The sequence below is a fragment of the Hesperophylax consimilis genome, chromosome 20, assembly GCF_061612785.1.
Source record: "Hesperophylax consimilis isolate HC1 chromosome 20, BYU_Hcon_1.0, whole genome shotgun sequence".
Taxonomy (NCBI): domain Eukaryota; kingdom Metazoa; phylum Arthropoda; class Insecta; order Trichoptera; family Limnephilidae; genus Hesperophylax; species Hesperophylax consimilis.
The window spans coordinates 21,355,914-21,421,151 of record NC_142855.1 but is presented as its reverse complement, the minus strand read 5'-3'; the positions used below and the strand labels follow the sequence as shown (position 1 = coordinate 21,421,151).

Genomic DNA, 65,238 nt, shown 5'->3' with positions numbered 1-65,238 from the left:
AATATTATCTGATTTGTCGTTTCCATCCATGATAAATGTTAATTTTATATCTTTTCGCCTTAAATTTTACTGATCAACTAATTAATAGTTTAGAAAGCACTCAAAAATTCACCCTTAAAAGTGGAATTAAAACATACCTAACAACATGTTTTTTAGAAAATTGTTTCAGGCATTATATTTTAACACATTTATCTTTTGATATCACGAAACAACTGATATCTGGAGATAGATTTTCCATCTATTAACTGATACACAACACAGTACTTTATTATTGATTCAATAAAATTTATTTTCCACTGTTAACAAACGCATTAGGAACATATTATTTATTATCACGGATGAAAAGAGACATTGAAACTTAAAAATCCATTATGAATTTTTCAAATCGACTCTGGCAGTATTTAAAACAATTATTAACACATTATTTAATACATTGGACTTTATTTTGTTTGTTTTTAGGATAGCACACTGACTGCCCTTAGGGGCAATGTCTTCTAATGTCGTTGGATGCGTTTTTGAGTATTCTCTCCTAGGCAATTGTAAAATAAATTTAGAGAAGTCGGTGGACTGATCAATGGCTAAACTGTTTCAAATTCGACGAACAAAAAAACTTTCACCACCAATATTGCATTTTAACAGCATTTTTAGAAATAGACAGATTAAAAAAATATATATTTATATATATGTGATGTTCTCCAAAATGCCCTGGAAAGAATCTCAGACTTGTGATGTCCCGAAAGAAACCATTCATCTGTTCTGAATGCAATTACTAATGTTATCTAAATTGATCCTGGTAATAAATTAGATCTTTGCGATACTTTCAAGGATAAGGAAACCATCCTGTCACTTCGAATGCAATCAACAATGTTCTCAAAATTTGTTTTGACAGCATCGCCATTCCATTGTAAGAATATTATGTACTAAATACACAATTTGACTGTCCTGAAACGGGAATCCTTCCCAGTTGGACAGACAAAGGTTCATTTTGTTTTGAATTGCTTGTAATTTATATATTATATATATAAAATAAATTAAATATTTATTAAAATCCCATATGGACTTTTACAAACATGTGATAGTAATTCAGCGGAACGGTAATCGAACGTAAAATTTGCATTTATCTTATGTAGAACCCATGCAGAATCATAATAGTATGCTGACGTTAATTGTTATTATTACGGAAGTATGTTATTATAGCCTTCTTGCACCTATTTCTGCGATTTTTTTGCATGCAATCTAGGTACAAGCGAGTATCTAAATGACTTGATATTATTGTTGTCGTTAAAAACAAATTCAATCGAGTATTTCTATATGGAATGTTGAAGGTGATTAGACTCAGTAAATCGGGGCTCTCTATAATTTAATTGTTATTGACATTGGTCACCCCAAGTGGTTCGCTATGTTTGGTGATTTAGCGCGAGTGCATCGGGTGAGGTGTCTGCGTGGCCTGAGAGGCTGATTTGGGGAGACCCTTTGACCTCTCCCACTGGTCTCTCGACCCATCGCCTGGCCCGAAGACCGATGTGGGGTTAATGTAAAAAGATTGCAACAAAGATTATTGTTACATTGTAAAATTATAATATAAATATCTCTGGACATGTAACTTGTCCTAAGAGTACCCATCATTAATACACCTTGTAGGTGTACTAATGATGAAAATTAAATTATGTAGCGAATCATCATAGATACACGCGTTAAAAATTATGTTGAAAATATTAACATACACTCGTAAACAATTAATTGTTTGTTGGCGATCTGCAGTCATGCTTGACATTATAGAAAACTTCATTGATTGACCATGCAAGATACCCAGAAAGGGTTAGTGTTGGTACATTAAAAAAATATTAATTGGTGCAAATCTCTAAATAGTTTAAATTATAGTCGCTATTCGCGTCTGTCTCTTTGTGCGCTTAGTTCTTCTAAACTATTCAACGGATTTTGATAGAGTTTTCACTATCACTTAGAGAATTTCTTCCTGAAGGTTTATATATAAAATACATATAAATTATATTGGTCAAAGCTTTGTAAATAAGCCGTAAAAAATATTTTTACGACTATTATATTTAAAAAATATTTAGGCCTTTTTAAGCTATACAATTCCGTAGTACATTATTTTGATGTATCTCATAAGGTTTAGCCAGCGTTATCAATGTAGTGCTCGAAAAAATATTTTTACGACTTGATTATAAAAAATCTACTTTTCTCTATATTTAATAATTATAACATGCATGTATTATATGTGTAAACCTTCCAGAGGAAATTCTCTAAATGATAGTGAATTCTATCAATATCCGTTGCGTAGTTTAGAAGAACTATGCGCACAAACAGACAGACACGCATAGCGACTTTGTATTAAACTATTTGGAGATTAGAAAAGGAAGGCGGTCACTTCTCCTCCCCAGTGCGCTTGGTTTGTTCTCGTTTCTCACTATGATGAAGTACGTGTCGCTCAAAAGCTCGTGCTGCATCCTCAGCAAGTATCGCACCATTTCCCCAGCCAGCCGAAACATCTATTTACGTCCTAAGATCAGTGCACTGGTTGCAATCTCCCCGCTGCGGCAACCAAATGCTAGCTGCGTTTGATCGCCTGGTCTGCTATTATTGCGTTCGGGGCCGATTCACTACAACTAACTCATGACCTAATGCCGTTTATCCGCAACACAATCTGGCAATTATCAAAAACCACAAATATTTAAGATTCTCTACATAATCTACGTCAGAAGTCACCTAAAGTACGCTTAGGTAGTGTGGAATCCTCATTGTTCTACTATCCTGTATGTTTTTTATCGCATTTGAACATTAAAACTCTTGATGAACGCAGAGATTTTTTTTTTCAATTTGTATGGAGACTTCAGGAGACTAATTATTAAATTTGTCATCCTTTGTGCTATGCACAAAAAACCTCGTATTATAAACATTAGTGTATCATTAAAAAAATAATGAGATATTCGAGACTAAGAACGGGTTGTTTCGAAGAATTTAAACAATTCATCAAATTTCAACGTTCATTTTCGGGTTCTGTGAAAGTCCTATTCAAGTTCTGTTATAATTTAACTATAGGCTAGTGTTGCTTGACAGAACTGAAATAATAACAGAACTTGAAAAAATCTTTCACAGAACTTGAAAATTTACATTGAAATTTTAAGAATTGTTCAATTCATTCTCTGAAACAACGCGTCCTAAGTCTAAATTCGACTCCAATCTTTAAATACAGGGTTTTCCAAGAAGAGGTGTTATTTTGAATAGCCCGCTATTTCGGTAGATGTTACTTTTGAAGCTGTCATTTTTTAATATTTGACAAGTAGAAACTACGCCATTAATAAAAATGGAACGGTACACGCTTCAACAACGCATTGAAATTATTAATTATTAGAATTCCATCGAAAAATCATCTTGAGTGATGAAACCCATTTCCACCTCGGTGGCTTCGTCAACAAGCAAAACTGTCACATCTGGGGCTCCGAAAACCCAAGAGTTATTTTTGAAAAGCCTCTCTATCCTTAACGTGTGACTGTTTGGTGCGGTTTATGGTCCGGCGGAGTCATTGGACCTTACTTTTTCAAAAATGAGGCTGGAGCAACAGTTAAAGTGAATGGATTGCGCTATCGAGAGATGATTAATGATTTTTTATGGCCGGAATTGGATGGTATTGATCTGGACAACGTTTACTTTCAACAAAACGGCGCTACGTGCCACACAAGCAACGAAACCATTTATCTTTTACGGGAAAAGTTTCTTTGAATATCAAAAAACCACCTCTTATTGGAAAACCCTGTATTATTGATAGTCCGTACCTATTACAAAATATCAATTGTAAACATCCGTTAAGAGTTACACGATCTCCAAGAGCAATACTAATTATCTTGACAATGTATTTATAAAAAGAAGCTGTAGTACGTTTAATAGATTATTCTCAGACATCGATTTGTTTAACACGAACATCACTAAATTCATACCATTCTTAAAAAAATAACTATTTTAAATAATTATTTTTGGAATGAAAACTTATTATGTTATTGACACATTTTTTTCCTATTCTGCTTTCAGTTGTAATTGAAAAAAATTTGAACAACAGAATGAAAGCAATATTGAACAGTTTGAATTGCACAACTTAACTTTGTATTATTGTTATTATTGACTAGCGAACGTGTACCCGGCGTCGGTCGACTTTTCTCTGCTTCCTATAAATATAATATACATATATTAAATGTAAAACCTTCCGGAAGAAATTCTCTAAATTATAGTAAAAACCCCATCGAACTCCGTTGCATGGTTTAGAAGAACTAAGCACACAAACAGACAGACGCGGAACGTGACTTTGATTTATACTATTAAGAGATACCCACTCCATTTTTAAATGTAAAAAAAAACTATTGGCATCTTTTAAGCTGCACTTAATCAGAACTATTTATATAAATAATTCCTAATACTGGAAAGTGAGAATAAATAAAAAATATTTATTACGCAAATAAAATAAACTCTATCTATATCACAGACATAGGAATTAATAGACGAGAAGATAATGGCAAGGGGTAAATCAACTGTTGAAGAACGAAGGGAGTGAAGCTGACTGTGATTCGTCAATAAATCAATCTGACAGTAAATAGGCATCTCGCATTATAATATCACCATTTACTTCTTAAAAGTAAAATCTGCTTTTGAATGAATAGACATTTTTACATGGGAGCGCAAATTACTCGCCACGTTATGAACAAATTTGCGAAGTCCAAATTCGGCAAAAAAATTCGGTTGTATTTTCAGAGTCGAATATTTCGTTTAAGTATTTAGTTAAGACACTTTTATAAATGTTCATAATTTACTTCCCAGCAACCAACCAGCTTTGTGTTTCGCGTCCAGACGTTTCTCGATGTGATAGTAACAACCGATTCATATTATACGATGTGAATATGCTTAAAATAAAGTAAAATAATGCTTACTTATGGAATGTAATACGACAATTGGGTTTATTCTCTTTTTCACATCTATTTTTACAAGTTTTCATATCACAAGTCAACATTTTGCCGTGTTATTTCGTAAAATGAACCGATGATGCCTCGACCATAGTTCGCACAAGAATGATGACGTCACGTTTTCAAATTTCACTTGAGGCCATACGCGAACCCAGCCGGCTCCAATGGAACCGGTATGGGGAGTGGGGATAATACGCTTTTAATCACTTAGGGCAGGTCTACTAATATTCATATGTCTATGGTTTATTCGAAATCTTAAATCTCCGAAAATTGTTCACCGATAGCTTTTAAATTTTGACACAAGTTGCATTCGAATACGCGTGTGTTTTTATATAACAATATTTTATAGATGTCAACATATTTTTTTACAGTACCATCAGCTGTCAATTTTAAGATATTAAAACTTCATTTACAATAATAATAATAATAATACAAATACCGATAACTCATACTACGTTTGGTCAACGAAACTTTAAATACTTTGCGACAAGACTCTACAACATTCTTCCAGACAGCATAAAACAATGTGATTCACAAAAAGATAATGTAAAAATTTTGATCAAAAATAAAAAGAATAGGGCCTTCACTGGTGCATTCACCCAAATTCGCAGTTATTAAAGTCACCACATTCTTGAGCTAATACATCTTAATACAAGTATAGGTATGTTCAAAGGTATTAGGAACTAACACGAAAAATTCTGCCTCAACACAGGCTAGCCTAGTGAGGCAGTATTTGAGAAACCTCAACTGTACTTTTATTTTCTTTTTACCTTCACAATATTATGTTTGTATTTTTCTGTTCATTTTAAAACCTTAAATATAAAAAAAATTACAAATCAATGTACACCATAATATGTATGTATAGTTGTAATGTGTAAACTTTCCTAAATAAAGATACTATTAATGAACTTTAGCATAGGAAACTTTTGTGGCTTGACTTCAGTTAACTTGTATATTTATATCTATCATTGTTCATTATGTAAAAGCTGTTTGTTTCTTACAAATAAATAAATAAATAAAAGTAAAAGCAACACGCGCTATTGTTTATTTATCTGCACAGACATACTGAGCCACAGCAAAGCGTGGCGGAGTACAGCTAGTAAAATAAGTAAACTATAATTTTAAATATGATTTAAAATTTTCACAGCCAAAAGTATTTTTGTTATTTGTTTTTGGGGTGTTAATAACACATGCCCTGATGATGGACACTGTAATGCTGTCCGAAACGTTGGCTAAAGAAAGAGTTAGCGCAACACGGCATAACACCCTAAAAACAAATAACAAAAATATAATTTTAAAATTTCCCTCAAATTTAAACGAATAATAAAAAAATAAATAAAAATTGATCGGAAATACTAAAACAACCAATTTTATATAATAATAGTAGTTTATTACATAATTTATTTAGCATAGACAACACAAATATGGAGAAAAATTGTTGCTGGGTAAAATTATGCTTTCATTTGTGTAAGGGTTATACTGTAAAAATATTATTCAATGAATTTGATAGATAACCATTCAAATTTAAATTTTAACTCAATTAATTTCAATGAAAATAAAATTAAAATTGCTTATCGAAAATCGACTGAATTGCCTACCCGGTGACAACCTAAAATTGTGACGATTGAAGTAGTGCTTTGCTCTGCGCTTTCGATTGTTGTCGTTACACAATATTATTGATTACTGATTCTAATTATTGACTACTATCTCTGAATTGTGGTCAATAATTTCAACCACTTTACAACAGAGGCTGTCGATCTTGTCTTAGAAACATTGGAAAACTTGTAAAAAATGTCATGCGTATGCCAAAGTCGTCTATTATCAAGTCTGCTAAAAGTTTATCAGTCTTGTACGGTGTGCCCCAAGGCAGTGTATTAGACCCACTTCTGTTTCTGATATAGATTAACAAACTGGTGGCTTTATTTTTTTTTTTACGCCATGTAGGCTTTTACCGCCATGTAAGCAGTACAATAATAAGTGTATATTACATAACATAATAGGCTGAGTAAAAACAACATAAGCAGTACAATACAAAAAAGGTAGATGCCAAAAATATGGGAAAAATTTGTCGCAAGATGATATTGTTATTTCTGAATTTGAAATATGACGCTAAAAAATCCCAATGGTCGACTGGTTTAAAAAGTCTGTCCGCGTAATACAGGAGATCCTTGCTTCAATTCCTAGTTATGAAGGTTATCTTTTTATTTTTTGTGTGTCTTGTTTCGTTTATATGTATTAGTATCATGTTCTTCCTCAATGATATTAGTACAATACAAGTTATCATTGAGAGTTCTGTTGTACAATAAGAGGTGTTATTTTGAATGGCCCGCTATTTCGGTAGATGTTACTTTTGAAGCTGTCATTTTTTGACATTTGACAAGTAGAAACTACGTCATTAATAAAAATGGAATGATACACGCTTCAACAATGCATGGAAATTATTAAAATTCACTTGAGTGAATCAAACGCAAATCATCTTGAGTGATGAGGCCCATTTGCACCTCGGTGGCTTCGTCAACAAGCAAAATAGTCGCATCTGGGAGATGATCCAAGAGTTATTGTTGAAAAGCCTCTCTATCATCAACGTGTGACTGTTTGGTGCGGTTTATGGTCCGGTGGAGTCATTGGACCTTACTTTTTCGAAAATGAGGCTGGAGCAACAGTTACGGTGAATGGATTGCGCTATCGAGAGATAATAGGAGTTGGATGGTATTGATCTGGACAACGTTTACTTTCAACAAGACGGCGCTACGTGCCACACAAGCAACGAAACCATTGATCTTTTACGGGATAAATTTCTTTGAATATCAAAATAACACCTCTTATTGGAAAACCCTATAGTTGTTCAATGAATCTATCTGTATCTATATAAATAAAAATATAAATGTTAGTTTTTTCAAAGTCTTAAATCTCCGAAAGCTTTTCACCAATTGCTTTGAAATTTTGACACAAAGTTGCATTCGAATACGAGTGTGTTTTTTTTTAAAAACAGCGCCATCTGTTAGACAAACATGTTTTTTCAAGTGCCATGTATTAGACTAAAAACAACACGCGCTATTGTTTCTCTATCTGCACAGACAGACTCAGCCACAGCAACGCGTGGCGGGGTACAGCCAGTAATAGATAATAATAAGAGTACAAGATAAGTACTTAAATAACATGAAAGTAGTAGTGTAACAATATGTAGTAACTTTGTTGGTATTATTTAAGTAATCTTGAAATGTTTATTGTTAAATTAATTGATTAATTATTATTTATTTTATTTATTTATTGGAAAATTTGTATAGCGCCGCTTTTGTGAGATATCACCTCAGGGGCGCTTTACAGTTGATGAAGGTATTACAAAAATATATAAATATTACAAAAATAAATTGAAATTAAGTTAAATAAAATGAAGTATAGGAACAAGTGAAGAAGTACAGAAACAGGGGACACGAAGATAGAAGATGGAGAATCTGGAGCAAGAATCCTAGGTGGTGAGGAAACTGTACCAGCTGCTGCAGCGAGAGAGTCCACCGCGTCCACCAACAGTGCCAGCACGAGGTTCGTCATCCGTCCAGGTATGTGTCTGCTGCTAATAAAGCGCTGACACAATATCCTGTCATAGATACCAGACCTTGGGGGCACTGCTGTGACATTCAACGAAGATAGAAGATGGAGACTCTGCAGCAAGAATCCTAGGTGGTGAAGAAACTGGACCAGATGCTGCAGCGAAAGAGTCCACCGCGTCCACCAATAGTGCCAGCACGAGGTTCGTCATCCGTCCAGGTATGTGTCTGCTGCTAATAAAGCGCTGACACAATATCCTGTCATAGATACCAGACCTTGGGGGCACTGCTGTGACATTCAACGAAGATAGAAGATGGAGACTCTGCAGCAAGAATCCTAGGTGGTGAAGAAACTGGACCAGATGCTGCAGCGAAAGAGTCCACCGCGTCCACCAATAGTGCCAGCACGAGGTTCGTCATCCGTCCAGGTATGTGTCTGCTGCTAATAAAGCGCTGACACAATATCCTGTCATAGATACCAGACCTTGGGGGCACTGCTGTGACATTCAACGAAGATAGAAGATGGAGACTCTGCAGCAAGAATCCTAGGTGGTGAAGAAACTGGACCAGATGCTGCAGCGAAAGAGTCCACCGCGTCCACCAATAGTGCCAGCACGAGGTTCGTCATCCGTCCAGGTATGTGTCTGCTGCTAATAAAGCGCTGACACAATATCCTGTCATAGATACCAGACCTTGGGGGCACTGCTGTGACATTCAACGAAGATAGAAGATGGAGACTCTGCAGCAAGAATCCTAGGTGGTGAAGAAACTAGAACAGCTGCTGCAGCGAGAGAGTGCACCGCGTCCACCAACAGTGCCAGCACGAGGTTCGTCATCCGTCCAGGTATGTGTCTGCTGCTAATAAAGCGCTGACACAATATCCTCTCACAGATACTAGACCTTGGCGGCACTGCTGTGACATTCAACGAAGATAGAAGATGGAGACTCTGCAGCAAGAATCCTAGGTGAGGAAGAAATTGGACCAGCTGCTGCAGCGAGAGAGTGCACCGAGTCCACAAACAATGCCAGCATTATAATATGTTATGTTTTTATTATTTTTATACGCCGATGGGGATTTCAGCCAGTGGCGGTTTCATGTTATGATGAGGTGGTAGCCAGTTGGAACCGTTTCGGAATGTGCGATTTTAGGAAAATATTGAAATTACATATTTTTTGTACGATATATCATAATCGGACAAATAAACTATAATAAACAATATTTTCAGTCGGTCGCAAATATCAACATTTTGACGGTTGTTATCGTTGGTAATTTTATACGTTTGTTTTTTCAAAAATTCAAACAATTATATCCTCAACATGATCTAATTAATACGACATATTATATACATGAAATTTCGTTTCACCAATACACGAGCCGTTTTTTAAATTTCTTTTTAAATATTTATACATTCAAATTAAATCTTTTGTGCGTACATGGTGTTTTGGAAACAGACAAACTTTTAAATAAAATTAACAAGAATATCGCTTTTATACACGGTGTCTGGAAACTCGTACAAGCGGGAAACTGGTAAATATACATCACAATTGGATTTGATTTTGCCGTCTATGTTTTTTTGATAAGAACTTTCGTTTTCGAGTAAGTCTATGCCGAAGTTGGAATTCTTTGGGTAAAATTTGAACAAAATCGGTCGCTAGGGGGTTAATATGTCTTTTAAAATTCGCCGAAGTGTGAATCCGGCTACAAGAGGTTTATTTAACTCTAAATGCTAAAAAAAAATTACAAATGGTCGAAATGCTGAGATCAAAAATAATATATTTTGAGTTCACTATTCTATTGTTGATGCAGATTCACCAGTTTTCCGCTTGTATTACGAGGTATACCGTAATACAGGTATACCGTATATACAGATACACCCGTGTATGCAGGTACACCGTGTATACAGGTATACAGTGTGTACAGGTGCACCGTGTATACAGGTACACCGTGTATACAGGTACATCGTGTGTACAGGTGCACCGTGTGTACAGGTACACCGTGTATACAGGTACACCATGTGTACAGGTACATAATACGAACCTGTTTAATATATTATATTAATGATTTCTTTATTTTAGTCTGGTAGATTCCGGGAATCTGAATAGGCTAAAGAAATCACAATGGTGGTGAACTCAACTACTCTTTAATATTAGGCATATTAAATGATAACAATGAAAAAATGTAGTTTTCTAATTCCAAAGACAAAAGTTAGCAGAACTTAATCGGTTAGCTTTGTTTTTTTTTAATGCACTACATTTTTCAAAGAAAGAAAAACGTTTTTTTTTATAAAGTCCACCAGAAAATTAAATTAGAAAATTTTCGTGGATTTTTTATCTTACATTCCTCACAGGAAGCCCTGAGAAAAATAATTTACCTCAGGGCCTATGTCATCTTTGGAGATGCTGTGTGGATGGTCCTTTTGGGGAGGGGAAGGAGTGAACATGGGTCTTGTTGCAGGAAGGAGGAAACACAGAGGCTGGCATACTGTTCCACAGCCGAGCTCAAGATCTCGAGAACGAGTCATAGAAACGAACTGTACTGATGTGACAAGTGTCAACCAGTTACAAATCTTGGGCATGTATTCACCGGCATCCTAGTTCCTAGAAGCAACTTTAATTGAAATACTGGTAGAATAAGCCCTAAACATCAATTAAAATAAATTATTAATACATACACCACAATGAGCTTCTAACATTGAATAGAGAAGAGATATTTTATTTAGTTATTTGCTTTTTTTAATGTTACACCTTACAAGAGCACCCCTGCCAGTACGGTGTAAAGGTGGGGGTGCTATGCCCGGTTGGGCAGCATTGTGAGGCGGGTTAAGGTAGTGGCTGTAGGAAGGGATTTATTAATGCGGGTCTTGAAGAGGCCTGTATTGTAATAATAAAAATAAGAATTTATTCCAGAACGTATGCAGGGGTAGTGCAATGCAATACATTCCATATTTGAAATAATACACATAATTAGAGTTAGAACAATAATAATAATATATAGGTGATTTCGACAGGCACAAAAAAGCGGAATTTAAGTGAAAAAGCATAGAATATAAACACAAAAATGAGTGTGAACAGCCGTTTATGGAGGATATTTGCACATCTCCCGTCTCCAGAGGGGATTCCATCCAGGCAACTATGGCAGTGATGATTTTGTTACTTGATTGGCGTAGTCTGCGCCATAAATTTGTGCGCCCACATTAGTTCTTATCAACTATGCAACGGAGTTTTGATATGATATTTTGATTTCACTATCATTTGGATTTCTTCCGGAAAGTTATATATATATATTTGGGGATCTGTTGAGGAGGCACGAAATGAAAGATGTTGTGAAGGTCACAGTGTTTTATTTGAGTCAGGTTGCCGTATGTGAGATGACTTGAGGACCGATGATGAAAACTCCGGATGCAGGTGGTGAAGTGCTGGTCAAGCGCGGGTCAGTCAGTCGACGCCGCTGCTGGTGACCAGACTCGTTGACGTATCAGTTACTGGTGAAGAGTGTGGGTCTTCCGGGTGCTCCAGTACTGACTGACTGCTCGCTGAGTCGGGCCTATTTATATAGCCCGGCCGATGGCATCAGTAGCTGCGCGAGATCGCTGGTAAACTACGGATCACTCGCTTCTGGTAGTTTCGATGGCACTGGAATTACGCCTAGGCAATAGGCTAGAACCTTCTAGCGAATGCGCGTAATGTGCTAGACCAACTCGCAACGTATTGTCGTAGGTAGCTCTAGACGTCGGTAGCCCGTAGACATGTAGGTACGTAGGAAAGCTTCGCATTGGGTACTTCTGTTACTATGATTTTTGTATATGCGAGACATTCTAGATGAATCTCGTCGATCTCCACATATATAATGCATGGATATTATATTAATTGAAAGTAGAGAAAGGTCGGGCAACCCCGATTACACGTCATCTAATAGAATCACATATATAACCACTCGAACGATCGCGCGTCAAAAAACTTTTTTCTCCGATTGCTCGCGGTTTTTTGGCGACGATTTTGAATATTTTCCGCCAACATTAAAAAAATCAAACCTCCGAATTTTAATACGGAGACATAAAACTGATTGTAGTGCTATACAGCCAATGAATTCACCTATATTTTAATAATTATTCTATATTTTTAGAAATGATAGATAAATTATTAAAAAATCTTAAACTTTATAAATGCGCGAAATTTGCGTTTTTGTGATTTGAAATTGCCGCCAGTGGCAGTTTTAAAAATCTTTATAGAATATTTTCTACGTTTTTATGTTCTCTATGGCCTGTTTGATAATCACAGATGCAAGAATGTAATAGAAAAATATTTTTTTGCATGTTAAGATCTCTTCAAAAGTTTGGTCAGAAAATAATTTTGTAAAATTTGAGTGCGTGACGCGTCAAAATTGAAATCACTGTATTATGCTATATAATAAATTTACCACAAAAACTGGTATAACGTTAGGAAGATACATTAACTGTCTACAAGTATTAATAAGCATAGTCGCCGTGTTGGCTTTATTTTATTCATTTGATGAATTATACAGAGAGCCTATTTCACGATGTCAAAATCATGGTGCTACTTTTTAAATAATTGTAAATTAGAACTGGAGATTTGTAACCATGTTTTTATATTACGTGCAAAACGAGGAAATAAGGCTTAAAGTGAGATATATATCATAGATATAAACATTGCCAATATTTCAGGGGGATACTTTGAAAGTTGATGAAATTCACCAATATTTGACGAAAAATCACTTCTGACAGCTACCTTAAGGTCAATCTACATAGGTTAAATCGGAATATGTAAAATGATGATAAATTTGTATATATATATCAAACCTTTGTATGACCGTAGAATGGCAAATAAAATCATAGTGATAATTTTATATCTAAACGCAAAGGTATCGAAAAAAATGGGGGATGGAAAATAATTGATGGAACCAATAATTGATTTATTTATTAAGCCCTTATATCCTTTTAAATCAATATTACAGTTGTATGGTTACAATGAAAGAGCAGTATATTGATTTAAACATTGTTTACACACTTTGTCATAATAAAAATGTATTCAGTTTATTGGTTTATTCATAATTTAAGAAAATCAATACATAATAATATCATTGTGCCTCGCTATAGAGTGAGATTCTGAGTATCGCTCTGGTGAGGGACCACCATTCAGAATTGAACATTGCTTGAATTGGCTTAGTTATGTTTAGTGACTAGATCTGGAAAAGCCTCTTTACAGAAAAATTGACAAAATATAATTAAGACATAAAAATAAAACGAGTTATTTAATGTGTACAATAAACAGGGAAAAATTAGAATACCTGTGCATTTGTTCATGCATATTTCAATGATCAGAATTGAAATATACATATTAAATGTCCACCGAACCTTATCATATAGAACCTTTGAGGACAACATAACATGAGACGTGAGTATGCGGAAAGAAATGATTAAGTCCAACCATCCAGGCCATCATAATTGATGTTCAAACAAATTTAATTAAATTTATAAATTTTAATTTCATAACTAAAAAACCAAAAAAGAAAAAAATTAAATAAAAAAAAACCCTCAGCAAATCTATATTGTAGTGTGATATGGCTTCATGCAATCATAGCATAATGCCACATCACACTTTGTAAGGGTCCTTTTGAAAATGTTATTTATGCTGCACCACGCACATTTCACCTTTTTCCCGCTACGGACCACGAAGTGGTTGCCTTTCAGGATAGGTCGCAGAGTCTTTCCTTCAGCTATTAGGCCAATGGTCCGCACAGTCGTGTCAATTTGACTACGACAGAACAGCAGAAGGAGTTCATCCGCAACCTCACTCCTGAAGTTTCGGTACAAAATGCGTTTATTTTCCTTGCGGAGCTTTGAGCGGTACAATATATACGCATTCTGCACCGAAACGCTTAGTAGTCTCCTGAAAAGCTTCTTGTACCAGACCAGGTTTCGCTGTCGTTCAATGGGGAAGCCTGACAAAAGCTGATCTTTTCGGTCAACCCCCCCCATTACCTTGTTATAGTCTAGTACGAGTTGAGGTTTGTAAGTCTGATTGATCTGCATACCTGTTGGTCTCTCTCGCGATCAGTTCAACGAAATCTGCATCAAAGATTTTAAGAAAGGTTTGCCCATTTCGTCGCTATTAAAAGTTGGTCTTGGCGTGCCTGTGAAAGTCTCCCTTATCCCGTAAGATATCATTAGACCAATCGAAAGAGTAACCTTCAGGCGGCAGAATCGAACGCATTGCCTCACTATCTACCTGGTCTTGTCTACTAAAGTCTATGGGAGTATGGGAGGTGAAACGTTGATAATATTATGATAAGGTATTGGTGGCATGCAGAAGGTATCCTCATCGCTCTCTTCGTGGTCGACGTCGCTCGCTTCGTCATATCGTCGCTCGATCTGTCCATATCCATTTCTGAAACAACAGAAAACCCAAATTAATTTAATGTGTCTATATTACGATAACCCACTGCCTCTGGTACGGCTTTTGACTCGCAATACGATGGTCGCGGGATCAAATCAAATAAATTATATTTGAATAATTAGTGTTATTTTCACACAAAATTCATTAAAAATAATATATGTTATATTTGCGGCACGTTCCAGAGTGGAAGATACCCATAGTATCGCCCTGGTGTAAGACCCCATTCAGAATTGAAACGTTGCTTGAAATGGCTTTAGCCGTGTTTGGTGACCAGTTCTGAATAGCCAGGTACTTTTCCACCTCCCTCTTCCACACCTCCTTCCCCTACCCGCTACCTTCAGCCTCACAACATACCCCGATTGGGGATGCCATAGTCTCACTGGCTCCATACGGTTGGGAGCAATTGATACTCATGTGCGGTAAGCACATAAAAAAATATATATCTAATGATTTTTCACGGGTCTGCGTTAGTATTTAAATTGTGGTTGATAAAAAAGGCTCTTGTGAGGTATTCATATAAAAAAATAAATAAAAAGTTAATCAAATACTTGAGGCGGGCAATGTCAGGAGTCAGAATAGCACAGTCAGGTAGGTATGGAATGAAGAAAAGAGTGTGTGTGCCAAGATCGAGTTGCATGGTGGTTCATCCTCTCTGCCTACCGAAATGGCGTGAAGGTAAGTTAGTTAGTTTTATAACTCACGGTTTCCAAGTACAGACTCTTCTAGTACAGCTGCCTCGTCCACGTTACTGTTTCTGCCCATGTCTGACTCTGAAATAAAAGAAAACACAAATTTACAGTAGAATTTGGATATAATGACTTTGCATTTAACGGTCTACTGTTTTAAGTGACGATAATGTAAACTCTAGTAAGGTTTCATAGCTTTTAGTAGGAAAACGTATCCGTTTAAAGTGACCAACTACGTAAAGCGACCTATTTTAATGATAATTTGTCCGGTTACAAAATCCACCTACCAATACAGCCTCGCTTTGACTAGGAAGCTCGACACAATGAGTCCCGTGAAGCGAAAGTGTTTTTTCAATTTAAGAAAAAAATGCTGTATTACACCGTTTAGAAGCCGGTGAATCAAATGTAATCCTCGCAAAGAAGTTCGGCATGTCTTATTTCTCACTCTGCAATACCCGTTACAGAAAAAAAAGATGTGTAATGATGCACATCTTTTTTTTCAATGACTCACCGTTCCCAAACGCCGACAATTCTTCGTAGAATGGCAAGTCCACCCACAGCTCGCTGTGATAGCCGGCCTCCGGAGAGAAGAGTTCCCCACTCCGCGATGTCCCAGGTAACGGCTCGGGAGATGCTGCACGGATAGGCATAATTGGTGCATTGGGAGCCGTTGATTGGGTGTGGACATCCACGGTGGTGGTACGGGTCGTGGCAACGGTGAAGGCGTCCCTTGTGAAAAGGGACACGTTGTTCTCTCCGGAGATGGAATTCTGAAAACATTTACATAAATCATATAAATTGTTCTCATTCACGTGTGAAACAGTAAGTACAGTATGTAAATAAACAGTAAAATATGCACTGAATGTGCCAAATGCACAGAGCGCTGATCTTACCAACTCTCACTGTAAGTGTGGAACGCTGTCAGGAAAAAACAATAATATTGTATCAAGCATCTAAATACGATTGCTTACTTTTGTTTAGTTTTTCTTGGAGGTGCGGTAGGGAGCAAAATGCGCGCCGCCTGCTTCTTGAATTTTCGGCTTTCCAGCTCTAGCCGGAAGGAAGCAGGCAGGGCCCTAACAGCCTTTAGGGCCTTGACGCGATCCTCTCGCACCAGTAGCAAAGCAGGGTCGCTGTTTAAATAAATACAAATATATGATGAGTTCAACGGCCACAGCAAAGTACTTTCATAAAAAAACATTAAAAAATACTAACACTCCAGACGAGGCTGCAATTGCAGCTCTGCGTTGACGTCCACGTGCAGGTAGTCCGGCACCAGCTCGTACCCCACCTCTCCCTCTTTCTCTGCCACCTCTTGCAGTCAGCACCACTCTATATATTTTAAATTGAAAACACTTAATGTAAGTAATGTAAAATGTAAAATGTTTAAATTTTGTTAAATATTGCACTAATATAAAATTTGAAAATAATTATTGGGTCGTGGAGTGATCCCTTTCCCTGGACGACAGCTGTTTCTGCACAAATTTGGTAAAAGTAAACAAATTAATTAATTATACAACTAAATTACTAAATTTTTATTGTGTGACGAAGGCTTTACACCATTTTACATGTGAAAAAGAGTCAACTTTTTGACATATGACTTAAAATAATTGGTTAGCAAATATCTGTATTAATAATGAACCAATTCAAATAAAACTTATATATATCTCTTTGTTTTGAATCACTGTGATGGAATATCTATATTTCAAATGCGCGAGTGCAGTATTTAAGACATTATTGTAAATCAAAAACAGATGACGTCTTCAGTTGACGTAATCTTACACAAAAACTTCAACCAAAACAATATAATACAAACAAACGAATTAAAAACGCATTTCAAAGATAGATAAGTCAATCATGATTACACAGATATATAATTATGCGTTAAAAACCCAATAAATTAATTACTTACGGCATTTTAGGAAGAGTCCAAAATTTCGTGAATGTTGAAAATTTATAATTATGTTTTTGACAGGACGCCATAAAAAAACCGCGAAAACTCGTTAAATAACACTTCAAAGACAACGGATAAGTTCATAGACAAAGAGAATATATTATCAGCTATTCGATAAAACAAGTAGCTGGCCATATAAACGTTTTAAATAATTACAATAAATATTTTACGAATGGTAGAAAAATCGGTCCATTTTTGGACCGATATCAATCGCAGAAAAATAAAAGTGGTCGATTTTTCGACCGAAATCGTTCCAGTGGATAAGTCGTATTAAAGTGGCCTATCCACAGTTTGAGAATGGCCTTGAACGCTGAAATAGCTGTCAAAATAGTAAAAAAAACTAAAATACTTCATCATAAGAACTTAATCATAAAATTTTTGACTTTGATTAACACGAAATTTTTATAATAATTAAATGCACTTCTACGAATTAATCACAAAACAATCAACATAAACATAATAATTCAAATGTACACTGTTTTGTGATGTGTAGAATGAAGCCAATTATTTTTTTTGTCTTAGATTATATTTTATTTTGATCTTAAATTCTCTTAATCTTAAAATTATTTTTTTACGAGAGATGGGAAGGCTGACAGAGATATTGAAAGAAAGGTAAATGCAGGTAACTCCATTAATGGAGGACTGAAAGCAGTTGGCGCTAACAAAAAATGTCTAAAGAAGCGACGCTAGCAGTACACCATGGAGTGCTGGTACCTACCCTGATGTATGGAAGTAAGACATGGAACTGTCAGAGGAATAACGAAAGTAGACTTAATGCTGTTGAAATGAGATCCAACCATGTATGAGAAATGTTGAGATAATAATGCAAGGCTGATGTAAGCGTAATGAGTAAGATTAAGAAAGGGACGCTTAGATGGTTTGGGCATGTAGAGCGAATGAACGAAGAAATGGGTGTAAGGAGGATATATGAGGCAAATATGAACGGTAGAGGAAGACATGGCATGATCAAGTGAATCAGATACTTGAGTCAGGCCATGTCAAGAGTCAGAATAATACGAGAGGATGTATGAATGTGAATGAGGCAAAGAGTGCATACCAAGATCGAGTTGTTTGGCAGTCCGTCCTCTCTTTTATTTTTATTTTTATAGTGAATACCTCACAAGAGTCCCAAATGCTCCCGTCTGGAGCCAGTGAGACTATGGCATCCCCAATTGGGGGATGTTGTGAGGCTGAAGGTAAGTGGGGAAGGGAAAGAGGAAGGTGGAGAAGTACCTGGCTATTCAGATCTAGTCACTAAACACGGCTAAAGCCATTTGGAGCAACGTTTCAATTCTGAATGGTGGTCTTACACCAGGGCGATACTGGTAGTATCTTCCACTCTGGAACGTGCCGCAAATATACTATACACGGTGTCCGGAAACTCGTAGTACAAGTGGGAAACTGGAGAATCTACACCACATGGGGAACCCAAAAAAACATAAAGTTTTTTGATTTGAGCATTTTCAAAAAAAAAAAACCAAAAAAAAATATTTTTCGGCTATTTTAGGGTTAAAGTTGTTTCTAGTGTTTAGGGTTGAATAACAGATGTTTTAACCCTGCAGAGCAGAAATATTTTATGATTACACCGGGTTAAATGAAGGGTGATTTCAAAATAATGCTTCAAATCCGAGTTTCTTCATTTGTTTTACTTTCAAATAGTTTTAATTAGTTGGGTACTTTGATCTTCAGTAATAATTTATAAGAATTCGATTAAAAAAAAAAAAAAAAAAAAAAATCAACTTCAAACTCGATTTACTCGATAACGAAAGCTCAAATAAAAAAAAATATACTACAAAATCGACTCCAAATGTGATGATGATTCACCAGTTTCCCGCTTGTACTACGAGTTTCCGGACACCCTGTATATTATTTTAATTAATTAATTGTGAAATAACACAAATTAATAAAATAAAATTTATTTGCGCACGCCGGGTTCGAACCCGCGACCTTCGGAATGGCAGTCCAATGCGTTACCACTGGACTATGCCGGCCGTCAACGCTGCCTACCCTTGCTGTGCAACAACGAGATGGTTAGTTAATTTTATGTATCATTTAATACTGGGTCTGATCTGATGGCTAAATCAGATATTTAGTTGACAATGTTAATCCTTGCTTTTATTAGCTACGTTACGTGATCTTTATGACAGCATTGATTAATGTGGACATTTCAATAGTTATCCATTAGGCACTTAAGTAGTTGTTATCATAATTAAGGAAAATCATTAAAAAACCGAGAGACATGATCTTAGGCTCACCAAAAAGAAAAACGTCATCTCATAAACCCAAAGATAATATATCTTTGCATAAACCATTGCAAATAGAAAGAAAACACGTACAAAGTTCAGATGGTGAAAAATATCTGGGATTACGTATCTATAAACACTTATCAAAAGCAGCACATACAGAAACTTAAAGAAAAAATGATCCCACTAATAGGTGTGTTTGGTATCAGAGAAAATAACCACGCGATTTACAGATAATAATCTGTAAATCGGTGGTCAGTGTTGCTGTGGAGATGTTGATTAAAACTCTCGAATTTGCTAAAGATGAATTTATTACGAAAATAATGTTTACAGAGAATTCGTACGGAACTCGCGGTGTAACGACGGGGGCAGTAGTCTACCGCGGGTTAGGACGCTAGACACAGAATGAATTATGCTAGTCACGGTTATCCGTTACTGGTTTAGCAGTGATACCAGTGGTATAAAATATTGTCAAATTAAAACAGTCCTTCTACATACTTCCGCCCAGCGTTCCAGGCGATAAAAAAAATCTAAATTTAAAAAAAAAATATATACAAAAATGTTAATTTGTTAAAAATGTATTATGTACGATTTGAAAAGTTTAAAAAAAAATATTTGATACATAATTCATTGTATGACAGTGCGTGTCAGTTGTTTGCAAACTTGATATGCTATCGACTATTTGTAAACAATGTATCATATTGTATTATATAAGTATTTAGCTGTCATGATGACCTTAAAAATAAAGGTCACCAAAATGCACGAAATCGCGATTTTACAAGTTTCGACACGGTCGAACAAGGTGACTCCGTCATAAATAAATCACACACTAGATCGATATCTGCAGGCTTTTTGTACGAAACAAATTGGTCCTAAAAAACCATAGATATGCCAATATATTTTTATTTTATTTTATTTAGGAAACAGTCATTTGTATATTTAGCATAAACAGCAATTATTTAAAATATCAGAACAATAATGTTCCATTAATTCTAGTGGTTGATTCAATATTTGCACCTATACAGTATATTTATAAATGACAAAGAAATATAAAGAAAAGGAATAGCAAAATGTTATAAAAACAATTAAAGACAGAAGTTAGTAGTAATACAGTTTTCGCATGATTATAATAAAAACAATAAAATAAACTAAGATGATAGGATTATTTCACAAAATAAAAAATTTTGTTATCAGTTTAGTAAGTTCCATTTTATATGTTTTCAAGTTACAGTTGAAAATGTGTACATCTCTAGAGGCATTGTGAGTTTTACAGATACGTCCTATTAAAGAGTTTTGCGCATATTTGGCTTTACAGTGTGGTGTTCTAAATAAGTCGTTCGATCTGGTGTTGTGTTCAGGGCAACGAAATGCAATCTTTTCTAGCAGATATGATGAATCAACAAGACTGTTCACAATTTTGTATAAGAATAGGGCATCAGAGATGTTTCTGCTTTATACAAAGCGGTAGGGTAAAACCGATGATCACTAAAGCGATACAATAGGTGTTTAATAAATTTGGATTTGATATTATTAATACGATCAATGAATGTTTGATATTGAGGATTCCAAATAACTGAGGTTAACTCGAAAACTTACATATGACATATATAGCAGAATTAGTATGTGTGCTGTAGTGAAAGGCGTATAAAAAATCCCAATTGTTTATAAGCTTTTTATAAAGTATGTTCAATATGGTCATAACATTTTAGAATCTAGCAGTACTCCAAGATTTCTGATTGATTCCACTCGTTGTAGGGGTACATGGTTTAATTTGTAAGTATAATTAATCGGCTGTTTTTTTACGTGTAAATGTAATAACGTTACACTTTTCTGTATTTCGATAAAGACAGTAATATTCTCATTTGGTGCCTACTTATTCAAAAATAAACCAATGAAAAACTCGGAAAGTTTAATCCATCGACTTTCAGAGTTTTTCATTGGTGGATATAGTTAGGTAATCATATGACAGCACATTATTTCGGTTCCAATTTTCGATAGGAGTTATACCCCCCTGGGCTCCGTAATCAGACACAGCTTAGGCGTTGGCAAGATGATTTTTACAAGTAAACTAAACTTACACTAAGTCGGCATAAAAAAGGTAGGAATTGGGTGGGTGGACAGCAAAAATATCCACCAAGGAAATCAACAGGAAAGGTATAGGTATAACGATGCTACGTACCAACACATGGAGAAATATGAAATGAATCAAACACTAAAATAACTAACTAACTAACCAACCAACCATCACGCCGTATTTCCGCAGGGGTAAGCAGAGAGGACGGACCCCCCAAATAACTTGGTCTTGGCACACACTTCTTGCCTCATTCACATTCATACATCGTCTCGTACGTACTCTTCTATTATTATGACTCTTGACATGGACAGACTCGAGTATATGATTCACTTGATCGTGCCATGTCTTCCTGGGGCGTCGCCGACTTCTGCTACTATTCGCATTTGCATTATATATCCTCTTTTCTTCGCTCATTCGCTCCACATGCGCAAACCATCTAAGCGTCCCTTTCTTAATCTTATTCACTACGCTTACATCAGCCTTGCACTTTTTGCAGATCTCCACATTTCTCACACGATCATACATGGTTTTACTACACATACGTCTCAGGGATCTCATTTCAACAGCATTCAATCTATTTTCATACTTACTTTGCTAGTTCCATGCCTCACTTCCATAAATCAGGGTAGGTACCAGCACTCCGTTGTGGACTGCTAACTTCGCTTATTTGGACAATTTTTTGTTAGCGCCAACTGCGTTCAGTCCTCCATTAACGGAGTTACCTGCATTTGCGCTTATTTCAATATATCTGTCAGTCTTCTCATCTCTCTAGAACATACTTTCTAAATACAAAAACTCATCCACTTGCTCCAAGTATTCCTCATTCACAACTATATTGCACAATTTTGTCGTACTCTCTCTTTCAAACACCATTACTTTAGACTTACTTACATTCATAATTAACTCATTCTTAATGCACAATACATTCATCCTAGACACTAGAGACTGTAGATCATCCATACTATTAGCAGTGGTATTTTGTGGCTTATGTGATGAACGAAGAGTATGTGATGGCAGTCTGTGGTCAGCCGCTTCATTATGCAGCAAGCAGTCGCAGTGCTCGCATGTTGGTCACTCGTAAAACTGCTAATTTATGAGTGACTGAGTACATCTCGACGCGCCTCATTATACACGGTGTCCGGAAACTCGTAGTACAAGCGGGAAACTGGAGAATCTACACCACATGGGGAACCCAAAAAAACATAAAGTTTTTTGATTTGAGCGTTTTCACAAAAAAAAAAAACCAAAAAAAAATATTTTTCGGCTATTTTAGGGTTAAAGTTTTTTCTGGTGTTTAGGGTTGAACAACAGATGTTTTAACCCTGCAGAGCAGAAATATTTTATGATTACACCGGATTAAATGAAGGGTGATTTCAAAATAATGCTTCAAATCCGAGTTTCTTCATTTGTTTTACTTTCAAATAGTTTTAATTAGTTGGGTACTTTGATCTTCAGTAATAATTTATAAGAATTTGATTAAAAAAATAAAAAAAAAATCAACTCTTACCCGATTTACTCGATAACGAAAGCTCAAATCAAAAAAAATATGCTACAAAATCGACTCCAAATGTGATGTAGATTCACCAGTTTCCCGCTTGTACTACGAGTTTCCGGACACCCTGTATAGGGGTCCGGGTGCATCGACAACGCTCAGACTTTTAGGTAGAAACACCGAATGCTCGCATTACATCTAGAGTGTTCCCGCTACAATGCGTTTTGCATTGGCGATCCTTCCAGAATATTCCAGTAGCATCGCTAGATATATATGATGTAATAAAATGTCTTCCGTTTTGTCAGCCTAGCCAAGAACGTTATTTCATTAAGAACTTTATTAATGTAATATTATTAACAAGTCCCAATCAATCTATCTATACATAAAATGTGAATGTTCGTTTGTTCAAAATATTAAATCTCCGAAAGTTATTCACAGATTGCTTTCAAATTTTGACACAAAGTTGCATTCGAATACGCGTGCGTTTTTATATATCTATATTATACAGATGTCATCTGTTATTTACACAGGTATAATTATACTTTTTTGAAAAACAGCGCCATCTGTTGGACGTAAAAGCAAAACGCGCTATTGTTTTTCTATCTGCTCAGACAGACTGAGACATATCAACGTGTGGCGGCGTGCAAACTAGTTTTTAACTATTAAAATTAATTTATTTAAATAATTGATTTGATTTTTAATTTCAATTAAAAAGAATAATTAATTTAAATTATACGAGTGCTATACTTCCACATCATAAAACATTATATTATCCAACGAGTTTTTTTTATAAAATCGCTTCTTTTTGATTAATCTAAAATAAATCTGTAATTGTTTTCAAAAGAGGAACTTGCGGATTAAAATATAATCCCTTTGTTTTCAATAAAAATTACAAATAAAAATAAATATCTTATCTTTAAAAACATTATCGGGATCTTAAATAAATGTGGCTTAGAATAAAAAGTTCATTTTTTTATTAAAAATACATTTAAATCAGATGTTATGTAAATTTTTAATTCTCGTTAATGGCCGATTCCCGTCTCTTCAGCGTTTGGCTTAATTTTGATGGCCATATTGCTTCCTGCACCGAGAAAACTCATTAACTAACTAACTAACCATCACGCCGTTTCCCCAGTTTCCGCAGGAGTAGGCAGAGAGGACAGACCGCCAAACAACTCAGTCTTGGAACACACTCCTTGCCTCATTCACATTCATACATACTCTTCTATTATTCTGACTCTTAACATGGCCTCACTCAAGTATTTGATTCACTTGATCGTGCCATGTCTTCCTCGGGCGTCCCCGACTTCTGCTATCATTCACATTTGCATTTTATATTCTCCTTACACTCTTTTCTTAGCTCATTCGCTTCTTGATCATACTCACTACGCTTACATCAGCCTTTACCACACATACGCCTCAGGTATCTCATTTTAACAGCATTCAATCTACTTTCATCCTTACTTTGCCAGTTCTATACATCAGGATAGGTACCAGCACTCCATTGTGGACTGCTAACTTCGCTTCTTTGGACAATTTTTTTTAGCGCCAACTGCGTTCAGTCCTCCATTAATGGAATTACCTGAATTTACCCTTGTTTCAATATCTCTGTCAGCCTTCCCATCTCTCTAGAACATACTTCCTAAATACACAAACCACCTGCTCCAAGTATTCCTCATTCACAATTATACTGCACACTGTTTTCGTATTCTCTCTTTCAAACACCATTACTTTAGACTTACTTACATTCATCATTAACTCATTCTTCATGCATACTTGGTTCATCCTAGACACGAGAGACTGTAGATCATCTATACTATTAGCAATAAGCACTGTATCATCAGAATTCAACAAATCGTTAATTTATTAAAATTCTTGTAAAATTATAAGTTTTCCTGATAAAAATGGGACTGCAGGCCTGTAAAGAATGAATTCACAAGATACTTCAAGACGTATTCTGTAAAATAATTACACTTTCACATCTCGTCCATCATATTTATTCGGACAAGTGTAATGGACCTGTTTGGGGTAAAGGAACGTAAAGAATTTTTTTTTCATAAATTAAAATACGTTCAGAGAATAGGGAGAAACGAACAGACTATGGACATCTCTGGGACATACTAGAAGCTTTATTATAGAAACCTACGTCGGTAATAGGTGTTAACCACGTAATAATTGAAAAGAGGCGTGATGGAGCTCAACGAATCAGATCATTCCCAAAATCAATTAAATAATTTTTCGCCAATCACGGAGACTAAGGGCGGTCTAAAGACACGAAACACTCTAGGTTGATTTACTGTTGAGCTAACCTTGGGATCCGGTCTCACGATGCGTGTAAGGGCACTTGGAGAACGACGATAAATTTGCATTCTAAGGTAGAAACGAAGCGATACCCAACCAGCGATAACGAAACAGGGGGGTGACGGTTTGGCGAAAGAAGATGGTTTTTTAGAATGTTTCGGTCCAGAAGACATATTACGAGGTGATCCTCATAGAGAGAATTGTTTACGATCGCTGAGGTTCTGAGTGCTATTTCAAGTGTTGACAATGGACACGAATTTTAACTTAAGATGGGATGTTTGGCCGAAATTGCCTAATTATATTAACACGGGGGAGATGCAAGTTGGGTAATTAAGAAAAGACATAAAAGTTAATGGGTCACGAAGTCTTTGATTAACGATCAAAATTTTACGACCTTTTTTTGCGCGTAAACAAAGTTACGAGGATAATATATTGAAATTCCTGGATGGAGCGAGAAAGGGGTATATGGGTTGGGCTAAAACTAGACGCAAAAAAACTGTAAAAACAGGGATGTACTGGGCGTAGATCACCGAAAAGGAAGGACCAGGAATCGAAAAGAAACCCGAAAGGTAGTTTAGCTCATGATGGAAGAGGTGTCACCGACTCGGGTAGTGGACAGCGATGGGTTACGAAAAATTACCAGAAGATATGCGGCGGATATCACGAAAAGAGTCAAAACAGGTAGGCGAAATTACAAAAAACGTGTCGAATCAAATTTTGGAACGAATGCCTACGTATGTCATCACCGAGAGGAAGGTATATGTGTCCTGGGATCACCCACGGATCGTGTAGACACCAATCAAATGCTAGAAGGCAGCACACAAGGAAGGATACTGGATTGCGCAAGCGCTGGACATAATAGGTGAAAAGCTTCCGTTAGTTGGGATAATTTATCGATTATATTATCGATATCAATAGCGAATTTCTCGGAAAGATTTCGAAAACAACGATATAGAAATGAGCTACACCTAGTCTATAGGCCGGAAATCAACCAATATTACGGACACAACACGTGTACGAGAAAAAATAATCAAATAATTTTACGCAATAATCTACATCGCCGTATATCATTTACGAGAGGGCGCTCGGAAGTCAGGCCACCGAGTACGCGCCTGTACCCGTCTCGGCAGGGGGGTAGGTGTCTACCTCAACTCGGCAGGCGGGGGCCAAAAATCCTGAAACGGGGTTATGCAATTCTAAACTTAACGGGAAGTGAAACCTTGAATTCATAAAGGCGAAAGTCGCACAAATTTTAAGTCGATTTATTCGAAAGAACATTATTAAATAGCGTTGTTTGGAGGAAATCAGGGCTTTTTCGTTTTAACTTGGTTGGAGTCGGGCTTCGATAACTTAACGTCGCGACAGTTTGGTGTGCTATCTTTAAACTAAACTGATAGAGTTTTAAATATAGTGAAGTTGTGGTTTTAATATTAATTGAAATAATTGAAGTGTTTTAAAATTTAATTAGATTCAACCAAAAAAAAAGGGTAAACTCATAATTAGACGATACTAAATTCACGGGTTGGAGTCTCTTGGTTCAGACTAATATAAAACGATGAAACTCGACTGCGGTAATGTTTAATAATAACGCGTGTGCCATTAGAGGAGAAAAAAATAGAGAACCATAATAATTATCAAATGACCAGACGAAAACGGCTAAGTCAAAGTTCTAAATTTATTGTGAAATTGAAGAGACAGCGTACATTGATCAAAAAGAAATAATAATAAAAATCGTGTAGAAACGCGGCGAATGAATTTACTCGGAGAATAGAATTTAATAAGAGCTAAATACATCATTCGTAAATCACATGTGGACCTTCTGGTCAAAATTAATAATAATTAATTTCCAATATATAAAACGTAGGGTAAATTGCTCATTTGAATTGGGGGTATAGACAGTGTTTTCCTTGCGAACACGGGAAGGTTTTAACGGTCTACACGATATAAGAATTGAGTGAAAAAAATCGAAGTGAACGTGGCAGATAATATATGAAAGGTTCTAGGGAGGGGAAGGGGGTTTTGGGTAGATCTCGGCAAATGCTTACTTAGATGCTCTAAAATAGTCGTTAGGGGGAGATATCTAGATTAGGTACAGTGGAGGCCAACAGATACCGATGCATGTCAACTATCAATTTACGGTTAGGGAGGAAGAGACCATTCTATTGAAAGAAATGATCCGCTTAAACATTCCGAATTCTAGTATCAGGTAATTTATGTGCTATCTACGGAGCGGCGTATGAAAGTAGAAATTTTAGCTAGAAAAATTAGATACAATATGGTTATAGTTCCTACTGGCGAGTAGACGGGTGACATAGATAATCGATTTCGAATTTAATACGAACCCTTAACGGTTTAGGGGCTTCTACATCCTACCTACAGCCCCTGGACGTGGATTAATGTACATGTCGTCGATATCCCGACTGGACTGGTAATATAACGATTTTGGGTGAGTGATCTTGCATGAATATATATTTCCAGAACGTTAAAATTGCGACGAAGATGGGGCTGCAACTGATAAAATAGTATCACATTTAGAACTGTTTGCTTGCTTCTAACAGCTGTGTTTAGCACGAGGCCAATGACCTACTTATTTGTAAGCAGTTAGTGGCGACACACGACCCAAAAGGAAAAAAAGGGACCCCATAAATCACTCGACGTCCGTGCCTGACGACAAAAGTCGTACATTCTACCGAGTTGGCAGCCGCGCAGAGGCACCTCAAATCAACATGGAAGCGACTAGCTGCAACCAACTCATGCTCAAAACAAATAAAAAAATCAAATTAATAATATTTGTATAACCTTATATGTTCACTAACAAATTCCCGAATACCTTTGGCCTCGGCTTAGAACTCACCGTTGGAGTATGTTGTTCGTAAGCTGTCTTGAGAAAGCACACAACTTCCTCAGCTCAGAAGTTTTTCTACTTTCCTCATCACGCGATTTCGGGGCGTCAACGTTGTATGGAGAATCACGAAGAGTTCGGGAGGTCATCCCTTTTCGCGGAGCCGGGTCGGATGAGAGGACACGAGAAGGCAGTATGAAAATTAATGTCAAGTTGGAATGTTTGGGCCTTGGTTCGCTGCGAAGGCGTTTAATTGAACGGGCTCCAAGTCTTTCAAAATCGCGTGGAGGGGACGTCGGCGTGATGAACGAGGGTTCAAAATCGGAGGACGAACACATACTAAAGCGGGGTTTACCCGGAGGTTGATGCAACTCGACTGGAAAACCCTCGAGATCCTTTGCAGCAACCTTCGTGAGGTGGATAGTAGGCCTGGCGGCTAGTGGACGTTGAAAGCCTCACCAGAACAAACCTATTTGAAACATGCACGCGTTTAGCATCATGATAAGGGACGCAATGAAAATTCCCCTTTTACAGTCAGTAAAGTAGTCCGTTGGAGGAAGCGGGGCGGGGTGATTTGGGATATTCCAACAGGTGCATTATCTCTTCCTCTGACGTGAGCGGTCCGGAGGTGTCAAGGCGACTATAAGAAGAAGTTAGACCAGACCTCGGGGAAAGCCAGACACGTATTGGTTCTTGGGGTTTTGCATTTGGAAGAATAGCGACCATTTCATTTGGGGCAGTGAGGTGCCGACCCAGTTTGCAAAAAAAAACCTTTTTTTCTCGTCATTTAATCCGTTCCCATCTCCTTTTCTCTCGTTTCCACTTCCATCCGCAACACCCAAAGTTTACTAACCACAGCTAAATCCATTTATCTAGTTTCAGTACATCGTTACAGAGGCCGACGAGAGAGTCCCAGTACTTATGCGGAAACAACACACTATTCAACGAAGGGTTTAATAGCCCGTACACAAGAGGGGGGGGGGGGGGGGGGTACGGTTCTATGTCACAATCTAGAATTTATAAACACGGGGACATTAGGTAAGGGCGGGGATACAAGGAAATTCTAAAGATATGATATAAGCTGTTAGGTCGATTAGTAATAGGGTCCAGTATTCGAAAGTTAGGTGAGACACGTACTCGTTCCTTGTAGAACTCGCTGAGGGTCGATGGACGTTTTCCCCACGCTTTGGCTAAAAAGAACCGGGAGTTACCACAGAAAGGAGACATTAAATACCTACCACCCCATAGCGGGGGGGCTTCGAATTAACAAATCACACAACGTGAAGTTAAGGGATTTATTGTAGATCAACCCCAAAGCGTAGGCCTTATTTTACTGTGTGCGATACCACAGGGGCGGGGAATATTCAGAGTTAGCTAGGCCCAGCACGATATCGTTTTGCAAAAGCGAAACTGAACGCTGGAGAGAAGGAGGTATAAAAACCTCATTCAAGCGAGTTAGGAACAATTAGGAGGTCGAGTCAACACACAAGCCGGATGCTTTGAACACGTGATCAGATATATTCTGACTGACTAATATATTATTAGGAAATGGTCCGGTAGTCACATTTTTAACGGTATCTTGATAAAAACCAGTACTAAGTTTCAAATTTTTATCCTCGATTTATCTACCTTAAACTGAATCTGCATATTACACGGTGTCCGGAAAATCGTAATAAACTGGTGTTTCACATGATGTTATTCACATCGCATATAGAAACTAAAAAACTTTTTTTTATGCTTCGCATGTTAAAGAAGAAGCAGAAAACAACTCTTTAGCAATTATATTTTTTTGTAAATATGACATAAAAAAATAGTCAAATTTCTCAAATCAAAAAAAGTAGTTCCACAAAATCAACTTAAAATGTGATTCATCAGTTTCCCACTTGTACTGCAAGTTTTATTCCAAGATTGATGAAATTTTGCACACTTGACCTTCAAAACAGAAGGAAAAACATTGTTTACGTAGTATTTGAAAAAAACTGAAATTCCCTTTCTCCACCACTTTTTGATATTTCTTGATGAAAATTAGGACGCTTGAGTAAGAAGAGTTTTGAAGACTTTTGCAGTTCAATAAGAGTAATTACTGTATATTTGTAACTTTGTGAAAAACCCGGGCAACACCATTGACTACAGCTAAGAGAAAAATAAAATTTAAAAATAACCTTTTTACTATGAACGAAAAATATTTTATCTCTATAATCCTAAAGATAAGAAAAAACATCATATAAATATGTCCTACTTTTACTTAAGTCATTAAGTTTTGGATGAAAATCCAAAAAAGTAATTTTGAATTAATCTAAAAAGTTTCGCTTTTCAAAAAAATATTTTCAAAATGTGTAAATTTAATTGTGCCTTGTTTTTGGTTTTATTGGTTACGGTGCGAGTCATACATTCTGAAGAAATATCTTCGTTTGAATCAGCAGAGTTGTATGGGAAGGAATTCAGTCCTAGAGGTAACTATTTATAACTAACTAACAATCAAGCCGTTTCCCCGCAGGGGTAGGCAGATAGGACGGACAGTCACAACACACACTTCTTGTCTCATTCAAATTCATAAATCCATTAACCTGACTCTTGACATGGCCGGACTCTTGTATCTGATTTAAGGCGAAGCTTAATGCTAATTCACTATTAATCTTTAATAACGAATTGGTGTACATTATAAATACCAAAAAATATGCTTTAGATAAATTGAAGGTTTTCCTATCGTTTCAGTAGAATACAAATAAACAAATAAATTACTCAATAAAACATATAAACGTAAAGTACTAAAAATTTTTTTTCAATAGGAATGTATGAATGCGTAAAGGAAACAACTTTTAGAAAATACTGTATTGTAGCTAAGATTATCTATGACAGTTTCACTTGATTAACTTTTTTTCTTTCTAATAAAATTATTTACAAAATAAATAAAAACCAGTTTTTTGCTTGAAATCGAACGTTTCTAGACTCCATTTGTCAAGTGATTTTAAAATGATAAGGAATACCAAGAATATACGCATTTTTGGTTTGTAGCTTCCTCTTAATTTATCGTGCTGTGTCTTCCTCGGTCGTCCCCGACTTTTTCTACAGCTCCTTTCCTCGTTTTTTTTTGTATAAAATTCAATTCCGTATTACATTATTTTAATCTATGTATCTCATTAGGTTTAGCAGTGTTAGCAGTGTAAGCGCCCGAAAATATATTTTACGACTTGATTTCAAGACATCCACTTTTCTCTACTTTCTATAAATATAATATCCATTTATATAAACCTTCCGGAAAAAATTGTCTAAATGATATTGAAAACCTTATCAAAATCCATTGCGTAGTTAAGAAGAACTAAGCGCACAAACAGACAATATACTCGTATACACACATTAACATATTTTTTTAATATAGAGTTCGATGATAATTATTAAAAAAGCATATTGATGGGCAATTATATCGATTGATTTACGTTGGATCCCAAATTTGATTACATAAATTTAAAATGTCGACAAAAAAAACGCATTTCAACCATTTATAATTTATTTATATTTCATAATGTTTGCATAATAGATTGTTTTTAGAGGCAAGGTTTATTTTAAATTACCGTTATCGTAGAAAAAAAGTCAAAGTTGTCTCTCAAATCTTGAAAAATTGAATTCTTTAATGGTTTATATTTTGTAATTTAAATACAAATAAATAAAATATCACACAACCGTACCAGAGATTTGCCATATATTTTGTTAAAAAAGTTAATTCTTCGGTTTGACGAAGTACAGGTTTTCCAATAAGAGGTGTTATTTTGATATACAATCGTAAAAAATCAATGGTTTCGTTGCTTGTGTGGCACGTAGCGCCTCCTTGTTGAAAGTAAACGTTGTCCAGATCAATACCATCCAATTCCAGCCATTAATCATCTTTCGATAGCGCAATACATTCACCGTAACTGTTGCTCCAGCCTCATTTTCGAAAAAGTAAGGTCCAATGAATCCGCCGGACCATAAACCGCACCAAACATTCACATGTTGAGGATAGAGAAGCTTTTCAACAATAACTCTTGGGTTTTCCGAGCCCCAGGTGCAACAATTTTGCTTGTTGACGAAGCCACCAAGGTTTCCACCTCGGTGGCAATCAAATGAATTTTAATAATTTCAATGCGTTGTTGAAGCGTGTATCATTCCAATTTTATTAATGACGTAGTTTCTACTTGTCAAAAATGTCAAAAAAGACAGCTTCAAAAGTAACATCTACCGAAATAGCAGGCTATTCAAAATAACACCTCTTATTGGAAAACCCTGTATTTTGGCCTCTCAACCAAATTTAAGCTTTGTATGAAAAGGACAAAAATTTGTACCCTATTGTATAGAAGTTTATTTTCACAACAGTCTCGCTTACGATGCTATTGATAACCCTTTTTTATATAAGCGCACTCCCTCTAAAATTCGTCTTTACATAACTCCCTTTAAAACCATCTTCTTCTTCTTTTAGAAACTCTTACAACGGAGTTTTAAAGTCTAGAAGCTTGAAAAATATAAAATAAATATGTCAAACGTTTGTTTCAGCCGTTTGTTCCGTAGCCATATCCAGTCTAAGCGAGGATGCTCCAGCAATAGTGGCTCTACCAGGAGAGGTCCTGCTGGCACCAAATGGAACCACAGGATTTCTGGACTTGGCGGCAGGAGCGCAGATAAAACTCCTTTGTATGGGCAACGAGCTGAGGCCTGCTTACAATGACGAAAGGCCTGAAACAGCGGTGAGATATCAAACAAACAACAAACATTATTTGATTCATTAGAATTATCTTTTAATTAATCACGTGGCGTTACAGTGTTCTCAGATCAAATGTTGCAGCGCAAGTGAATGGAAATGATATGTCTATATTTGCAAGTCAATCAGAAGGATTTAAGAAGGAAATCAGAACGATTCATGTAGGCAATCAGAAGGATTCAAGAAGGCAATCAGAAGGATTGAAGAAGGCAATCAGAAGGATTCAAGAAGGCAATTAGAAATATTCAAGAAAGCAATCAGAAGATTTCAAGAAGGCAATTAGAAGGATTCAAGAAGGCAATCAGAAGGATTCAAGAAGGCAATTAGAAGGATTCAAGAAGGCATTTAGAAGGATTCAAAAAGGAAATCAGAAGGATTCAAGAAGGCAATTAGAAAGATTCAAGAAAGCAATCAGAAGGATTCAAAAAGGCAATTAGAAGGATTCAAGAACGCAATCAAAAGGACGTGAAACTATGACACTGAAGGAGCGGTGACTGAATTATTTACTAACCGCTATCACCTTTCCTCCATCTCTCTTTTATTTCTGCCTAATTTGCTGCCACTCCTCAGTGTGCTTGTTTTGTGACTTGTGTGTTTGTTTCCAGATCCTCATGTGTAACGAAAGCTCCAAGTTCACCAGCTCGGACTGGTTCCAAGGCAGTGATGACCTGCATCATATAACTTGCTCCTGTCCTGGCCGCACCAACGTTGCTGAAATTACCACGGTAACACACTTCATTTTTTAAAATTAAACATACATACACTTGAAGATCGAAGAAGGATAAGCGAATTATGCTTCTTTTTTAAGATTGTAAATTCGAAGCTTAACTGTTGGTAAATCCTGATTCTAGTCAACATAAAAGCACCAACTCGACACACTAGGTAAAAGGATCTATTTCAACGTCACGATTTGCGAAAAAAATAGGAAGTAAATTTGCTTGCATAGTTTAACAAACGAATATACAAATAATATCGACATTTTAACATAACTTATTTGATGTTTAAAACACACACATTTTTTCATGTCATTATATAATTTCTGATATTTTTAGATTATCTTTTATTTAACATTTAATTGAAGCCCAAAAACATTAAAAAAATGTAGAAGAATTATTGTATGCAACGATATTTATAAAGTAACATTTAATGTATATACCCAATATAAAAATCTTATATAGAAGAGTGAAGAAAACAAAAATAAATTAATAAACATTGAATTAACAACAACGTTTTTAAAAGGGGGGTCACATTGTCCTCCAAACGTTTTAAGTATAGGACATGTAGAAATATTTCAGATAGTGGTGAAGCATATTTATTTATAGAGGGGTGCCATTCATAGTCCCAACTGCTCCGTTAGTACATGAGATTATATTATATTAAATGATATCATTTTTTTGTTGTAGTTTGTAGTTTCCATGCCACCTACCAGATGTCTGTAGATGCATGTCGGTAAATTGTAGATCTATGTTATTAATATCCAGTAAAGGTAGTTTAAGGGGTTTTCGCAGCCTGCTTTTTTCTGAGGTACAACATTAGGTTTTAAAACATCATTACAATCGGATTCATTTTATGCAAAAGACGTGGAAATATCAAGTAGAGAAGTAGTTGTCTTACCGTGCTTTCCTTTTTAGACGTGCACAAGGATTTTTGCTTCAAATGTTTCCTTTTCAACACAGTTTTCTTTTTTTTTTGTTGTTGCGGTATCCACTTTTCCTATTATCATTTGTCAGTGTAGTTCGTTGGTCAGTAAGGAAACTCTTTTCATTAACAGGTATTTATGATTTCTAGGACAGTCGTATTTGCTGAAATCATTGCATTTGCAAGACGAAATATCAAACAGCACTTTACTTCTGCGACGGAATTCTTCCATTTTTTTCTCCGGTATTTTAGGATGTGACTTAAGAAGGTTTTTACATTTCAAATGGGCAAAACGTGTGTGTAACGATGGGAATATAATCCTTTCTACATATTTCTTTAATTCGTGCTGTCACAGTACACTCTATTTGCTGAAATTTGGGTTCTAATTTAGTCTCTTCATTGAATTTTATTTAATACCTGGTCCACTCAAAGAATTTCATAACATCACAATAAATTGGTAAAACATTGTCTTTTGCAAATTTTACCAAATAAGGGACTTTTTAACGCATTTCGAGTACGTTCCATGGCGAAAACTAGTGCAACGCGACCTACGGCTTAAAGAACACAACAAGTATCGCGCTTGCGCTAAGGGCAATCGGTACTCCTCCCGCCCCCACCTCACGCCTCCAATAATCAGAACTGGGACTTTTTTAAATGATTTCTTAAATACATACATTTGCTATAGAAGATTACAAAAACTTGGTTTAAAGGATTCATAGCAACTTTTATATACACTAGAGAAAGACGATCGTATCAGTAATTTAAAAATTTTTAAACACGTTTGGCACCCTTTTATCGCTCTTAGAATTTAAAAATTATTTTTTTTTTAAATGACCAACCTTAACGTACATCACACCTATTTACCTTAAGATGTCACATCATAATCTTTTTACAGAAATAGTTAGAGTGTATCTTTGTTCTTGCTTACAGCTTTGTGCGACAGGCGTCACACAAATCCTGATCGGTGTGCAAGGAGTCGGCAAACAGTATCTCACCTACACCAGCTGCCTTCGCAAGGCCACTGGTAGGGTGGAGTACGTGTGGCACCTCCAAAGCGCTGTGAACTTGCTGACGCAGGAGATGACCACGCCTCCTACCTTCCAACGTAAGTCTTCTACATGAGTCAGTTCCTGGTGGCTGAGGATAGTAACAATTTCTAATGTGAATACACCTCCTACATTATTCGCAGTCCTGCGCTGCACGTGGAGCCAATGATAGTCGAACACTCCAGCGCGTTCATGACCTTCACTTGCGTCTATGCCAAATACTTTGCCAAAGACCACGAGTCTTTCTAGGTTAGTGCTCTTAGCTTACGAGCAACGTGTCCTAACATAAGGCCCGTCTTCTACAGTGATACGCAAGTATCCGATATTCGACGATTCAAGTATCTTTTCGACTACCTGCATACATCTGCGAGCAGGTTCGTGCACAGCCATATGCTGCCGATATGTTGTAAAGTGGTCAGTCTCCCACGACCAGCCGTTAAGGAATATTTATTTATTTATATATATACGCCTAAAAAGGCTTTTACATAGAAGTGATACATGATGCAGTGTACATAGGAGAATATCTGTATTATACAGGAGATACTGACAGTAAATAGATGTAATCCATTGTAAAGAAGGTACAAAATACACAATTGTAAAATTGTGATTACAAGTATAATGAGAAATAATTAAAAAATATAAAACTTAATATGAAGCAATATTAGTAAAACGTAAGAGTAACATAAAGTAAAAAAAGAAATTACAACAACACTACATATAAAACAAATCATCAAAACTAATTTACCAACGCTACTCTAATTTGTAGGATTCGACAAAGTGTTGGTATAGATTATGCTTAGTTCTATAAATGGAGTCAATAAATAAATCAATAGCACCCCCATACTTGTTGCCTAGATCATGCATCCTATTGGTCAGTGAGTGTGTCTGATAGTTGACGTGTATGTATTACAGAAGAATGTTATATTTTGTCTTGTATTCCTAGTCGGCACATGGTGTTTAATAGTGGCAAGGATGGCAGGACTATCAATTAAGTTGATAATGACTCTGTGTAACACAACCAGTATGATAGTCTCATCTTCACTTATTTAAGTCATTTTGTAACAATCCTATTTGAAATATTAACTTTGATATTGGCAGTCCGCATGTAGGTACTTTTTGACGCTAAAAGGAGAGTTAATTAATTAATGATATCTTTAGTCATAACTTACTTCTTTTGTTTCTCCAAACTGGAACGGAATCAAATGATCGCGTCTCGGATGAATTAATTAAGTCTATTGATAGTGTATACGATTTATTTTAATTCTAAGAGATTAGTTAATTCATTCCCATTATTGATAAGCCAGTTATTTTGCAAGAGTTGTGTAAGTTGACAGCTTATTCGACACCTTGGAGCAGCCGCTTTTGTCTGCTGACTGTCGGTATTGACGGATATATGACGGATTTCATGAATATCGTATTGACATAAGGCTGTATCGATCGCCCGTGCTAGTACTCCAGATAATTTGAATTATATTTTCTTACTTGATTTCATCTCATTATAAGATTCGCCAAAACAAAATACATTATAGAAATGTGACTTTCATTTTCGCCATAAATTTAGTGATGAACGAATGAGGGTTTAGTAGTGTGAGGAGTAGATGGTAGTGTAGATAACCCATTTTTTAGTTTAATGTAATTTCTGTTCTTTTCAGAGGGCCTGTACTTCCCGGGTATGAGAATGCAAAACCTCTACCTCCTCGAAACGCAGCTTGACAACTTCATAGCGACTCTTGGGCCGACCATGGGCGCGCTGCATCTTAAAGATGACCTTCTGGTACCTGGTCAACTGGCGGCCAGTGCAGACTTCACCCTGGTCACAGCGCAGAGGACGACCTTCAACTACTTGAATACCGCTCCCCAGTGGAAAGGCTTGAACGAAGGAAACTGGGATATTTTGGAAAAGGTAAACGCAGCTACCTACTTTATCGCTTATTTGAATTCTCCAATCAAACACTTCCAATTTTGAAAATGACCCTTAATAACAAAGAATAAAGAAAGAGTACTTTTATACATTAAAATGATTATCTAATCTAATATATATTATAAAAAGAAACTCGTGTTTCCCTATCCGCCTAATTTTCTTCACTGCCACTGCCATTCACCGGTTGTTATGGTGGTAGATAGTCCTTGGTGTCACATCGAAAGTAAGAGAGTTTGGTGAAGGTGGCCGGGCACATTTCTTTTTTATGGGAAGGCCGCGAATGCTTCAGATTATTTCATAATGGGCTCACTGTGTCGGTGAGTCTGGAAAGTTCTAGAAATTTCATGATGGTTTTCTATGTAAATAATATATGTTTTTTTTACCAATGCTTCTTTTGTTGACATTTTTGTTTTTAATTTTCGTACATTTTTTATTAAAATTTTGTTTTTTTTTGTCTACCGGTCACGAAACGACCGTGTCATAAACTTTTCTTTTTCAGGTTTAAATTTAATGTTATTATTATATTAAGTTTACATATATGTATTGTTTTAAATGATATAATTGTAAAGCTGCACATCTTGATACAGGAATGCCCTAGTGAGATGTGCAAAGTACGTTTTTTATGTTAAAAACTGTTTTTTTTTTTAATAAATAAAATAAATAAATGCTCTAGAAGTTTCTAGAAGGAGAAAGTTCAAGAAGGTTCCATGAGGTTCCAAACTGAGTGGCAGAGAGTGTCGGTGAGTGTAGAAGGTTCAGGAAAGTTCGAGAATGTTTTTAAAGTTCTGGGAGGAGCCAAAACAACGCGTGCCGGGTACAGCTAGTTATTAATACCATAATTAGAGTGCATTTAATAAAAAAATACTTTCAATGTTTATTCGCAGAGTATAAAAGTTAGAATTGCAGAACTGGCATCCGTGGCCACGATCTACAGTGGAACGTGGGGTGACCTTACGCTGGAGGACGATACTGGAGAAAAGCAGGTCGTCTATCTGAATGCTGCCGCGCTGCAGGTTCCCGTCCCTCTCTACTTTTACAAGGTACATATTGCATTTTTACATTGAAACGCCTCGAAAATACGAAAAATACGTCATAAATATAATTTGCTTCATAAAAAGGTAGGACATCATGTTCTGCTAAAAAATTGCTCCCTTTTATCACCAACTCAGTCGACGTATGTAACTTTCATTGAGTTATATAAATAGTGTACATTGCTTGCAAAATCAGTGTAAAAAAATGGGCTGGAAGTAGAAAGGCGGGTGTGGCGGCTATGGATGTCGCCCGAATCTTTACGATGACGGACGAACACAACGATCGGAGTTGCCGGTGACCAGGAGCACTTTGCACTTGCGCACCAACTTCAAGTCCTCATTGAGTTTTTTTAACATCAATTTACACGACTAATGCGCTGCAAACTGTTGCTAACCTTACTTTTCTGCGCGGGGTGTGGTTATTTTGATGTGCGCTCTTCGGCAGTCAACGTACGAGTGAAGTCGTAGTATATTCAAGGCATTCTCGATCGCATTCCGGTACCGAGATAACGCGTAATATTAAAATAAATATTGGTACGTCGTATATGTATACAGGGTGTATCGGCACGTACCCGACAAACTTTATACAGGGTGTATCGGCACGTACCCGACAAACTTTAACCAGCTATTACTTAGCACATTTGGACTAAAAAATGTTATGGGCGCTTTGCTCTCCGGTAACATTTTTTTTAAATAAAAAATTCATTTTTGTTGTTTGTTTTTGGGGTGTTATGCCGTGTTGCGCTAACTCCTTCTTTAGCCGACGTTTCGGACAGCGTTGCAGTGTCCATCATCAGGGCAGATCCGGTAGATCCGAAGATAAAGAAGGAGTTAGCGCAACACGGCATAACACCCCAAAAACAAACAACAAAAATGCTTTTGGCCGTGAAAATCTAAAAATTTACCTAAAAAATTCTTATTCATATTTTAACCACATGTCACCAATGTTTTATCCTTTGTCAAAGTTTGAAAACCCATCTGGCCATATTCGAGTTTCGTTGAATAATGTACGAACGCACCTACATTGGCGCGCTTTTACAATCACAACGAAATGGGATGGCACCATTCGTCTCATTTTTAACTATTATTATTTAGTGTGTATGAAAGAGCGAGGACGCTTTTTGACAAACTTGCTAATAACAGCTGTTGAACACGAGAAACAATGTCAGTGATGGAGTGTGGATTTTTAAAATATTTTTTGTTTTTAATTTTAAAAAAATGTTACCCCACAGCAAAGTGCCCATAACATTTTTTACTCCAAATGTGCTAAGGAATAGCTGTATAAAGTTTGTCAGGCACGTGCCGATACACCCTGTATAAGAAGATTGGCTTAATCTGTCTGTGCAGAACGAGAAACAATAGCGCGTATTGGTTTTACGTCCAACAGATGGTTCTGTTTTTTTTAAACACATTTTTACCTGTCGTGGGTGACATTCATATAATTTAGGTATGTAAAAACACACGCGTATTTGAATGCAACATTGTGTAAAATTTTCAAAGCAATTGATGAAGAACTTTCAGAGATTTTAGATTTTGAACAAACTAAAATTAACATTTTATAGAAGATTAATAAAACCAGTACCTTACCATTAAAATATTTTATATAAAACAGTTTTAAAATTTTATAAACGTTTTTCAACTACAAAATTAGCGATAAGCACCAGGTTTTATTTTTCCAGGCGATAAATTAGTAACTTCTTGAGGGGCTCCTCTAGGAACATCTCGGACTTTAGTAATACGTTCATCAGAAGTAATTAATATGCACCCAACAGAAAAATAGATTTTCTAGGCCTGCTAGGCGAATAATTCCACCATTGGATACTTCTTATATATTAATGTTGATGTTCCTACAATTAGATAAAGGTTTCCTAATATGTATTATTGTAACAATCATACTACGGTTTCAGGCTAAAATTCTGTTATAAATAGTTTACACACCACCGATAACTTGAATGCAATGTTAGCTGATGTTTTAACATGCCTCAATTGAAATATAAATCTGTACTGATTAAACATTATTTATTTATTTATTCATTTTCGGGAAATTGACACATTACATTTAATCAGTTAGTGCATAAGTATTATTTAGTAAAATAAAACCAATTATGGATTTCCTTCTTGTGACGTAAATTAAATTTGTGAGAAAGGAATATGAATTTAAAAAAAATTACAAAACAAAAGATTATATATTACGAAAAATTTACAAAACAATACATTTTTAGCCATGGAGAGAGGTTGTAGATATAAATCAAATCATAATTGAGATATAAACAATAGAGACATAAACATTATTTACAAACTATCAGAGAAATATTATTTTATGGACCTCTTGTATTTGGTAAGTTCGCAACTGAAAATATCAACCTTGGATAATACGTTATTATAGCAGTGTTTATATCAATGAGATCACTGCATAAAAGGCTTTTTGTTTTGTATTTTCTTTATTTATTTTAAAAACTTTGATCTAGTGTGTATTATTTTTTCTTGATGACTTATTTAGGCTAACAATTTTTCCATATTGTACTATGATTGTCAACTAACTAAATAAATAAATAACTTACATGGGCCGCGCGCCAAACATTTGTCACTCTCGTTTAGGTTCCCACTACAGACATAGGAATTAATAGACGTGAAGATAATGGCGAGGGGTAAAATCAACTGTTGAAGAACGGAGGGGGTAAGGCTGACTGTGATTCGTCAATAAATCAATCTGACAGTAAATAGGCATCTCGCATTATATTATCACCATTTACTTCTTAAAAGTAAAATCTGCTTTTGAATGAATAGACATTTTTACATGGGAGCGCAAATTACTCGCCACGTTATGAACTAATTTGCGAAGTCCAAATTCGGCAAAGTAAGGCAGCTTCTATTTTCAGAGTCGTAGTTAGTTTCAGAGTATTTAGTTAAGACACTTTTACAAATGTTTCATAATTTACTTACCCCAGTAAACAACGATGAGCACACTTGAGAATCGCTACATTGTGATGTGATAGTATATGTTTCTAAAACTGATCCATATAATACGGTGTGAATAAGCTTAAAATAAAGTAAAATAATGCTTACTTATGGAATGTAATACGACAATTGGGTTTATTCTCTTTTTCACATCTATTTTTACAAGTTTTCATATCACAAGTCAACATTTTGCAGTGTTATTTCGTAAAATGAACCGATGATGCCTCGACCATAGTTCGCACAAGAATGATGACGTCACGTTTTCAAATTTCACTTGAGGCCATACGCGAGCACAGCCGGTTCCAATGGAACCGGTATGGGGAGTGGGGATAATACGCTTTTAATCACTTAGGGCAGGTCTACTAATATTCATATGTCTATGGTTCCCACGTTATTTTAAAGATTTGCTAGGGAAAATTCAACCGTAGGTCTGTTCAAACACAAGGGCTGTGCGTCGCATACTTTTGTGCATGGCTTCTTCACTTACGACGTTAAGATTCTGTATTTAGTATTGTCCCGTCTAAACGGTATATTTTGTTATTTCAGATAGTGTATGACTCAATCACAAAGAAAGCCACCGCTTTCGTGAGTATAAACAACCCGCACCTGACTATGGAAGAAGCTAAAGAGTTGACCTTCTGTATGGACTTCTGCCAAGGATCCACCGCCTTTAAATGGCTGGAATGGTCGCAAGTTGACATCTCCAAGGGTTACTCCTTCTGCTGCCAAGTGGACGACTTCCAGAAGACTGTCAAAAATGTTCCAGTTATTGCGAACACTGGATTGTTTGCGTAGATCTACAGTTATAAATATAAATAACTGTTATTTTAAAATTTTGATTTTGATGCTTTCATGCATTTATATGTGTATATGATGTATTTTATAAATGTTATATTTTACTAAAGATAAATGCTATATTCAATACCAAAGTCAACAAATAGTACACTAAATTATCCCTTGTTTGCACGTTATAATGAATTATAAATAAATGTTATATTTAATTAAAGATGTATGTTGTATTTTATTAAAGATAAATGCTATATTTAACTAAAGAAAAATACTATTTTCAATACCAAAGTCAACAATAGTACACTAAATTATCCCATGTTTGCACGTTATAACGAATTATATATAAATGTTATATAAAATGACCAGCTCAGGTACGGGGGCTCCATCGAAGCCAGAGTAAAGTTGGCCTCTCAGAAGCTGGGCGTACTGTACAGGGCCCGCAGATACTTTAATAGTACACAACTGCTGACCCTGTACAAATCGCAAGTACGCCCTTTTTTTTTTATAGTGAATACCTCACAAGAGTCCCAACTGCTTCCGTCTGGAGCCAGTGAGACTATGGCATCCCCGATTGGGGGATGTTGTGAGGCTGAAGGTAAGTGGGGAAGGGAAAGAGGAAGGTGGGGAAGTACCTGGCTATTCAGATCTAGTCACTAAACACGGCTAAAGCCATTTGGAGCAACGTTTCAATTCTGAATGGTGGTCTTACACCAGGGCGATACTGGTAGTATCTTCCACTCTGGAACGTGCCGCAAATATACTATATATTATTTTAATTAATTAATTGTGAAATAACACAAATTAATCAAATAAAATTTATTTGCGCACGCCGGGTTCGAACCCGCGACCTTCGGAATGGCAGTCCAATGCGTTACCACTGGACTATGCCGGCCGTCAGAACTTGGCCGCCCTACTGTCGAACTTGGCAGCCATCTCTGGTCCGGAGCCCCTAAATACCTGAAAAAAACCCTTGAAACTGGCGGTCCGTTTGATAGATTCCCCAATTTAACAAACGGACTGCAATCTTTAGAGCACAGGCGTCAGGTAGGTATGCTGTCCTTGTTCTATCGATATTACAATGGAAGATGCTCTGAGGAACTAGCGTCATTGATCCCTTCGGCACCGGTGCGTAGTCGGGATACACGCCAAACGCGCGCCCAACATTTGTACACGGTTGACATTTGTCACATGAGAACGGGTCGCTTCTACGATTCGTTCTGAACGAGCTGCCGGCCTCTGTGTTTCCTCCCTCCTACAACATGGGATTCTTCAAGACCCATGTTCACTCCTTCCTCTCCACAAAAAGACCCTCCACACATTATCCCCAAAGATGACATAGGCCCTGAGGGAAATTATTTTCTTCAGGGCCTCCTGTGTGGAGTTAATATAAAAAAAGGAGGCCGTGAAGAAAATCATTTCCCTCAGAGCCTGTGTTATCTTTGGGAAAGTTATGGTAAGGAAAAATGTATGAGGAGTGGGTAGGAATCTAGGAATCAAGGTGTTCAGATGTGTTACACGAGACCAGTAAGAGAGGTCACAATATCTCCCAAAGTCCAGCCTCTTCCGATCTGGCACCCCACGCAGTTGGTGGGCAGCCACATCCTGAACACACTCCTGCTAAATCACCGGCCCTAGCTTGCCTCTTGAAGTGACCTATGGCACAGGTGTTGGTTATCCAATAAATGGTTCTCACACTGTAAGCCAAGAAATCAATAAACTACAGGGTTTTCCAATAAGAGGTGTTATTTTGAATAGCCCGCTATTTCGGTAGATGTTACTTTTGAAGCTGTCATTTTTTGACATTTGACAAGTAGAAACTACGCCATTATTAAAAATGGAACGATACACGTTTCAACAACGCATTGAAATTATTAAAATTCACTTGAGTGAATCAAATGCAAATCATCTTGAGTGATGAGGCCCATTTCCACCTCGGTGGCTTCGTCAACAAGCAAAATCGTCGCATCTGGGGCTCGAAAAACCCAAGAGTTATTGTTGAAAAGCCTCTCTAACCTCAACGTGTGACTGTTTGGTGCGGTTTATGGTCCGGCGGAGTAATTGGACCTTAATTTTTCGAAAATGAGGCTGGAGCAACAGTTACGGTGAATGGATTGCGCTATCGAGAGATGATTAATGATTTTTTACGGCCGGAATTGGATGAAATTGATCTGGACAACGTTTACTTTCAACAAAACGGCGCTACGTGCCACACAAGCAACAAAACCGTTGATCTTTTACGATTGAATATCAAAATAACACCTCTTATTGGAAAACTCGTTATTATTAGACACAGGCACTTCTAGCACAAAGCCCCAGATAAACTGTTGTATTTTCATTTTTATTTTATGTAAACTTCAGGTACATGTATTTGTGTAAATTTCATTTTTGATGCGGATAGACTCGTTGTCGATGACAATGCATTCTACCAATTTTTGGTGTCAAACACATATGCGGAAATATACGCATTTCTCTGACATTCGTATTAAAAATTATCGTAATAAAAAATGTAAAATTTGATTATTGATGATAATATTTTCAGTAATTTTAAACAGAAAAAGATACGGTAAGATTGATAACATTTAAAGCTGAAGAAAAAAAAACACTGAAAAAATAATAATTAAATAATTTAGATCTCGACAACCGCGCCACCTATCGGGTCCAAATCTATGTTTCATGCTGGAACCAGCCATGCACATTCACAAAATTTCTTTGAAACCGGTTGGGCGGTTTTGGAGATTAGCGTGTACGAACTCAGTGACACGTCATTTATTTTATAAATTAAGATTATTTATTTATTTTAAAAATGATCTAAAACCGCACATCCCTAAATGGTTCCAACTGGTTACAACGTTGTGATGATGTACACTGTATATACTGTTAAAAATTTTATTGCATAACCATTTCCTAATAAAATATTTATCATTCGGAATATATCTGAACACGTGTTCACGCAGTTGGCCTTTCCAATAACATTATTATTTTTCAGAACACATGTTCCGACTTTATTTATTTATTTATTAACGGAAATCGTCCAAATTACAAAATAATAACACGAATGAAGTAAAATGAAAATACAGGAGTAGACAAAGGTACATTTTTTTTTTTTTTTTTTAAATTTTTAAAAGAAAGACAAACATTCCCAGGTTACGAATAACCCAACAATGTTTGAAAATCTCCTACTACCACCACAGAAAGCCGAAAATGTTGCTTGTGTTGTGATGGAGGACTTAGCCAGCCGAGGAATCGAACACGCGACGCTCGGGTGAGACCCAAGCGCTATGCCCACTCAACCACTGACCGGAAAGCAAAGACATATGGTAGATATAATATAAGAAAATAAAGTGAAAAGTCGAATCAAGTCAAGAATACGCCGTGGGTCAGGACCACAGGACACTTATAATATTCCGTCACTTGTTTAGCGACTGGCAAAAATCATTCAGACATATCCCAAAAAAGTTAAGGTTTTGACTTGAGTTGACCAGTCTACACATTCTGGACAATGGTGAATAATATCCATAATTTGTCGAATGATGGTTGAGGAAAAGCATTTCATTATTTCTGAGTCTTTGCGAGGGGATATTGAAGGGAATGAGTAGCAGTAGAGTAGGTGAATCAATAATACCATTTATAATTTTGAAGAAGCAAATGAGGTCATTTCTTGCCCGACGGACTTCCAAAGGAGAGAGGTTTAGAGTTAGTTCAATTTCATCATATGAGTATTTGCCTTTTTCTAATCCTAGCCTCCTAGCAATCCCTCTTAAGAACCGATGTTGAACAGATTAAATGCGTCGAATGTGGACAGCATAAAAAGGAGACCAAATAACACAAGCATATTCAAGATGGGGGCTAACCAAGGAGCAGTAAAGAGTTCTAAGGGTATTTACGTTTTTGAAGTCCGAAGTGATTCTAGTGATGAAACCAAGTAGTTTGAGGGATTTATTAACGATTGCAGTTATGTGATCCCGAAAAGAAAGCTTGCTATCAAGAGAGACACCAAGGTCTTTAATAGATGTAACAGTTGCTAAGCAAATATTATGTTTGTATTCGAAGACAATCGGTTTTTTTGATCTATAGAAGGACATAATTTTGCATTTATCGACATTTAGTTTGAAACAATCAATTTTACACCAATCATTGCAAGAGTCGATATTTTTAGAATCTTATTGTCGTCCGCAAAAAGCCAAAAGCGTGTATGAGATAAAATACTAATACTGTCGTTTATAAACAAGTTAAAAAGAAGCGGCGTAACATATTTGTTCTTTATCACCATTCAAAATTGAAACGTTGTTAAAAATGGCTTTAGGCGTGATTGGTGGCCAGATCTGAATAGCCAGGTACTCAACCTTCCTCTTCCCCATCTCCGACCCCTCCCAACTACCTTCAGCCTCACAACATGGTATGAACTTTCATTTGTTATGAACTTTGTGAATTCATTCGTTATGGGCCTCCGATCCCATTTTTAACAAGAAAACGAATAATTAGATTTTTAATAAATTAACAATATTTGATATCAGTTAGTTTTCTCCCTGTAGAAAACGTTAATTGCTGGTAAGAGGGCTGTTACCGATGTTGGCCGGCGCACAGTGGGCTGAAAATCGCCTTTCATAGACATAGAGACTTGAATTTTCAAGCGTATTTTTTTTGGCTAGAAATGGATTATGCTGATCATTACTATGATATAAAATTTCGTACGAAGCAAATACGTGTACAAATGAAAGAGTTATCATTTTTTTAAGAAAAATTTGTATGGCACTGACACTAAAAATGAGGCTATATCTTGAACCACAAGGTTGGCCATTCTATCCTTACACACAGATATACTACTATTTATTTGTATTTTTTTACATACTTCGTATTGTGGCGCAACTTGCGATTTTTTTTTTAAATCCTCAAAGTTGAAAAAAACACTTTTTAATGATGTTGATGATTCATTTTAATGCTTGTAATCTGGTCGCCGAGGTCAATGTATGACTTGGAAGTGAATGTTCGAAGAATTCGAGGATGCCTGAGGAAGACATGGCACTACCAAGTGAAACAAATACTTATATAATAGGTAAAATAACAGTATTTCAGCTAAAAGTCACACAATTGAAAAGTAAACTAGAATCAACAACTCAAAACTTTGACCCAAACCATCCATAAATCCCCGAGCAACACCGGGTACAACTCAGCTAGTAAATAATAAAATAAAAAAACAAAATTTTGAAACGTTCTTTATTCAAATACACACAAAAATTCATGAAAGCATCTAAACCAACGATCTACGCAAACAATCCAGTATTCGCAATAACTGGAACATTTGTGACAGTCCTCTGGAAGTCTTCCACTTGGCAGCAAAAGGAGTACCCCTTGGAGATGTCATCTTGCGACCACTCCAGCCACTTGAAGGCGAGGGATCCTTGGCAGAAGTCTATGCAGAAAGTCAACTCCTTAGCCTCTTCCAGAGTCAGGTGCGGGTTGTTTATACTCACGAAAGCGGTGGCTTTCTTCGTGATGGTCTCGTTGACTATCTGAAATAACAAAATCCACCGTTAAGACGGGACAGTACTCTAAAACAGGGTCAGAATCTTAACGTCGTAAGTGGAGAAGCCATGCACAAAAATATGCGACGCACAACCCCGGTGTTTGGACAGACCTACGGTTGAAAATTTGCATAATAGAAACATCCGCTAACACTGCATTCGAGTTACCTAAACCTAAGCCACATCAACGCGCGGTGTGATACAGCTGGTCTTAAATATAAATAACTTACATCCGTAGGTATCGGTCTACGGTTACGAATTCGTCAAAACTAATTAAAATGTGAGCCTCGAGCTAACCCCAGTTATTAAGAGTCTCGTGTGGCTTGCCAATCTTCTTATATATATAGGGTTTTCCAATAAGAGGAGTTATTTTGAATATTAATTAAGGAATTAATGATTTTTTATGGCTGGAATTGGATGGTATTGATCTTGACAACGTTTACTTTCAACAAGACGCTACGCGCAACACAAGCAAAGAAACTATTGTTCTTTCAGGTGATCACAATTGGCCACCGAGATCTTGTGATTTAACACTTGGCGACTTCTTCCTTTGGGACCACGTGAAAGAGAAGGTCTACGCCAACAGCCCAGCGTCGATTCAAGACCTCAAAGATGGAATTCGTGAGGCTATCGAGGACATAAGGCAGCCACTTTGCGATTTGGTTATGGAAAATTTCATAAAAAGGATATGGTCCTGTAGACGTGGTCGTGGTGGTCATTTGACTGATGTTATTTTTCACTATTAAGGCGAAGGTAAATGCTAAATCACTATTTAGATTAATCTTTGCTACGAATCGGTATACACTATGAATGCCAAAAAATATATTATGCATAAATTGAAGCTTTTTCTTTCTTTATTATTGATCGGAATTGGAATAAAATTATTGGTTGCGTTACAAAAAATATAAACGTAAACCACTGATAATTTTGTTTTTTCTTGAGGTAACTAAGAACTCATATAAGAAACACCTTTAAAAAAATACCGTTTTATGGCTAAGATTATTTTTTATAATTATTATTGACTAACTTTTTTTCATTCATATAAAAATATTCAACAAATAAATAAAACTCACTTTGGCGCTTACGTCAAATTTAGCCAGACTCCACTGGTTAAGCAATTGTCGCCTCTATTCGTGGTGATATAAGACGCAAACATTCTAGCATCTGTACAGAAGTCCGCGGAACGTGGCACGGAACGGAAGTCGGTTGGTGACAGTTTTTTCGACAGTTTTTTCTTGTCGGCATTATTTTGGTTACGAGTTTAGAGTAATAATATACACTCTGGTTACGAGTATTATTAGTTCTCAAACGGTGAGGGAGTTTTGTTATTATATTGTTATTATTCATGGCCCAAATATTGTACTTTTTTATCTCAAAATACTTTTGAATGTATAGTTTTATTCATTATTTCACAAAATTAATGACTTACTTCTTACGGAAAAATGCTTTCCGTTTGCATTTATGTTGACTAATAATGCGTTTTTACAGGTCCATAATTTATTGAAGATGGGGAATAAAACAAAAAATGTCGTCTTACTTTGCGATATTTTCGTAAGAAAAATCGAATTCAGCGACACATGAATCGAAAAGATGCTGAGTATGGAGAGTTCTGCATAAAACCAGATATTCCTGAATCTATTTTCGAGGCGGAGAAAGAAATACTTTTGGATGAGTTGAGAGAAAAACAAAAAGATAGGAATAAAATAGAACGGGAAACAATTTTACAGAGTAACTGCAGTGAATGGATGGAGTTGCTACGTAAAATGATCACAGCATCTTCATTTGGAAAAGTTGTACGTAGAAGAGACAATATAAGCTGTGCAGCTCTTGTAAAATCGTTGCTGTACAAAGTCAATATCTCTCATGTATCTTCAATAAGTCACGGAAGAAAATATGAGAAAGAAGCTTTACATCAGGCTAGCGTTGAACACGATATTGAAATTCAACCGTGTGGGCTATTTATTGACAAGGAATTTCCATTTCTAGGAGCTTCTCCGGACGGTCTTAGCGGCGATATGCTAGTAGAAGTAAAATGTCCTTTAACGTCCTTCAAACTTGGCTTAGAAAGAGCTATTCAAGAGAAGAAAGTTACTTTTTGTAGGACAAACAAAGATGGAAGTATGAGCATAAATACAAATCATGATTGGTATTTTCAGGTTCAAGGGCAACTTCGCATTACGGAAAAAAATGTCTGTTTATTTGTTGTATGGAGTGGACGGAAATATCCTTTAAAAACTGAATATATTTATAAAGACGACGATTTCTGGAAAATAAAAATGGAACCCAAATTGGTCCGATTTTATTTACATTGCTTACTTCCTGAAATTATTGATCCAAGAAAGAACAGGAATATGCCAATTAGGAATCCTCCTTTTATAGTCGATGCAATCAATGACAAACTAAAAAAAAAACACTCTCTCAACCTCCAACAAAGCGTAAATTAACATATTCAGAAAAAATACCAGATCCGTGTGATGTTGTAGAAATTACGCCTATAACGCAATCATCATCAATGGAGTTACAAAATGGCATAATTACAGACGATGTGTCATCAACAATTGTTCCTGATTTCAACTCTATTGATATTGAGAATGTTATATCATTTGAGAAATTTTAGGTTTATGAATATGCTATATAAATTCACAATATAAGTATTTTTTGTTTTTCCAATTTTTTTACATTATAATAAAAGCAGGTATAAGTACATTTTTTTTAAATGCATGTAAAGCTAATATGTTCTAATTAGTGGTAATAATACCTCCCTAGTTGAGAAATGATCGTGATTAGAGAGGGAGTACTATCACAAGTTGATATTAGATTATATATTTAGTAGTTGCTACAATTAACATGCATGTAGAATTATATACTCAAGCACTATTTTTAGAAAAAAAGAACTTAAGAATTGTTCCTTGATAATTTCTAATACTGGATATTTGTTTGGTAATTTGATTGTTCTTCAAAAATTATTTGTAAATTGAATTTAAAAAATATATTAGCAACATAAATTTGATAAAAGTGAATTTAATTTTTTTTTTAAATAATATATGTAAGTGACATTTCAATGTAACGTATTATTAACAAATATTTTATATGTTTTAATAATGCATACAAATAATAAAAATCAATAAAAAATATACAGTTATTAAAAAATAAAAAATATTAATTATTATATTAATCACTAATATCCCCACAGTTTGAGTCCATCCGGCAGCTATAGCTCTGCCGCTGTTGTCAAAATAAGATTGATAGTAATCGTCCACCAGTTAAAAAGGTATTAGTAGGTATACGGAAGCCTTGGCGAACGGGGAGGCCTGGTCGGGCGCTTCCTACGTATAGCAGGTACATAGTACGCGGCTACTGCAATTACTTGTCTCGTGCAGAAAAGTAACAAAAAATGTGCACATTTTATATTCTGTTGGAAGGGGTAGAAACCCAAATATGTTTGGCGTTTATATTCGCCTTAACGACATACCTTCCTCTTTATAATGAAATAAACATTCAATCATTTGTATTAAAAAATGGCATTTTTCTTTGAATATCAAAATAACACCTCTTATTGGAAAACCCTGTATATATATTCTTTTTTGATTTATTTATTTCTTGAATTTTATACAACAGTACAGCAATTCTCCCGAAATTCGCAAATGATAACGATAGCCTTCATGTATGTAAATTTAATTGTATGATTTCTCTGTGTTTGTTATATTTAAATCATGTTGTCTCCCTCAATTTTATTTTTTTATATATATATAAGCTCACACTTAGTACTTCTTGTCTAGTAATAATTTGTACCCTGAAGATGCTTGAGTAAAGCGAAACCGGTCGCTTCTAAAAATTATTAAAAACTCGTGGTTTTAAAACAAAAACTATTTCATTTTATTTTATTAAATATGTCAAACCACAAAGTGATTGTTTTCTACGATAGTAACGATTTAATGTTTAAAAAACTTAATGAGCACTTGAAGTTGGCGCACCGGCAACCCAAACGCCAAGTGCTTCGGGTCAACGGCGACTCCGTTCGTTGTGTTCGTCCGCGCTCGGAAGGATTCGGGCGACATCGATAGCTGACACACCCCCCTTCCTACTTCCAGCCGAATTTTTTGTAGACTCTATTTATATAACTCAATGAAAGTTACATACGGTGAGGGAGTGGGTGCGATAAAAGGGAGGAAATTTTCAGCAGAACATGATGTCCTACCTTTTTATGCAGCAAATTTTATTTGTGAGAGGAGTTTCAATGTAAAAATTCAATATGTAGCTTGTAAAAGTAGAGAGGGACAGGAACCTGCAGCGCGGCAGCATTCAGATAGACGACCTGCTTTTCTCCAGTATCGTCCTCTAGCTTAAGGTTACCCCACGTGCCACTGTAGATCGTGGCCACGGATGCGAGTTCTCCAATTCTAGCCCTTAAATTCTGCGAATAAACATTACAAATTAATAATGGTATTAATAACTAGCTGATCCCCGCCACGCGTTGCTGTGGCTCCTTTCAGAACTTTCAAAAGCATTTTCGAAATTTCCGGAACCTTCTTGACTCATTGACACTCTCCGCCACTCAGTTTAGAAACTTATAGAACCTTCTTGAACTTTCTCCTTCCAGAACCTTATAAAGAACTTCAAAAGAATCATGAAGTTTTTAGAACCTTCCAGACTCAGCGACACAGTCGGTGGGCCCATTGTAATAAAATTTGAAGCATTCGCGGGCTTCCCATAACAAATTATTGTGTTTAGCCACCTCCACCAAACTGTCTTACTTTCGATGTGACACCAAGGGTTATGTACCATCATAACCACCGGCAGTGGCTGGTTGTGAACAAAATTAGGCGGATAGGTAAACACGGGTTTCTTTTTATAATACATATTAGACTAGATAATTTATTTGATTTACGTATTTATTTAACGCCCAGAGGGCTTTTACATGTAGGTGAAACAATTTTAATGACAGTTTTGAAACGTGAGAAAGAAATAATAAAAATAAAATTATATTAAAAAATAATATATGCAAGAAAAAAAAAAATTAAAATAACATGAACATAAATTAAAAAATACAGCGATTTGACTGGTTTACAAAAATAAGTATTGGTTTCCCATAGTGTGAAATTGTATTGGGGAGTTATGTGTGTTGCAGTGGAATAGTGTATTTTGTCGTGTTGTTATTGAAGGTATTCGTAAGTTTATGAGTTGCAGAAGTTCGCAACAGTCGAATTTAGAGTTTAGAATCATGAATATAAAAGTTAAGTCGTTTATTTACGCCTGTCTTCCAATATGTGTATTTTTAGAGTATTTAATAAAAAATGATATTGTAAGTCTTCTAGTGGGATATTTAATTTAAAATTTATAAAACGTAGAATTTTTTTTTGTACTCGCTCAATGTTATTAATGTGAATTTTGTAAGAGGGAGACCAAACTACTGAGTTGTATTCAATTATTCTTCTAACTAGAGATATGTATAACAGTTTAATGGCTTGTTTGGAGTTAAAGTTTTTAGTTGTTCTTAATACGAAGCCTAGTGTTTTCATGCCTTTGTTTACAATTTGGTGGATATGATTGGCGAAACATAGTTTTTCATCATAAATCATTCCGAGATCTCTCATTTCCGTGACTCTTTCTAAAGCTGTATTGTTAATGGAATATTCAAATAAAACAGGATTTTTATTTCTGCAGTAAGTCAGGGTTTTGCATTTGTCTACATTTAAAAACAGATTATTTTGTACGCACCAATCTTTAAATTTATTAATATTTGATTGTAGTATTTGGCAATGATTTACAGCAGTTATTTTTTTGTATAGCTTGATGTCATCAGCAAAGAGCAATACCTCGACATCGTCGAAGCAATTTGTTATATCGTTAATGAAAATGAGAAACAAAACCGGGCCAAGGTGACTACCTTGCGGTAGGCCACTGGTCGCACAGAAAGCTTTCGATAGCAAAGATTTTATTTTAACAAATAGTTTACGATTTGAGCTAGTAAACCATTTTAGCATGTTATCCCTTATTTCTAGGGCAAATAATTTTCGGGTTAGTAGTTTATGGGATACTTTATCGAACGCTTTCGAAAAGTCTGTATATATGCAGTCGACTTGTTTATTTTTTGCAAAATATTCTGATATAAAGTTTTGAAATATTGTTACGTTAGTTGCAATAATAATAATAATAATCATTTAAAAGTATTAAAAGTACTAATTTCGGCTGTCACTCGGTCTTTAGCTGTGTTTCAATGAACTCTAGAACTTTGATTTTCTTTAAAATTAAATTTCATTTTCAAAATTGGAAGTGTTTGATTGGAGAATTCAGCCAAGCAATAAAGTAGGTAGCTGTGTTTACCTTTTCCAATATAGCCCAGTTTCCTTCGTTCAAGCCTTTCCACTGGGGAGCGGTATTCAAGTAGTTGAAGGACGTCCTCTGCGCCGTGACCAGCGCGAAGTCTGCCCTGGCAGCTAGTTGACCAGGTACCAGAAGGTCATCTTTAAGATGCAGCGCGCCCATGGTCGGCCCGAGAGTCGCTATGAAGTTGTCAAGCTGCGTTTCGAGGAGGTATAGGTTCTGCATGCTCATACCCGGGAAGTACAGACCCTCTGAACAGAACATAATGAAATTAAACTAAAAACTGGGGTTAGAATAAAACACCAATAACTTTGTTTACATCACTTTAATATGTATAATCTCTACATGTTTCATGAACAATGTTCACCTCATCAGGAGCAAGTATGATGAGGTGAACATTTTTCATGAAACATGTAGAGATTATATATATTAAAGTGATGTAAACAAAGTTATTTGTGTTTTATTCTAATAAATACTGACATCACAAAGTGATAAGCTTTCAGAAGAAATTTTCTTCAAAAAATTAAAAAATGGGGTATCTACACTACGGTTACTTTTTTGCGTGAAAACGTCATTAGTTCATCACTAAATTTATGGGGAAAATACAAGTCATAATTCCATGAATGATGACTGTTTTGGCAAATCTTATAACGACATGAAATTAAGTACAGGGTAGAGAAATATAATTAAAATTATCTGGAATACTAACACGAACGATTGATACGGTCTTATGTCAATACGATATTCACGAAATCCGTCATCAATGATCAGTTAACGATATTTGCGAGCACGGTCAGAATATGATTCCGACAGTTGGTAGACAAAAGCCACTGCTTTTAGCGCAGCCTCCAAGGTGCGGATAAGCTGTCAACTTACACAACTCCCGCAAAATAACTGGCTTATTAATGAATGGGGATGAACTAACTAAGCTCTTACAGTTAAAAGAAATCGTATACACGATCCATAGACTTTGTTAATTCATCGAAAACATTTGATTCCATTCCAGTTTGGAGAAACAAAATATATTTGCTATGTATAAAGATATCATTAACTAATTAACTCTCCTTTTTGCACCAAAAAGTACATGCGGAGCGCCAATATCAAAGTTAATATTTCAAATGGCATTGTTGCACAATGGCTTACATAAGTGACGATGAGACCATCATGTTGCTTATTAATGGCTGATCGCGGGAGACTGAACACTTTACAATATATCAACAGCATCTTGTAGTCGAATATGGGATACTCGCGTATCACTGTAGAAGACGGGCCTCATGTTAGGACACGTTGCTTGCAAACTAAGAGCTCAATCCTAGAGAAACTAATGGTCTCTGGAAAAGTATTTGGCAAAGAAGCAACCGAAGGTCACCAATGCGCTGGAGTATTCGACTATCATTGGCTCTCCATGCAGCGCAGGACCGCGAATAGCGGAGGAGCCGTATCCTCAATGGAAATTGAAGTAGACTTACTATCCTCAGCAACGAGGAACTGACTCACGCAGAAGACTTACGTTGGAAGGGAGGAGGCGTGGTCAACTCTTGCGCCAGCAAGTTCATAGCAGTTTGTGGGTACGACACGTACTCTACCCTACCAGTGGCCTTACGCAGGCAGCTGGTGTAGGTGCGATACTGTTTGCCGACTCCTCGCACACCAATCAGGATTTGTGTCACGTCTGTTGCGCAAGTCTGCATGCAAGAACATAGGTACATGTAACTATTAAGTAAAAAGATGATGATGTGACATCTGAAGGTAGATAGATCTAATGTACGTGTACATAAATACTTTGGTTCGTCAAAGATTACGAGAACTTTAAAACAAATCTCTAGCAGGACATACGTCCGTTCTATGAGAGGCTCTGAGTTATTCTAACGTGGAACGCAACTTGAAATGAGTTCCCTGCGTAGAAATCAGCTAGTCTCGACTGCAATCAAAACCATTCGGCTACAACCGACATGCTATCTCTGTCAGATGGTGAAAGTACCGCCATCTATGAAAACCCTTAAACTACATTAACTGGATATTAATAACTTAGATTTACACATTACCGACATCCATCTACCGAAATCTGGTGAGTGGCATTGAAACAACAACCATATAGCAACACTAGAATAGGTATTAAGAAAGTGATATCATATAATATACATAGTATAATTGTTCCGTCACGCCGTTTGCTTGACAGGCCGTGTGCTAACCAATCTTATCGTCAGAATTTAAACTTTACTGTGTAATTTAAGTTTGCACACGTCAGCTATAACCACGGAGGGCCGTGAGCCGAACCAGTCACACAAAAACCGTTCGTCCTGTCAAAATACCATCGCCGGTTCTTTATCGGAATAATCACCTTACGTATTTTATCGCAATTTAATTTAAAATAACGAGTGCTAATGAACCACGATCACCGTCCCAGTGCTGACAGATGAGTCTCACCATGCAGATTCCATCCGCCACCCGGTAAGTTGATTGTGAATTAACGTTACGCATTGTGTTTTCGCATTCGCCTGTCACAAGCCATAGAATTCATTTATTCGTTATCTGTGTGGAATAGCCCTTTAGTCGACTATTCCAATCCTTGTTCGTTCCTCGAACAATAATGTTATGTAATAACGGAGTATTTGGGACTATGAATGGCACCTCCATATAAATAAGTATGGTTAACAACTATCTGAAATATTTGTTCATACTCTATTCTTAAAACGTTTGCAGGACAGACTTCGCGACTCCTCTTTTAAGAAGGTTGTTGTTAATTCAATGTTTATTTGTTTATTTTTGTTTTCTTTACTCTTTTATACATCCTATAAAAGATTTTTTATTGGGTACATGAATAAAATGTTACTTTTTAAATAATTGTTGCATCGTTGCATACAATAATTCTTGTAAATTTTTTTTTTTTTTTTTTTTTTTTTTTTTTTTTGGTTACAATTCGTTAAAAAAAATCAAAAAATAACAGAAATTACATTTTAACATGAAAAAAATGTAGATATCACTTGTATATTCGTTTGATATGTAAATATCACTTGTGTATTCGTTTGATATGTGGATATCACTTGTACATTCGTTTGATATGTGGATATCACTTGTATATTCGTTTGCTAAACTATGTAGGCGAGTTTACTTTATATTTTTATGCGAACAGTGATGTTAAAATAGATCCTTTTGCCAAGTATGTCGAGTTGGCGCTCTTATGTTGACTAGACTCAGTATTACCCAACAGTCGAGCTTCGAATTAACAATCTTAAAAAAGAAGCTTCGCTTATCCTACTTCGATTCTCAAATCTATGTATTTGTAAGGTATTTAATAAAAAAATGTAGTATGTTACCAAGCTTTCGGTGATGTTGGTGCGGCCAGGACAGGAACAAGTAATGCGGTACAGGTCATCGCTGCCTTGGAACCAGTCCGAGCTGGTGAACTTGGAGCTTTCGTTACACATGAGGGTCTGGAAGCAAACACACAAGTCATAATACAATCACACTGAGGAAGAAATGTAAGACAGATGGAGGAAAGATGATAGAAGTTATTAAATAATCAGTTCGTTTAATAATTAGAACACTTGTTTCTAGTCGCTGCTCCATTCAGTGTCATAGTTTCACTTCCTTCTGATTGCCTACGTGAATCCTCCTGATTGCCTTCTCGAACCCTTCTGATTACCTTCTTGAAACCTTCTGATTGTCTTTTTGAATCTTTATGATTGTCTTCTTAAATCCTTCTGATTGCCTTCTTGAATCCTTCTTCTGGAATCCTTCTGATTGCCTTCTTGAATATTTCTGATTGCCTACATGAATCCTTCTGATTGCCTTCTTGAATCCTTCTGATTACCTTCTTGAAACCTTCTGATTGTCTTCTTGAATCTTTATGATTGTCTTCTTGAATCCTTCTGATTGCCTTCTTGAATCCTTCTGATTCCCTACATGAATCGTTCTGATTGCCTTCTCGAACCCTTCTGATTGTCTTCTGGAATCCTTCTGATTGCCTTCTTGAATATTTCTGATTGCCTACATGAATCCTTCTGATTGCCTTCTTGAATCCTTCTGATTACCTTCTTGAAACCTTCTGATTGTCTTCTTGAATCTTTATGATTGTCTTCTTGAATCCTTCTGATTGCCTTCTTGAATCCTTCTGATTCCCTACATGAATCGTTCTGATTGCCTTCTCGAACCCTTCTGATTGTCTTCTGGAATCCTTCTGATTGCATTCTTGAATATTTCTGATTGCCTACATGAATCCTTCTGATTGCCTTCTTGAATCCTTCTGATTACCTTTTTGAAACCTTCTGATTGTCTTCTTGAATCCTTATGATTGTCTTCTTGAATCCTTCTGATTGCCTTCTTGAATCCTTCTGATTGCCTTCTCGAACCCTTCTGATTGTCTTCTGGAATCCTTCTGATTGCCTTCTTGAATCCTCCTGATTGCCTTCTTGAATCCTTCTGATTGTCTTGCAAATATAGAAAAAATATTTTCATTCACTTGCGCTGCAACATTTGATCTGAGAGAACTGTAATGCCACGCGATTAATTAAAAGATAATTCTACAAATATAGACATATTAATTTCATTCTTATTTTTTTCCCTTTAAACAGGAGTTTTTGACTCTTGTAAAGGAAAACATTTTAACTTTTATTTGAAATATGTTCTTACTATGTAAAAATTTAAATAAAAATAAAAAATATATACCTATACAGTTTTTTTTTAAATTTTCTTATCCAAAAATATATACAATCACAAATGTTAATTTCCTTACATAGAGGGAATCTAAATCTAAAACGATCTGTACGAGGACAATGTGCCGTCTCTACCAATTGACCGATTATTGCCGGTTATAGGTAAAAAACTGATCGTTGACAAAATGATGGTAGGCAAATAATAAGCAAATGATTGATTGTAATCAAATAATAGTGTTTGTGTTTCATGTTACGGATAAAAGAATTGATATAATTTAACGTATAATCATTCATTTAATGAGATAATTTACAGTACACTGCACTCTGAACAATGCTAAATTAATTACTGCGAGTAGAATACATCTTGGCCTTTGAAATAATCGAATATTTTTTAGATAGGTAAGTCTTTTTATAAGCCCAAAAAAAAATGTATAAGGCCTATGAAAACTGCTTTAAAGTTCAAAATCTCCTACTTACGAACTCATTTTCGGTTATAATTTTATTGTATAATGTGGCAAATTATGTTATTTATAAAATGATCGGAAAAAAAAATTATATTTATGCTTGAACATCCACAAAATAAAATAAAAGGCACTTTTTGGCCATGTTTTTGTCTTGCATAAATCAAAACAGGCGGATGGTGTTAAGCAGGAATTTAAACCTTATCGCCATCAACGTAAGGGTTGTTATTGATAGCGGCTCAATTTAAAATATTACACGACGTAGTGCATCGCCTTAAAACTTTTGGCGCCCCTCGTCAAACCAGTAGACGCATGATGATTAGACAATTACTGTCATCAATCATATTTGGATGGTTTGTATTTTTGTGTAGCGCCGTTTTTATGAAAAATAATCTAAAGACCGATTTGTAAGGCGTTAAAAAGTATCAGCGCTTAGCGCCTTGGTGACTCGGCACCCGGAGCGTACTGCACCAATTGCGCCCCCATAAGGTTTGAGATGCCTATTTACTGTCAGATTGATTTATTGACGAATCACAGTCAGCCTTACTCCCTTCGTTCTTCAACAGTTGATTTTACCCCTCGCCATTATCTTCTCGTCTATTAATTCCTATGTCTGTGATAATAATGCATTACGTATCCGTACTAGACGTTTGGTTTTTTTTTTTAAATTTTATAATTTCATCATTATTAAAGGAAAGACAAACATTCTGGGTTACGAATAACATAAAAATACAAGCATTTTGTTTCAGAGTAAACACTTAAAAATTAATACAATAAAGAAGAATGTAAACATAATGGCAAAAATGAATCCTTACGCATATAATTGAGTTCAAAAGATTCAACAAAACAAAATAGTAGAAGCGGAGAAGTTTTATGGGTACATAGGTATATTTGTGTCTACAAGAATAAAAGTGATAGAATATACAACATTTATACTGATTACTTTTCAAATGAAATATATCACCCTGATCAGAAAGACTGTGAAGTCTCGGAATCGGAGAATTTTGGTAAGCTAGTGTCCTGGTGTTATTGAAGTAAAAAGGTAAGAAATGTCGGCATGATTTTTTGGGAACATGGATATTGATACATTGAAGTAATTCGGGACATTCAATTTTAAAATGTAGTATTCTTTGTAACAGTATTAAATCTGTGCTTATTCTTCTTTCTGAATTTCAATAGAGAAATTTTATCCAAGTAATTTATTTTGTAATTTATGTTTTGTATAGGAATATGCAATTTATAATTTATAAACCTTAGAAACTTCCGTTGAATCTTTTCAATGTTATCTGAATGAATATTGAAAAATGGAGACCATAACGTAGAGTTATACTCAAGTTGGCATCTGACAAGGGTTTTATATAACATAATAAATGTTCCCAAATTATTGAAATCTTTTGCAGCTCTCAAAACAAAGCCAAGAGTCTTTAGAGCCTTGTTGATAATATTATTAATATGACATAAAAAGGTGAGTTTACTGTCGAACATAATGCCTAGATCAATAATTTTATTAACACAAATTAAATTTTCATCATTTAATGAATATTGAAAAACAATAGGATTACTTATTTTGGAAAAATGAATTAACTTACTGGCATTTATTTATGTTTAGTGCTAATTTGTTGATTAAGCACCATTCAAAAAGATATCTCAAGTTAGTTTGAAGTGTAATACAATCATTAATGTGGTTGATCTCTTTATAAAGTTTCATGTCATCGGCAAACAGTAGAACGTTTATATCAGTAAATACATCAACAATGTCGTTTATGAATATTATAAACAAAATGGGCCCTAGATGAGAGCCTTGCTTTGAGTTTTTAAGTTCCAAAAATTAAAAATTTTACTAATTAAACATTTGTTATGTCGAAACGTTAACTATATGAAATTACCTCGATAGAAAAAAAATCGCAAATTAAGCCCCGAAAATTATTAAAAAAAAGTATTCTTCTGTTTTTTAATATGTTATAGGCATGCAAAAATTCACAGTGTATCTTTAAATGAAACTTAACCATTTGTCGAAAGATTTTTGCTCTATTTTAAACGAGTCGTGATTTATCAAATATTTTCACAATCTATCCTTAATTACTAACGTTTTTCATTCGTATTTACATATCTCCCTTTCAAACCATCTTTGAATCCTTACTAGTCTTAAAGGGAGTCTATTTAACATTTTAAAACCTTCATAGTAAATATTTTGTTGTGTATACTAAATTCATCGATAAATTTGTCATATTAAGTCCTAAATCGTTGGAGCTTCTCGTGAAGATAGCCATGGACTGTACTATTAAGGCGATGCCATACGTAGTAATGCAAAATCATGTGTTTTTGGTTTGAAAATTTGGTCGCCTAGAAATGTTTCAGATGCTTTAATTAAATACTGCGAGTAGAATACATATTGACCTTTGAAATAATCGAGTATTTTTTATGTAAGTCTTTATATAAGTCCAGAAAAAAATTATGTATATGCCTATGAAAACTGCTTTTAAGTTCAAAATCTCCTACTTACGAACCCATTTTCGGTTACGATTTTATTGTATAATGTGGAAAATTAAGTTATTTATAAAATGATCGGAAAAAAATAAATATTTATGTCTGAACATCCACAAAATAAAATAAAAGGCACTTTTTGGCCATGTTTTTTTCTTGCATAAATCATAACAGGCGGATAGTGTTAAGCAGGAATTTAAACCTTATCGCCATCTACGTAAGGGTTGTTATTGATAGCGGCTCAATTAAAAATATTACACGACGTAGTGCATCGCCTTAATACTAAAAAGTAGCAAAATGTCACTTACGTGGCTTTTGGGTCTACACTAGTGGATAGTTAGCTTTAAGTCATGGTGTTTGAAAGAGAGAGTACGAAAACAGTGTGCAATATAGTTGTGAATGAGGAATACTTGGAGCAGGTGGATGAGTTTGTGTATTTAGGAAGTATGTTCTAGAGAGATGGGAAGGCTGACAGAGATATTGAAACAGGGGTAAATGCAGGTAACTCCATTAATGGAGGACTGAACGCGGTTAGCGCTGATGAAAAATTGTCCAAAGAAGTGAAACTAGCAGTCCACAATGGAGTGCTGGTACCTACCCTGATATATGACAGTGAGACTGGTAGAGGAAAAATGATGGTAGACTAAATGCTATAGAAATGAGATCCCTGAAGCGTATATGTGAAAAACCATGTGAGAAATGAAAAGATCCTCAAAAAACGTAAAGTTGATGTAAGCGTAATGAGTAAGATTAAGAAAGGGAGGCTTAAATGTTATGGGCATGTAGAGCTAATGAAAGAAGAGAGTTGTAGAAGAAGTTGGGATATTCGAGGAAGACAAGGCACGATAAATTGAATCAGATACAAGAGTCGGGCCATGTCAAGAGTCATATTAATTGATTTATGAATGTGAATGAGGCAAGAAGTGTGTGGTGTGACCGAGTTGTTTGGAGGTCCGTCCTCTCTTACTACCCCTGAGGGGAAACGGCGTGATTGTTAGTTAGTTATAGGTTATAGTTACCTCTAGGACTGAATTCTTCCCCGTACGACTCTGCTGGTTCGAACGAAGATTCTTCAGAACGTATGACTCGCACCGTAACCAATAAAACCAAAAACATGGCAAAATTAAATTTCCACATTTTCAAAATATTGTTTTTAAAAGCGGCACTTTTTAGATTAATTTTGATTTTCATCCAAAACTTAATGACTTAAGTAAAACTAGGACATATTTATATGATGTTTTTCTTATCTTTAGGATTATAGAGATAAAATATTTTTCGTTCACAGTAAAAAGGTTATTTATGAATTTTATTTTTCTATTAGCTGTAGTCACCGGTGCTGCCTGGGCTTTTCATTATTCTTATTTTCTTATTTTTAACGTTAGGCGTGCAAAATTTCATAAAGAAATATCAAAAAGTGGTGGGAAAAGGGATTGGTATATTTTTTTGACATATCACTTCCTTCTGTTTTGAAGGTCAAGTGTGCAAAATTTCATCAATCTTGGAATAAATCGCATTACAAGCGGAAAAAATGTTGAATCACATTTGGAGTTGATTTTGTTGAACTACTTTTTTTGATTTGATTTTTTTAGGTCATTTAAAAAAAATGGATTGTTAGAGGGTTTATATTTTCAAAAACCAAAATAAAAGATTTTTCAACCCTTTGGTCGCCATAAAATATCGAAATGTTATGAACGATTTTTTTTTTGGTTCTCTATGTGATGTGACCTGTTTATTAGGGTTCCATGATAACTCAACACAGTGACAATTCAACACACTTTTAAAAATTGATTAGAAACGATGAAAAAAAATAAAATTTAAACCTAACCTAACCTAACCTACTTAACCCAGTCAATGAAGTTTTTGTTTCATCACTTTCCATGATTTCATATTACTTTTTAAAGATGTGATGAATTATCATTTTGATGATTTATCCGGTCACCGTTCATTACGACTTTCCGGACACCGTGTATAGATTCAGTTTACAGTAGATTAATCGAGGATAAAAATGAGAAAATTGAGTACTGCTTTTTTATCAAGATACTGTTAAAAATGTGACTGCCGGACAATTTACTAATAATATATTAGTCAGTCAGAATATATCTGATCACGTGTTCAAAGCTTGGCTTGTCCAAATAAATATCATAAATGAGATGTGAAAGTTTTATTATTTTACAGAACACGTGTTCGGACTTCCTCAAAACGTATTCGTGCTAAACTGATAGTTTGTTGAAATATCTTGTGAATTCATTCTTAACAGGCCTGCAGTCCCACTTTTATCAGAAAAACTTATAATTTTAGCAGAATTTTAATAAATTAACAATATTTCATATCAGTGAGTTTATAAAATTTACATATCATCTGATTTTAATGTATTTTTATAAAAAACAACTTTTTCTTCTAAGCCACATTTATTTAAATTCCTAATATTGTTTTTAAAGATAGGAGAATATGATTTATTACTTCTATTGAAAATTTAATCGGCTAGTTTCTCTTTTGAAAACAATTACACATTTTTTAGATTGATTAATGAGAAGAGATTTGATAAAAAAATCCACGTTATATAATATAAACTTTTATGATGTGGAAGTGTAGCACGCGTGTATTTTTAATTATTCATTTTGATTTTAATTGAAAATTAAATCAATTATGTAAATAAATACATTTTAATATTTAAAAAACTAGCTGAACGTCGCGTCGCCACGCATTGCTATGGTTCAGTCTGTCTAAGCAGATTGGGAAACAATTGCACGTTTTACTTTTACGATGAATGGCGCTGTTTTTTAAAAAAAGCATGTTAACCTGTCACAGGGAATATAAATAATAATAATAATAATACTTGGATGACTTGTATAGCGCCGTTTTTGTGCAAAAACACCTCAAGGGCGCTGTACAAACTTATAATATATTTCTACAGTGATCTATGTTATTACTTAACTATTTATGAAGAAAATATACAGTACAATACTTACCTGGTAGGTCATTTGAGATTAACACTTAATTAACATTATCTAATTGTTTATTGGTGAAATTTAGATACAGGATTTAGGACTTAATTGAAAAATTGAATATAACTGGACTTTCTCTTAGGATTGGTATATTTAATTTAAGGGTACGACAGCTTAAAAAGGTAAGTTTTTAGTTTAGACCTGAATT

The 65,238-nt window shown here is 35.6% G+C and overlaps 3 protein-coding genes across 3 annotated transcripts; 1 reads left to right on the top strand and 2 right to left on the bottom strand.

The window, feature by feature from the left end:
- Nucleotides 1-14,777: 14,777 nt before the first annotated feature.
- On the bottom strand, nucleotides 14,778-16,919 carry LOC149414329 (uncharacterized). Its single transcript, XM_089644138.1, has 5 exons — nucleotides 16,834-16,919; nucleotides 16,590-16,751; nucleotides 16,130-16,388; nucleotides 15,634-15,702; nucleotides 14,778-14,923 (listed from the first exon to the last, which is right to left on the bottom strand). The coding sequence occupies exons 3-5, from the start codon at nucleotides 16,266-16,268 to the stop codon at nucleotides 14,778-14,780; spliced, it is 354 nt and encodes a 117-aa protein (XP_089500264.1). The 5' UTR covers nucleotides 16,269-16,388; nucleotides 16,590-16,751; nucleotides 16,834-16,919.
- Nucleotides 16,920-18,240: 1,321 nt separating this feature from the next.
- LOC149414328 (salivary endonuclease-like) lies at nucleotides 18,241-42,645 on the top strand. Its single transcript, XM_089644137.1, has 7 exons — nucleotides 18,241-18,304; nucleotides 33,052-33,242; nucleotides 33,862-33,981; nucleotides 35,825-35,999; nucleotides 37,593-37,843; nucleotides 38,746-38,901; nucleotides 42,397-42,645. Exons 1-7 carry the CDS (start codon nucleotides 18,241-18,243, stop codon nucleotides 42,643-42,645), a joined length of 1,206 nt encoding a protein of 401 aa, XP_089500263.1.
- Nucleotides 42,646-47,900: 5,255 nt separating this feature from the next.
- LOC149414327 (salivary endonuclease-like) lies at nucleotides 47,901-58,675 on the bottom strand. Its single transcript, XM_089644136.1, has 6 exons — nucleotides 58,520-58,675; nucleotides 57,803-57,919; nucleotides 55,996-56,170; nucleotides 54,486-54,736; nucleotides 52,419-52,575; nucleotides 47,901-48,148 (listed from the first exon to the last, which is right to left on the bottom strand). The coding sequence occupies exons 1-6, from the start codon at nucleotides 58,673-58,675 to the stop codon at nucleotides 47,901-47,903; spliced, it is 1,104 nt and encodes a 367-aa protein (XP_089500262.1).
- Between the last annotated feature and the right edge of the window lie 6,563 nt (nucleotides 58,676-65,238).

Excerpts from the sequence above, each read along its gene's own strand:
- LOC149414329 (XM_089644138.1), bottom strand. The coding sequence starts at position 16,268 with ATGCCTATCCGTGCAGCATCTCCCGAGCCGTTACCTGGGACATCGCGG. Across the intron at positions 15,703-16,129 it reads ATTGTCGGCGTTTGGGAACG|AGTCAGACATGGGCAGAAAC; the intron begins GTGAGTCATTGA and ends CTTTTATTTCAG. Across the intron at positions 14,924-15,633 it reads AGAGTCTGTACTTGGAAACC|AAATGGATATGGACAGATCG; the intron begins GTGAGTTATAAA and ends CTGTTGTTTCAG.
- LOC149414328 (XM_089644137.1), top strand. The coding sequence starts at position 18,241 with ATGTCTAAAGAAGCGACGCTAGCAGTACACCATGGAGTGCTGGTACCT. Across the intron at positions 18,305-33,051 it reads ACCTACCCTGATGTATGGAA|CCGTTTGTTCCGTAGCCATA; the intron begins GTAAGACATGGA and ends CGTTTGTTTCAG. Across the intron at positions 36,000-37,592 it reads CACGCCTCCTACCTTCCAAC|AGGGCCTGTACTTCCCGGGT; the intron begins GTAAGTCTTCTA and ends TGTTCTTTTCAG.
- LOC149414327 (XM_089644136.1), bottom strand. The coding sequence starts at position 58,675 with ATGCAATCAGAAGGATTCCAGAAGACAATCAGAAGGGTTCGAGAAGGC. Across the intron at positions 56,171-57,802 it reads CCAACATCACCGAAAGCTTG|ACTTGCGCAACAGACGTGAC; the intron begins GTAACATACTAC and ends TCTTGCATGCAG. Across the intron at positions 54,737-55,995 it reads CACGCCTCCTCCCTTCCAAC|AGGGTCTGTACTTCCCGGGT; the intron begins GTAAGTCTTCTG and ends TGTTCTGTTCAG.